Source organism: Lepisma saccharinum, chromosome 6, assembly GCF_977018435.1.
Source record: "Lepisma saccharinum chromosome 6, izLepSacc3.1, whole genome shotgun sequence".
Lineage (NCBI taxonomy): Eukaryota > Metazoa > Arthropoda > Insecta > Zygentoma > Lepismatidae > Lepisma > Lepisma saccharinum.
The window spans coordinates 40101952-40174040 of record NC_139234.1 but is presented as its reverse complement, the minus strand read 5'-3'; the positions used below and the strand labels follow the sequence as shown (position 1 = coordinate 40174040).

General features: G+C 38.2%; 2 protein-coding genes across 4 annotated transcripts; both read left to right on the top strand.

Moving 5' to 3' along the window:
- The first annotated feature begins 29030 nt into the window (after window positions 1–29030).
- LOC145988707 (uncharacterized) lies at window positions 29031–47517 on the top strand. Of its 3 annotated transcripts, none has more exons than XM_083123806.1 (5): window positions 29031–29081; window positions 38243–38278; window positions 43029–43057; window positions 44321–44708; window positions 44760–47517. In XM_083123806.1, exons 2-5 carry the CDS (start codon window positions 38254–38256, stop codon window positions 46991–46993), a joined length of 2676 nt encoding a protein of 891 aa, XP_082979932.1. In that variant the 5' UTR covers window positions 29031–29081; window positions 38243–38253; the 3' UTR covers window positions 46994–47517. The 3 variants fall into 3 exon arrangements, with proteins under 3 accessions (XP_082979932.1, XP_082979931.1, XP_082979930.1); XM_083123805.1 differs by having other exon boundaries at window positions 44321–45188; window positions 45231–47517; XM_083123804.1 differs by having other exon boundaries at window positions 44321–47517.
- Window positions 47518–55689: 8172 nt separating this feature from the next.
- LOC145989336 (protein Star-like) lies at window positions 55690–65241 on the top strand. Its single transcript, XM_083124670.1, has 6 exons — window positions 55690–55886; window positions 58469–58662; window positions 59739–59930; window positions 61104–61319; window positions 63713–63866; window positions 64726–65241. The coding sequence occupies exons 1-6, from the start codon at window positions 55736–55738 to the stop codon at window positions 64842–64844; spliced, it is 1026 nt and encodes a 341-aa protein (XP_082980796.1). The 5' UTR covers window positions 55690–55735; the 3' UTR covers window positions 64845–65241.
- Window positions 65242–72089: the final 6848 nt, after the last annotated feature.

Sequence of the window (72089 nt, the reverse complement as noted above, 5' to 3'; positions counted from 1 at the left end):
ATCGGGGAAACCAGGTTATTACCATTCCGTCACCCGAGAGTAGCAATACTGTTCGCCTCGCTTTCTCCCGGGTCTTTAGGATCCATTCAGATGTAAATCGACTTCCGTCATAAACACGCAAGTCGCCCTTAGTACACCAACAATGGAATTGCGTAATAATAAACCAGTGATTTTCAAAATGCTCATCGCCTGCCATCTTTTACAAAAGCTTTTCAGGAGTTTTCAATAAGGAAATCATTTCACGAGTTTCAATAAGCTATGTGCTATTCCAGTGCGAGTCTTCGTAAGAAGTAAACGTTACAAATCATCCACCGCCTTAATATCAAGCACACCCATCCCATATGCATACACTATATATATTTTGTAATGGACTTATCTAGCTATATCTATTTCGTACGAACCAATGTAGATTAAGCATGGCAACGAAAATTGTAGATGGACGATCTCGAGGTATGCCGAACAATAGTGTGTATGCTATAGGATGCACAATAAGTTTATCAGGGGGTCAAGTGATGACATATTTTCAGGCGACCTTTACTTCGGTTGAAAGATTCTACATTTATATCTTTCTTCTATAGCTATCTCTCTCCTCCTCTCCTAATGGGTCGGATCTCACTTTAAGTCGGGATTAGCCTTTCTGGGCATAAATTGGACTTAAAACAAATTCATACAAAGCTTCCCCTGTCTTTTTCTACTTCTTTCTTTCTACTACTCTATCTCTGTCTCTCTCTATCTCTTTCTTATCTTGTTTCCCCATCTTTTTCTATCTTTTCTTTTTACTTTTCTCTCTCTATTTCTTTTTCCTCTGCTACCCTTTCTTTTCTCTTTCTATCTGTCTACTGCTATCACTCTTTTCTTTTACTTCTCTTTCTTTGTTTCTCTATTTCTTTTTATATCATCCTTCCTCTGTTGCCCCTATCCCTCTCTTGTCTCTATATTTATTTTTATCTACTATTACTCTCTCACGCAATCTGTCCCTCTCTATTTCTTTCTAGCTCTTTCTTCCTCTGTTTCCCTGTATCTTTCATTTCTTTTCTACATATTTCATTTTCTATATCTCTTTCTCTCTTTGTTGCACCACGGAGTTAGGTTCAGTGGCATTAAACAAACTGTGTATAGATCATTCAAGGCTAATTTTGTATTTATTTGAAATTAAACTCGAGAATTACTTTTCTACATAATCACTAAGTTTTGATATACCTTCGAAAATTGCCATCATAAGTGCGAGAAACATCTTTGCATTTCAGTAAGAAGCTCCCAATTCATCTGCGAAGTCATGCACAGTGATTCGCCTCTTTGCAAGAATGAATTTGTGATCAAGGTTGTCATTCGTAATCGAAGTTCACATTCTTACCTACTGAAAATTTTCTTCTATACTTGTGCCCCAATTCTTGCACAGGGTGCATCATTTTGCTATGGCCTGGAGCGAAATTGCAGGTTTCCAATTTGGATGCTACTTCCAATGGATATCACTAGAATTGGTCCTGCAACGTGGAAACGTTACTCCAACTGTAAAACGGAAGTATGGTCAATGTTTCCAACAAGGTTGGTCAAAATATCTTGCACCGAATAGTTTTGGGCGAGAGCAACAACATTTTTGCTCTAAGTGGTACATACAGTATGTATCATACTTGTTCGTACAGGCTGTATACAGCGTAAGTCAAACTGATGTTCCCGATTTCAGTGTCTATTTATTTCATTGTAATGACACGTAAATGACTGAGATTACACACACAGATTGAAAAACTCAAAGAGTTTTTTGGCATATTATAAATGTTCTATGTGCGATCCAGGTGTTACACGACACACATCTAGTCTATAATCAAGTTCCTACCACACTCTTCCTAGCATGTCAGGGTCCACGTCAAGACTTAATTAAATGGCCACCACGATCCCCAGATCTCACCCCATGTGATATTCTTCCTATGGGGTTTCACTAAGGATCGAGTTTTTGTGCCACCACTTGCTACAACATTGGTGGAATTGCGTGAGCGCATCACTGCAGTCATAGCCGACGTGGACCCTGAAATAAATAGACACTGAAATTGGGAACATCATTTTGACTTACGCTGTACATTGTATTAAACCCCTCTGTATGTGGTCAGTTTGCGAAATATCGTAACAATAGGTGTGCAGTATTCAGGGAGAACCTTCGAAAAGATCATTTGTACGTACAAAAGATGCGAGATACAGTAATGGTATTGGATGGAGAGTATTATAAATGGTTAGAGGTTGTTTCATGTTGTACCTTTCTTGTTCGCACGCATGAGTTATGTAGTTACCATGCCACGTCATTGTGTGCATCACACTGCGTTATTGTACGTACAGCTTCAGTTGCAGGTCTGTGTAGCCACTCTGCCATTGCTACTACTGAGCGTCCAACCACCCAGTCAGCGTGGAAAGGAGCTCAGCTCTGACCTTAAAGGTGTGATGCTGAATCTTGCTCTTAAAGAACATTCTTTGAGGGAAATAGGGTCATTAGTGAACAAATCTCATTCTGCTGTGCAGTATATAGAAAATAAATTCAAATATGAGGGTTCAACCAATAATCGGGCAAGAAGAAGCCGTCCTATTTCATAACCAATCAGAAACGACCTTTAAGTCACGAGTGCAGATGTAATGGCGGCCGCGTGAGATGTAAACAATGTATCACTTCACATGTCTAAAAGCCGATAACCATTGAACCGAGAGGAATAGGTATAAAACAATGGCGCTGCTTAAATAAACACTTTACAACGTTTATTGTACACGTATGGAAGGATATTTTGATTGTTTCAATTGTAAACACCGTGCACTCAGCATATATGATGTAACTCAACGTGCCTTACATGCTCTATATGTTATACATTTTTTGGAAGCATTTAAGTAGCATTTATGCTAGCAAAAATGTTAGAGGAAATGCTTTCGTCTGAAACCGGCCTAACTGTAATAGAGGTACGTTTCGTGGTGAGAAAAGTTAAGTCTAATCCAAAATTAAGTGTTCCTAAATTGAGGTTGCGGGTGGAAAATGCGACAGGAAAGACAGTGAGCAATTTAACAGTTCATCGTGCATTGTACTGAGAGGGATATCATGGGAGAATGCAAAAAAAACATGTATATAAAGACCAAGAGTTCTGGAACAATGTCATCTACTCCGATGAGACCACTATAAACCTTATCGGATCAGATTGCGTGCACAGGGTGTGGAGGAAGGCGAGTGAAGATAGCAATGTACCATTGTTGTGAACATCATTTGAGCAAGATTGTCTTTCCTTTTTTTGTTCTCTAGCGATGTACTTTATCATTTCACTTGCCCACCACCTCTGTACGGATAAGGCTGGTACATACTGTGTATGGTTTAAAATTACCTACAATTAATTCAGCTAATTGAAGCATTCCACCGAATAACGCTGTATGGCACATTTCAGTCATTGCGAGAACAACGGATGAAACCTGTAGTATGTTACTGTATTACAATAGAAAGAAAACATAAAACCTTATGCAAGCACAGTATCAATCTTCGAGCAAAATCCTACCTTATGACTGGCCAGCATGTAGCCCGCAGCATGATCCCACTGGTAACTCAGCACATTCCCAAAAGTGCCACAAAGCGTTATTCGGTGGAATGCTTCATTTCTCGATTTGTTTGACTTATAACATTCCTCACAGCCATATCAGAATGTTCCGCACCGAAGCAGTGTTTCTTTAATCATACCAAAACAGTGAACGCATGACCTTAATCAGTATTGAACCTAGTTCATCTTGATCAATTTCGATGAAGATATTTTTCCCTTTTTAGGACGCAAGGGTCACGTATCAATCAGTATTATTACCTTAATACTCAAGCATCAATATGGAAATAGGTACAGACATTGGAAACTCATCATAGAAGGAGGGGCACAAAAATGCATTCGAGCATCATTGGTCATGATTTCAAAGACCCAACCACCAAAGGTCACAATACACATTAACAGTTCAAGGCTGTCTAGCTGTTTTCCGCTTTATTGATGCAATCCAGGGTAGTGCTGAACCCTAAGGAAAGAGATATGTACCTTTATTACTAAATTACTCCTCGACATGGACGGGAGATGCAATGTCTTTATGCGAGAAACGTGTGAGGATGCAAGTCTCATTCCTTTCTTCCCCTTTGCACGATTTCAATTTCTACTGCTCGTTTTGCAATGGCCACTTCTTGGGGCATTCTTTCTGCATGATCGTGACTCTACAATCTACTGGCTGCTAAAGATTACAAGATACTTTCATTCCTATCAGCTGATGATAGTTCTGTGCTTCTACATTTTCAACTTTTCTCTAATTTCATAACGTTCCTCGAGATGCCCCATTAAACAATTTGTCTTGCTTGAAAGTCGAGTTCAAACTGGACAAGATGATGGGCTGAAACGGCCAAATTAATGACCGAAATTTGCGCCCCAGTACAAGAACGACAACAGGATTTTTTGGGGGCAACTCCAGTGATAAAAAAGCGTGACAGTAGCTGACATAACTGTTCGTGAGTCATCTCTCCTAGATTTACTGTGAAAATATTACGATGGGCTTCGTGAGTTTGTTCATTATACGCGCTCTATATATAACCTGTAATCAGAGGTGAACCGTAACGATCTTTAATTTGACAATTACTCATTGTTGTAATAACCTTGATACTGGGTGGCGATCGGTACTTAAACACCTTTTTAACGAAGCACCGTGGTGCATCTTTTGGTGTCAGGGACAAGACGCCAACAGGCGACTTAGACTTTCATTCAATGGCATTGGGGACTCTAGAATGAGGATTCAAGCCCATATTCCAAAGTGCGGACAAGAGAAAATGCTTTTACTTTGTGCGTACAATGGCAAAATTGGGTTCGTGTGGTGTTTTGGTAAAAGTAATGTCTAGCTCAAATTTTCCAAATTATAACATTAGAAATGGAAGCACATACTTAACAATAATGAACCAAAACCAGTGACTGAGACATAGCTGCAGTGTGAGTGTCTGGTGTGGGTTAGGTGGACCATATGTACAAATGCATTTTGATATTCCCATTGCTATTGTCTGATCCAAACAACGGTTTATTATCTATTAGCAAGAAGTGTAAATATTGGAGTAAAAACAACTTACATGGATTCAAATGATGATTTGAAAATCTTGTAAATTTAAGTTCCATTGCATTTCACAACATGATATTGTAATAATTAAAAATTGTAAACATATTAACAGTAATGTGTTCATGTGAAATACGGAGGAAAATAAATATTTCTGAAATAAAACGAAAATAAATAATTAAGCAATTATAGAATATCTACACTATTATTGACACCTGCCCACAAACCAGTGTGAAGGAAGTAAAAAGAATGGATAGGAAAATGCTTCTGTCAAAGCTGTCAGAACATATTTTATATGCCAAACAGTAACCTATTACAAAACAAAACTCAATGATCGAGGGCTCACTAGGGCACTCTCCTAAATCGGATATCCTGGGTTCGAATCTTCTAAGATTTCCCATGATATTCATAATCATTTACAAAATTTCATTTAATTTAAATTTTGAAATTTGCATATTAGAATTTCACAGGGGTGGGTGAGCCAGATTGTTGGTGGCCCAGTACCCCTCCAGGCTAACCCCATTGGCGCCGCCGTTGCATAGCAGGGGGAACATGACAAACATTATCCGCTATAACTGAAAGTAAATATGCGGTGATGTGCACGATTATATAATAAATAAACAATATGTAAATCTTTGTCTTTCAAGTCACATGACACTTTTGAAAATTTTGGAAACAAAACTCGTGAAGTCTTAAGTATCCTTATTCTCAGGCATTACAAATAATTACTTCAAAATTCGTGACAATGCATATTTAATCAATTATCAACATAAGGTAACTTTGTGTGGTATCTTGTTTCACGAAAGCTAACTGAAGAGTTTGTCTTCGTTCAAGGAATTCCTCAATGCGAAGTCGAGTTTAAAGCGACAATAAATTGACAGTAATGTGGCTCTTTGGCATTTGAAACGAAGATTTTTTGGATAGAACAGTATCACAGTAAGTGAAGCTACAAATTTACAACTTGACAAGACGTGACTTTCTGCTCTGACGTAATGGAGGTGGCATAATAAACAGCCAGTTGGCAACACGAACACAAACAAGAAGCCTCGTTGCAATAAAGAATTATTGTTTGATGTTCTTCCATTCTAATTTTTATTTGGTTCCCTCTTCCTGGTTTATTTTTTTCTTTTCTTGCATCTTCTTTCTACATTTTGGTATTCCTTTCTCACTTTGAAAAATATTTATTCTATTTCTTACTTTCTCTTGTTCGTTTCTCCTTTGCCACTGTTTCTTAACTACTTTTTTACTTTTCTCCTTTTACACACACTCTCTCTCTCTCTCTCTCTCTCTCTCCTCTATTTCTCCCTCTCTGCTGTCAGTATCTTACTTTTGTCTCCCCTCCTCTTTCACATTTTTAGGACATATATCCCCTGTCTCTATCTTTCTTAAAATATCACTAACTCGTGATTACCCGTAAACATATTCACCCCTTTTCTACCTCTTGGATTGATCGCGACGTCAGGATAAATAACGTACTGATTGGATAAATGGTAGGAAAACAGCAACGCATTTATGCTTTTCTAATGATTCGAACCTTAAATTTGTAGAAGGTTACGCTAAGCACAAGTAGAGGATGCATTAGGCAGTTTTCCGCTTGTTCTCGTAGCCAACGAACTGTCAGTGTTGCCACAATATAAGGGCACAATTTCCCTTTTCAAGGGGCAAAATTTCCCTTTTTGGATCAATTTTTCCCTTCACCTAGGCAAATCATACAACGATAATAATACGTATTAGTAGTGATAGTAGCAGGATCTGTAATTATTATTATTACGTATTAGTGGTGGTGGTGGTGGTGGTGGAAGCAGTAGTAGTAGTATTTTCGTTGGTTCATGTCCGTGTGATTAAAAAAATGTTACATTTTTGACATACATGTCACTTCCATCGTTTCCTGACCAGATGTCCCAGGTTTGGATCGGAATGCATTTAACCGTTAATCCTCATCGTTAATATTATCCGAAGGTGCAGAAAACCGATGTACTTAACAGAAATATAAATAGATACAGGCTATATTCAAGGGAGCAGAAAAAAGAACAGAAAAAATGAAAATGTGAATATGAAACTAGAACGTTACATTTACTGATTAATGTAGTCAGAATATCTTTATATTCCCTGAAATTGTGGTATTTTTAATCGAAATTACCTTTTCCCTTCTGGCTAAAATTTCGGTCTGAATTTCCCTCCAAAAGGGAAATTTTCCTTCATGTGGCAACACTGCGAACTGTGAGTTCAAGCTATTTCATTTTTCTATCCGATTGCTCAGGCATGTTCTGTTAGTCGATCACACAATGTTTGAGGCACAGGGAAATGTTTAGAAAATTCTTGTCGGCTTCAGTGGCTTTTGTGTGATAGGCTTTATTTGGTCCAGTCGATGGTACGCGCCGTCCTCCCTGGTGGAGTGGTTAGCATAGCGTGCTACGACGACATGGGTCCCAAGTTCGAATCCCAGCCTATGTGTGTGCGTTTTTTGTGACTGTAATTTCATCAATTTCATCAGTCATTCCACACCCAAATCTAAACCCTCACCCCACAACTCTATCATCTTAACCACTCAAACCAACTGTTCTGGATTTCAGAATAGTTGTCATACCTATATATAACATACCCAAAATAACAACAGTTATATAATTAAAACTAACCACATACTAACATAAAAATAAGCCAATTTTAAACTACATTACTAATACCTAATACATTACAAATTACCAAACATACTAAAATCCTTAAATAATAATAAAATAACATACTTTGCTAAAGACCTGTTCCGGTTACAACAATGGGACAATACAATAATATAAATTTGAAGATACTATTGTATGTATAGAATACTATACTTTCTCTTACATTTATTTTCTTATGTTTTGTATTTGTGTGTTAAATTGAAAATAAATATGTAAATAAGGAGAGAAAAAAAGGCGGGGGAACCGTTAAATTCAGGAAACTGACGTCCTGGTTTATTTAAAGGTACCAGGACATTAAGCTTATACCCTCGAAAGTATGCGGGTGGAGGCGGGCTTACTTCGTGGTTCTCCCCCTTTAGGGTGTATCAAAAAGGATTATTTTATATTATGTTCTGTACTACTGTATTTCTCATGTTCTAATTAAGTATTGTATTATGATTCATTCCATGAACTAGTGTATTGTACATCAAATACATTCATAGGGAAAAGTTTCTAATAAAATGTAGTGAAAATGTGATCCTATGAAATGTATGATAAAGTTATGAATGTATACATTCTAAAGGTCAATAAATAAAATAATGTCATTCTCATTCTCACCTTCGAGATTAGACAAAAGCTGCGGAAGAGCGAAGTATAATAAAGCAATTTAATGAATGATTAAATGTGCAGCCAAAGCTACCTCAGTCATCAATTACGAAAAGGTAACTTAACTTGTGAACCAATCCTATGATCTGGTCGTGCGGCCATTCTAACGCCTGTGTGTGTGTGTGTATGTGTGAGAGAGGGGATGTGAGTGCATAGAGCAGAAAACAAGGCTGCAGTTACCAGCAATTTGCAGCAGAGCGCACTGGTTTCCTCCGCCCATTCGGTTTATCCCCTTCTCTGCCGTTATGCGCCGCATTGCTACACAGATTCACGAGACAGTGTAAACTCAAATATACTCTCTCTCGGTTATCTCTGGAGCAAGGCCACAGATAGCGGCAGATAAGGGGGAGAGGAGGAAATCGAGTGGGCAGAGCGAAGCTAAGAAGGCTGATAACCGCAGTCGCTTTCCCCCTCCACGCAATCCCGTTCCCTTTCAGGTGTTCATTGGTGGAGCTGTCTCGCGTTACTACATGCGCAGAGACTTCTTTTCGTTCGCTTCCTCCAGAGATACACGGATAGCTCCAGAGTGTACGACAGAAACACTGACGCCCCTCCTCCCTGAAGAGGAAAGTGGGTAAGAACCAACAGAAGAATCCCGTATGTGAAATTTTATTACTTCTAGGCGCCAATTCGCCTTCAGAGACTGAAGAAAATCTTATTGGAAAACGTGAAGAAGAATTTATGTCAGCAATTTGTATGCATGTCTTCTTCCCCGCCTTCAGACACAAATTCCAGAAATTAAAAACAATGATACCTATACATCCAGTGAGAAGTTCTCAGGTCGTAGGTTGTGTAAAACTGTGAATTCCACGCGGTTGAAATGTAAGAATTTCAGGTTAGTCATGAAGCGTAATTTAGTTTAAACCAAGATTCTGTTACTTGCGAATACAGCCACTAAACGAACTCTGAACTGACTCGCGTGACACCCTTTAATTAGTTCCATAGAAATCGTTACACAGATTTATTTTTTATGGTTCTATTTCGAATGCTATTTCGTATTCTCATAACATTCTTTCTGATGATTAGAATCTCATCTTCTCATGTATGTAACTATATATTACCAAATAATATGGTTTCGATAACCAACTATGTAACTAAAAATAATAGTCCATGTATACTTGACTAGAATCCCTGGGCCTCACAGATGGCGTGTGGTAACCGTCGCCTTGTAAATAAGGCACTCGGGATACGATCTTCGCACAGACAAAAGAATTCATTTGGAATAACCAAAACAATACACTCTCTTAAATATTTTTTGAAATGCGCGTTTATCAAAAGTAAGTTTTTACTAATAGTACACATTTGCTCTGAGTTACCAAATAATTTAGTCAAAATTTAGAAATTTAGTAAGCAATAAAAACCTATTTTGTTACCAGACTCGCAGGCTTCATCACAGTGTTTCAAGATTCCACCTTAGATGACGGCACGACTGGACTTTCTGTGATGAACAGGATGTATTGCAACAAACTCTTACCTGCGTTGAAATGAACCTCCCTTCTCCCCACAACTTTTACGTGAGCAGGAAAACACACAGCAGTTAGCCATAATGAAGTGGTAACAAAAATTAACTCATACTATACTCCTACCCCGCTGATTTGAAGTGCTAATCACCTTACGAAGGCTACAAATTGATACGAAACTATGTAAAAAGAGTTACCATGGAATAACACGCTATGAGCGCCACAGCGGCCAATAAGTGTACCACTTCGCGAGGATACACGGATAGCTGCACAAGTGGGGAGGTGTCTCGTATAGCAGAAGGCGATGATACGCAACAATCACTGAATGCAAATTCTATTTTGCGTAAATGGTGGTGTTGGTGTCAATTTCCATTATTAGTGCCTACTATAGGTCTTTTCAGTGCTTATGGCGGGCGCTGTATAAGCTGGCAAGGGAAGTGGGGAGCGGGGAAGCGACCAATCCAGCGCGATAAGAAACGCAGCAGCCTGTAGAACGAGGTTCACGTAGTACTTATTTCCGCCACGTCGTATCTCTCGGCGCCACCGCTGTTGTGTGGTTGGTCTGCGGCGAATTCTCTGCTCCCCACTTCCCTTGCCAGCTTCTAGAGCGCCCGCCGTAAGAACTGAAAAGACCTACAGAGTACTGCATAGGACCTCTTTCGCAATCGCAGACACATCACATAAAATATCCGTCCTGGCAGTTTCAGACCACAGTCATCTGTTTCATTTTCATACATTACAGTAATATTAAAATAGACTAAACTACATTTTAACATAGAGATAATAACTATGTTTACTTAAGTTCCAATTTCACGATCCATATTTGAGGGCCAACTACCACAGACAAATTACGGTTATATGTGCACTACCGGACTTTGAGCGTTTACCGCTCGTTTTGACTGTTCGAACGTTATTCGCTCGAGAGAAGAAGCTTTCAATTCCATGCGCTATCTAGCGTTGTTCGTGTGAACTATTGTGTCTGTACCGTGAGATCGAATCCGAGACCCCTTAATTACAAGGCGACGGCGTTACATCTTAGCTATCAGGGAGATTCTACTGTGACTCAAACAACGTTTGTCGATCTATGAATCCACCCCTCCTTCCCTTCTCAAAAGCAATAAGAAGTTGATATTACTGCTGTCCTTTACTTCCCGGATAGTCGACACGCATAATTACACCCAGTTCATTACCATACGGAAAGAATAATAATAATAAAAATCCTTCAAAGTGCATCATTCGGTTGTTACCGTTTCTTCAGGATTCGGGTAAGGTCAAACGTGCAGCAAGGAACATATCACAGCTTCCCTATAAGGAACACAAGGAGGTTAAAAAAAGGGGGGCGGTGAGAAAATGCATTCCGCGAACTGGATTACCATCCTTTCTCTTTCCATCAGCCATTTGCATGCACCAGGAAAGAACATTCCCCGAACAATGATAACCTTGCGACACATCTTGGAAGGCTCGTTGCCATGATGAATTGTATCCGCGAAAAGAGATGGAGCTGCAGCCTTCCGGTATAAGAAAATTGTGATCGTGACCGCTGGAGTCTATATCGTTATCAGATGGATCGTGAGGATATGGATGAAGCAAGGTAACGTATAAGTTAAAACTGCCAGGGAAGATACATCAAATACATCACTCCCTAACACTTCAGGGCTTACCAAAGATTAAAGCAATAATTATAATGATATTGAAAATAAGGTTCGGAAAATAATAACCTCAAAAATTGGCTCATAAAATGTCCCAATTGGTTAAAAAAAAACCTGGCCTGTCAACTTACTTGACATACTAAAATATGAGGTTGACTGTTTATGAATGGTAAAAAGATTCGTGTACAGTCACCGGCAATAGAAATGGGACATCTAGATCCTCAAATAGTCGCTTCCCTGCAAGCGTTATGTGGGTTGCCTAAATCTAAGGTGGTGGTAGACGTTACCATTGCAAATTTGCTATTAAAATCCACGTTTCACCTTAGAGTTAGGCAACACGTATAACGACTTGCACGAATCGCCATTATTATTGCTGGTGACCGTACTTGTAATGTGCGACAGAAGCCAAGAGGTCTGCGTTCATTCTCTCCAGGTTTCCATATGTTCCATGGGGGTATCCATCGGGGTGCAAGACGAGTGACTTGCCCCCACTCCTTGGAAATGACTTCTGAAAATGTTCATTTTTTTTCCCGCTTTCTCGTTGAGAAATAAAATAAATGTTATTTCCTTTTCAAATAATTTAAAATAAAGCAATGCCACAATTTCGAAGTGTATACTCCCTGCCCTAACTCGAAAATTGTACGCCAATGCTCTTTTCCCCGGACATGTCTTCTTATTAAGTAATTTTAATTTCACAGTAAAATTGTTCGCATTTTCTAAAACTCCTTAACAAGAAAATTATAAAGATTAAAATAAGCATAGAAAGTCACAACATGCTAGATGTCACAGGTGCGACTTCGAGTATTGCTAAAATCGAAACTCTATATGTCATAGCAATATCATCTTCAAGTTCTTGAAACCACCTAGCATCCTGGGTGCAGGTAAAATCCTTTCTGTCTATATGTCTTAGTCGCGACCATCGACGCAAGTGCGCATGCGCCGACTGGACGAGTCCATTGGCAAATTAGGGGTGAAACGGATAAGGGGAACAGGTTTTGTGAAAATCGTCTCATGCTGAAATAACATTGAAGTTTCACACAGAGTAACGTCGCTTGCAAAATACTTTAAGAGGGGAGTTTAGAGTTGTAAATGGTATCATAAACACAACAAACCAAGCGATAAATAAAACAACCGAACGCATATACTGAAACCTACAGCGTTGCTACGTGCATATTTCTACCTACCTTCCCTTTCGGAAGTAGAATCGTCGTTTTCTGCTAGTCTCGTCTTCAGTGGTCGGACAGTACATGTTCTATTCTTTCAAAACGGTCTGTCAAGAGGCAAACGTGATAGAGAACTGTGTCGTGAAAAGAATAGGAAGACGACCATTACAGCATCTTCTGCTTTGCATCTGTTACGCAGTTTTTCCTTCATTGTTTCCCAATACAACTACTACAGGAGAACAAAATCACCGTGAAAAGGTGTCTTCACACTTTAATTCATAATCCGTCTCCCAGTCATGTAACGTCAAGTGTAACAAATGAGGTACGAGTGACGAGAGAATGAAAGGCCTCAAGATTTTAAATATTCGTAAAACTTTTCATTTCCTGATGAAGAAGACCTCAACAAAACGCAGTTCAACGATTTCCGTGTATAAACTAGTCGAGGATGCCAGCAGAGAGAGCGCGAAAGGTTTAAGTGCGAAATAAAATAAGCGCGAAATGGATTAACAGTGTAAATTTCACTTTGCGCTTAACCCCTTTCGCGTTTGTTCTGGGGACCCTTCAACAAGGCTTGCTAATTAGATATTTGTTTGAGGAAGTATACTGCTTGGTGGGAACGATATGATTTGTGTATTATATCATATGAGTGCCAAAACAGTAAGATAAATTTCCTTAAAGATGCGTCTTATATCAGGCTGGGCACTTGTGGAGGACAGCGAACGCCCCATGCGTTGCGAGCTTCACGTCAACAGGTCGAGCGTTCTTCCACAAATACGCGGCTTGACAGAGCATATCTTACAACGCATTGTAGGGAATATTCTGTTTATAAACTTCCTTCTGAACATAAACATTAGCCTTGTCACTGTGAAGGACTTTTAATTCAATGGAAGCCTCACACTGGTAATTGTTCGCGACAACCATTCATAATGAGCAGCTCTTCATGGACGTATCCGATTAAAATAATGTGCAATGGCATGCGAACGTCTCTCCCTAGACGTCACTTTGATCTCGATGCATTACCGATGCGCTAAACAAATTTTAAGGCATTTTTCTAACACCTCGAAAAGGAGCAAATTGGTACAAGAATTCAGTCATAACTTTTTACTGGTTAAAGATACGTCGAAAAAACCTTAACCATTGCATTTCTCGTGAAATTCTAGCCCATTTTGATATGTCATACGACCCCCTTCCCATTTAAAATTCTGAAGTTGAATTCAAGATGGCGAACATCAAGATGGCCGCCGACCGTGTGGGTGGCGTCAATTTGGTTCCCCCTTGGCCAGGCAATGATTGGTCATCGCCAATTTCAAATTCCATGCCGCAGTGGCCTTGTACTGAGGGTGTTAAGTGACTTATTGAGCCACCCTGTACATACAGGTAATAGTGATTAAGCCCATTAATGCTTTGTGAGTATGTACTAAATATTCTATTAAGTAATGAATGTTGTGATTAAATTAATTTTACGAAGGTAATTAGGGTTTGACGCAAACGACTGTTCTTACTTCACTATTAAAGAAAAGACAAACGATGTATGTACAAATAGAAGCAGCTTAAATTCTAGAAGTAATAGCTTCCAGAAACTGTTACCGAAATGAAGAGCCGTTTCCTTTCTTCTATCGCTCTGCTGTAGGGTCGTGTTGAATCCGTGTAAACAACCTTGGGGAATGACGTGGATATACTGGTCACGAGATATTCGACCCAGTCCGTTAGAGCGTCAAAAACGAGAAACACGATCAGATGTCTGATGTCACGTATTTACCTTCGTCATTCGCATAGCGTGCCTTCATAAATAAACAGAAACAAATTTATCTTATTTTCTCCTTATCTCTTATTTAGAGTTTGTATTGCCAAGTAATCGAAATGTAATTTGTAAATGTTAATTGAAATACATACCTTTTTAGAAACATGGTTGAGCATTTACAACAGTGCCAAATCTCACATTTCGATTTTTAATAAGAAACAGGATAAATCTAAATAATATATATTGTATTGTCTTTCTCTGTAACAGTAAAGTCAGAAGCGAACTTGAATATGCATCGATTCTATGGTAGGCCATCTAGAAGTTTCTTTAAAATCAAAGAAATAAGAAGATTTATGAGGTACAGAAAACGTCACATCCTTGCATTCTGGCAAAATCTCATGCAGAAATCTACTGAATGAATTTGCTTTCATGTGCCTATCCAATAGAAGATAAACGGTACAGCAATAACCCGAACGTTGGATAATAAAACATTTGTTTACCAAATTCACTTCATTGCTGGGATTTCATTGATTGATTGATTGATTGATTAGGTTTATTTTACTTCGCTTTCTGAAACTTTTGGTTAATCGCGATGACAAGCATGAGTGATGATATGATGAAATTGATGAAGAGAGACTTACAAAAAACATCCATGCCTGGGTCGGGATTCGAACCCGCGACCCCTTGCGTCGCAGCAAGGCTCCAAAAACAGAAAAATACAAGCAGCCGCGTTTATAGAGATGGTTAGTGTGTAGCAAAAAAACGAAAAAACAATGTAAACTTTCTAATTCTTGAAGCTTTACTGGCGGCGCATAATAAAGAGCGAGAAAACCTATTTAATATAGACTTTCATCGTCCTTTAACCAAATGCAATTCAATCAGGGTTCCCAAATGTCAACCTCTCTTCCGCGTAATACATCCTGGACGGCATTTTGCAAACTAACAAGGCTCTCTCTGGCGTCTGGACTCCGAGCTAATATAATATTCTGTTGCATTTCTGTACAGCCCATGTGTGGCTCCTTTCGTCAATTTCATCTTATCACCTATCATCCTCACATTCACGATTACCCAAAAGTGGCAGAAAAGAGTAGAATAAAGCAAATCAACCAACCAATCTATCAAAACACTTCGATAGGTAATATGAACACAAATGTTCCTTTTACCAGGAATATGCTTCGAAGATTTTAACATTAAACTATATATCCCTAACAATTACTTTAATTCGTATACTTTGGAACATGAACTTTCTTCTTTGTGAACTTACGAGGATCATACTGAAAGTAATAAGCAACAATTTGTCATGAACTGAGTTTTGGTTTTATTAAAGAGAAACATGCTACATCATAATCTACATAATTTTCTTTACTTTTCAACAAAGTCTCAATTTTTTTGCACGCATTTTCCCTACCTTTCTGGAAGCTTGAAAATACCCTTACGGTAGAACTCCGTTCCAGCTGGTCCCAGACACTGACCCACTGATTTCTGTATGTCCTCCGTCGTCTGGTAGCGTTGGCCTCGTAACTGTTCCTTTACTAAACCGAACAGATGATAGTCGGAAGGTGCAATGTCAAGACTGTAGGGAGGATGAGGCAGAAGTTCCAACCCCATTTTCCAAATTTCCTCTCTGGTGAACTGAGCAGAGTGCGGGCGTGCATTATCTTGTTGATTTTCTTTCCAGGACGTTTATCCAGCAATGTACGACGGAGCTTGTTAAGTGTTTGGATATAATGGTGAGCATTTATGGTCACCCCAGGTTCAAGAAATTCAACCAGAATGCACCCCTCTCCTTTCCATGTTGCATTCCGTGGAGTCAGTTCGTGGGTGACTACTCTTAGGCTGATCTTTGAAGCTCGTGTTTCCTTCTTTAAAATGTTTTACCCATTTTCTAACACTGCTAGCACCCATGAATACATCTCTCTACGCACGCTGAAGTCAATTCTGAATTTCAGCAGTACGAATTCTCTCTTAAACAAGGAATTCAATCACAGCACGTTGTCGAAACGACTAAACGACTGACTGAGCTCACGTGATCAAAGCTAATGACGTCACACTACCTAGACGCGTTCAGTAAAGTCTATATTTTGCGATGATTTACTTTGTTTGCGTGTATTGATGGATTCTGATTATTAAAAAATTGCTGCTCATTACTTTCAGTATGACCCTTGTATATTCATATTACTTATGCTTGCATATATATTATTTGCTTGACTTTGTCTTTAAGTTAACTTTACGCACAGAAAATATTTTTGGAACCGGACTTGAAGTTTAGTGTCATCAGAACCACTGTGTGCCTCAACAGGATATAGAACTCGGGACCCCTTGTTTACAAGGTGACGTTGCCACTACGTCATCGGGAGGTTTCGTTTTTATATTGCCTATATATATATATATATATATATATATAGAGAGAGAGAGAGAGAGAGAGAGAGAGAGAGAGAGAGAAAGGGGGACAAATATGGAATACCATTTTGTTTTTGACCATTCAGTGGCACATTTTTTGAAGAATATATGTGAGAAACTACCCTCTTCTTCCTTAATTAGTTCTTTAATAGAATATAAGGTTTAGACTACGTAATATTATAGTAAGTATTTTCAAATAACATTTTCCTAAAAGTTGACATGATTGCTCCAAAAGAAAATGGGGTACAAATATGGAATACTGGCAACATTGTGTAAAAAATAAACATATAAACACAATAAACACAATTGTAGTGAAAACATGAAATAAATGAACACTGTAAAGTCACAAATATGAGAAAGTTTCTGAACTGTACATGTCTGTATTACTATGATTATGAGGGCACTATTTACCTACTTACAAAAAATGCAAATGTAAAGTCCATTATCATATCCTGCACATTCAGTATGAGCCCACATATCACACATTTCGCACTTAACCCATTCTTCTTCACGCTTATCATCAGAAAATTGTACAGAAAAGAAGAGACATTCAGCATCATCACTACTTGGTGTTCTGGCATCTGACATACTGAGATCAGAAGAGTCATCTCGCACGCTGAATATGCCGTCGCTGTCCGAGTCTGATGATTCGCAGTCTTTTGGTAATGGCGATTTCCCTTCTTTCCAATTGTTTTTAACAGGCTGTTTCTTAACAGCAGTGGACATTTCAATGGAAGTCTTATATGGTGATGAAGTCAGGATATGAGAGGTCCCTGCTTTCCTTGCCTCTTCTTAATTACAGAAACAGGTGAGGTGGCCACTTCACTTCTAGCAGAAGGTCCTGCTCCATCTTCGGGTTTGGATCCAGATGCAAGTCCACGTTAATAATTTTTTTACATAAATGGAGGTATAAATATGGAATACTACTATTCCATACTTGAGCCACTGTTACCTTCGAGTATCGAGGGCCAAAAGTGTATTCAAACTCACCTCAACAATATACGCAAAATACCAGAATAAAGCCTGATTGATATGCTACAAAACTGTATACTATGTATTTTCATTCTGTGTACTAATAAGAAGCACAAGGCAAAAAGGTACTTACCTCCAAACTTTTCACTTTGGGCGGGAACCGCAACAATCGTTCTAACGCGCCCTGTTCAACCTCAAGACGCAAACTAACTGCTTCCTGTGGTGGTGAGGGACACTGCCCAGCTTTTCACGTAGTTCTTGCTAGAGTGCAGCACTTACCAGGCGAGATATAATGCTATTCCATATTTGTACCCCTATTTCATATTTGTCCCTCTTCCCCTACATATATATATACAGTATATATACACACACACGCACGCATATGTGTGTGTTTGTAGGAGGGTGATATCTGAGCTCATATAAGTGTGAATGTGAATATGTTTGTGTGTGAGCCTCACCGATGGCGTAGTGGTAACATCCCCTTGGATCAACGGATCCCAGTTCGATACATGGTGGAGGCAAATTGCACAATGATTCTAATCTCACTTGAAACTGTAGGTCCAATCCCGATTAACTTATTTGTTCGTACAGTTGAATTGAAACAAAAGTCTCTATTATTATGTACACAGACAGGGTGGCGAAGAAGCACCAAGAAAAACGAAGATAGAAAGAAATAGAAATTCAAAGGCAGAATGGGAGAGAGAGAGAGAGAGAGAGAGGAGATTCTTAGCAGCTATAGCCACCAAAGCAAAGATCACACAAACATATTTTGACTCCCCGAACAAAATTGTATTTTCATGCCACTGTCAGTGTGTTCATGATTACAATTTAAAACAATTTCTTCACACTTCCCAACCGCCAGAACAGATGGTTGTAGATAAATGTGATAAACCAACAGAGTTGCTAATGGAAGTCCGATAACCTACTTAGAGCAGTACAAGCAAAATGACATGAACATCCAATCCATGAGAACATTTCCACGTGCTACCAAGAGCATTCTGAATCGTGTAGCGTGGTTCAATTAGATTGCTCTTGAAGCATTCCAATTTGTGCATTAGTAATTCCGCTCAGATTCTGTGCAATTCTTGTTTCTAGGTCCCCTTCACTTAAGCAGACTATTTTGAAACGAAGTGGGTTGTTCGAGATCTTGAAGAATGCAATATGGATATGCAGGTCTCTTACATGCTGCGTCCACGGACGTTGATTGACTGTTAATGAAGGGCCGTCATAAGGTTGCACTCAAGTGCACTGAGACTTCAACATTTTAACGTACCACCCAGAAAGAAACAATCTCCTTTCAGTTTGGTAAGCCTGTTGACACACCAGAGAGAGAGAGAGAGAGAAAGAGGGGGAGGGGTAGGGTGGGGATAAGAGAGAAATAGTTAGACAGAGAAAGGGAGAGAGACACAGAAAGGTACACACATGTACAGAGAGAAGGATGCATATATAGCGACAAAGGTTCACACGCAGAGAGAGAGAAAGGAACAAGATAGATAGAAGGAGATAGAGAGAGAGACAGAGAGAGAGAGAGAGAGAGAGAGAGAGAGAGATAGAGATAGAGTAAAGTATACTCACAGACAGAGATAATGGTACACACACAGGGAGAAAGGTACATAGAGAGAGAAAAAAGAGGGAGGAATGAGGCCCACAGAGAAGGAAGAGAGAATGGTACACAGAACTGAGGAAAGAGAGGGTATATATATATATATATATATATATATATATATATTATACACAGAGAGGGAGAGAGAAAAGAAGAGGCAGAATGCAAGAGAGATAAAGAGTGGATAAGGAGAGTAGAAGACAGAAAGAAGTGATTGAATATAACAATATAAAATGTACAGAAAAATAAACTTACAGAAAAAAGAAGAAAATAGAGTTAAAAAGAGGGAAATAACATAGGCACAATTAGAGAGAGAGAGAGAGAGAATTACATAGTATAAAACAAGTACACAGTGTGTCGGTGCATAAAGTTTCACAACGTATGAAGGTAATAAAGGAAAACAACTTTTCTCAATGAAAAATATCTGTTTGGTGACACGTTCTGAAGCTACGAACCTTCAAAAAACGATATTTCATGTTGAATACATGTGTATTCGTATACAACCAGGCTGTACGGTGTGACGCTTGCCACCTAAGTCTCGAATCGGACCAAGAGTATCGAACACTGAATCTCTTCCTCGTTTCGATAAATCTCGAAGGGTCAGGTCTCGCTTCCGACACCATCTCTAAAGGTGTTCAACTTGACTTCAAGCTTTCGTCAACCTAAGTCTGACCATGTGGGGGGCGCTTCTAATCGTGCTGGACAATTAATGTTGGATATTTTCCGGATTGACAAACAGTTTAACGTTATTTACAATAAAATATGTACATATTATTTGTATTTTTGTTATTTACGTCGCTTTTCTAGCACTTTTGATTAATCGCGACGATGAGGATGAGTTATGATTAGATGCAATTGATGAACAAAGTGCAGGCATGCCATGGCCGGGACTCGAACCAGGGAACTTCGGTTGCAAGATCGAAAGTCGACAACTTAATGAGCTCCGCCTCTAAGCCAGCTCCTATATAAAAAATACAGGGCTTACAGGAATCGCCATGGCGCATGAAAATTTACTCCAGGCGCCTGAATTTTCAAATTCAGTGCCAAACAAATATACATATGTTTCTAATATTTCGAGTTCGCTTAAGGAAATTTCCATTACATTTCTTTAAAATAACGAGTACAGTTTGTGTATTTTCTGCGGCGATATTATATGTAGTCGGCCATATAATGTATTACATAGTTATTAATGCTGTTACCAGTTGAGGCTTCTTTAGGTCACTCTGGCGCAAGAATTAATTACTTTTAATCTTGTATTAATTTTTTTTAAATCATAATTTAAAATGGCTTGATCTTAGTTGGATTCCTAGATTTCCTAGATCATATTTGCTCCCCCCAAAAGGAGTTGGCTCCTGAATTACATTTGTTTTTCTAACTCTGTATATATATATATATATATATATATATATATATATATATATACACACACACACAGTCGAAACCGTTTTTCGGAGAAATGTATCGGCTATAACGTCCAATGTTGATTTTTTTTACGTTTTGGGGGATTGCCGACAACAATGTAACGCCTATTTTCAAACTCTTGTGTCAGTAGATTGTAGATTTCAAATCAGTATGTCTGTTAAATAGTCAAGGCAAGCATGGCTGTCAAGATGTCGCCAAAGAAAAGGATAGTGTTTAATATTGAAGAAAAAAGTCACACGTAATATGGCGATTAAAAAATGGAGAAACAAACGTCAGCATCGCGAAGGAATTGTGTGTATCACACTCAACGATTTCTGCAATTTGGAAGGACAGAGAGAAAATACAGACTCTTTTCGAACAAAATTATCTAACAATCAAGTGGGCAAAATCATCTGAGCACAAACGCATTGAAGAAGCTTTACTTAGATGGTTAAAGCAGCAAAGGACAAGTAATGTGCCCATCAATGGACCTATTCTGCAAGTGAAAGCCAATGAATTTGCGCGTCGGTTGGGCAATCCGAACTTCAATTGTTCTTCCTTTGGATACAACGTTTCCGAGATCGCCATGATATTGTCGCCGGGAAAATTTGTGGCGAAGCTGCCGGTGTACCTGATGGCGTAACAGACGAGTGGCTTCACTGCTTTGTGTGAAGGTTACAAGCCAGATGATATATTCAATGCAGATGAAACTGGCTAGTTTTACAATATGACCCTAGATAAAACACTCAAATTTAAAGGTGAACAGTGTTCGGGTGGGAAAATGTCTAAGACAAGAATCACAGTTATGGTTGCTGCAAATATGACAGGATCATGTAAACAAACACTTTTGGTGATTGGGAAATCGAGAAAACCAAGATGTTTTAAAAACATTCATTCCCTACCTGTAGTTTATGAAAACAATGCAAAGTCTTGGATGACATCGGAATTTTTTCAAAAGTGGTTGCGTAACTGGGACTCTCAGCTGAAATCAAAGAAACGAAAAATTCTTCTCCTGGTTGATAACTGCCCTGCTCACCCAGTAGTCGACAATCTGCAGTGCATAACGCTTGTGTTTTTACCTCCAAACGTCACTTCAGTTTTACAACCTATGGACCAGGGAGTTATGAAATGCAGTACAGGAAACTTCAAGTGATGAACATGTTACAGAGAATCCAAGATGGTAAAGAAACAGTTTTCAACGTTCTGGATGAAATTTTAATGATATCAGAAGCGTGGGAAAATGTCACTCAAAGGACCATTGCCAATTGTTTTAAACATGCAGGTTTCAGAGATCTTTCTTCATCATCCCACAATGAGGGCGACACGTTTTCAACAACTGATGGTGCTGATGATGAAGATGAGGAGGATGGCATTCCTCTGGCGCGATTAGTGCAAGAACTTGGTCCATCTTTGTCAAATTGTGAAGTAGAGAACTTTGCCGAGGTAGACAACAACCTATCCGTGTGCACCTCAGCGAGTGAAGAAGAAATTGTAGCTGACATCCAAAGCCAACACATGATTGACGAAGATGAAAACGAACAAGAACAGTTTGTTGTGCCATCAGTTAACGAAGCTCTCGGTCGAGTGACAACTTTACAAAAATTTCTTATTTTCAAAGAAGAGTTTAATACAAATGACAATAATGAGGCGTTGACACGAATGCATCGTCAAATGCAAATTGGGTACGCACATCTTAAGTGCAAAGAGCAAACAAAGATAACTGATTACATGAAATAGACAGTATACTGTAGTAGTATGTGTTACTGTATTGGATTTTAAAGTGAAAGCAACTGGTTAAAAATAAATAAACAACATTTTCTTAGCTGTTATTGTAGAAAACCAGAAAATTAAATTCCGATAATATGTCCCTTTTTTCTAAACTACAGGAGTGGAAAAATAGTATATTGGTTATTGATGTTTTGTGGTTATGTAATGTGTGTTGGATTTTTCTAATGTGTAAGGTATAGTACATCACATTTGTACAACATTGTAAAAAGAGAAACAGGAGAAAGTGTATGCCTTCGTAATTTACAGTATTGCATTTATTGTAGGAGAGTACATACAATAATTTATGTATAGAGTACTGTACTGTATTTTCATTTTTGTACTGTAATATTTTTTTGTAATACAGTAACTGGAACGAGGATGTTTCATTCAAGACTATTATAGCACATACAGCAAGTTTGAAACATAAAACTTACGGATTTGAAATGTTTAGGGGGTGGGGAAACGGTTTGTGCGACTATCGGCTATAACGACCGTAAATTCGCGGTTCCTTCGGTGTCGTTATAACCGGTTTCGACTGTATATGTATGTATGTGTGTGTGTGTGGGGGGGGGGGTTCTTCCTCCTTTTGATGTTTAGCATTGCATTACTGTTTGCCGAAATTACCCAGGAGGCAGTGCCGGATCTACAAATCTTGGGCCCCCCCGCAAAATATTACTAAAGGCCCCCCTCTACCTACCTACCTACCTACCTCTACACACACACACACCACGCGCGCGCATAATGTATGTGTATGGGTGTGTAATTATTGACCTCATGTTGACAAAGTCACATATAAGAGGGTGCTTCAAAAGTCCCTTAACACCCCCTAAAAAAGTAAAGGAGTTAGGCTGGGTACAATTGGTCATGATAGAAGCAGGTTAGGCTTAGGGGGAACCACATTGGTGTGTTCCAATTGGACGTCTGCCATATTGGTGGCCGCCATAATGAATTCAACTCATTTTTTTAAAAAATAAAATGTATGATGTGATGTATATATGACACTGTTTTCTCACACCTGGAAAATGATACATTTGTTACAATCATGCAGACTTTTTCCTGCATTTCTCGTAAAATTCTAGCCTGACTTGATTCTAGTCTGACTGCTTCGCGGGAAATCCGGGCTGGGTGATCAATGGTCGGAGTTTTTCCGGTTTTTCCTCGCATAAAGCGGCTATAGGGCCCACCCAACCTCAAATCAAATGATATCCGGAGGTGGGATAAAGAAGGCCGCAGCGTGGTGCCGATCACATCACCTACAAGATGGTCGACATAGAAAATATGTGGGACTCTACCCTAAATGTGTCTCCATGGCAAGGTGCAATGCACAGGATACTTGAACTTTACCTTTACCTGTATATATTGTATTCGTTTCTGTACCCACGAGTAACACTACGTTTATATTTTACATACGCATATACGAACCCTCTGCTATGTTAATGGCTGAGGCCCCCCTAAAGGCTTACATGTCTCCCCCCCCCCCACCCACGCACTGCGGGGTTTTGCGGCTTGTAGATCCGGGACAGCACTGAGTAATAGAGTTCTCACGCAACGTACCTTATCGCTAAAATCATAGACTAACAAAGAAAACGAGATTTTCTTCCCTTTCTTGAGCATTCCGCTGTCTACATGCGGTTCCACCATTCCACAACAGAAGGACGGAAACTGAGCGAATTCAATTGTTCCATGCGAACTGCAGGAACCACAAGGAACACTTAACGAGTTAAGAACAATTAGACCAACACAGTTTCTCGTAAGCAAATTATAACAGTGAACAAAGGCATATTATATAATGCATTCTTGGGTAACAACAATCCTCGCCTTCCGTTTCACATCTCCAGTTAAGTGAAAGTAACTGAATTTTCGCAGGTTAGTTAGATTCATGGATATCTCAAAAATGCATTACACAGGCCCGTAGCTAGAATTTTATTTTGGGGGTGGGGGCTCATAACTTATCAACAGCCGCCATATAAAGACGAAAAAGTGGGGGGGGTTGAAGCGTTGAAGATGAATTTCTCAGTATATTACAAGTTGTTACACAAGATGTTGCATCCTGCTAAGGAAATAGAATGAATTGCCACTATACACTATTTCCAATTAAACATTTCTGGGATTTGGGGGGGGGCTTCAGCTCCAAAGCTCACCGCCTGGATGAACACACAGAAAAGTAGAAAAAAGGGGTATAAAAGCTGCAGCCAGAAGCAAACGTCTAAATGTATCAGATATTGAATATGCCATGCTTTTTTTATGAAACTGCATAAAGTACTTCATAGACGGTCTTGCAGACAATATTATTTTGAATTATTATAATAAAATTAGTCCACCCTCATAAGGCAGAAAGCAATGTTATATAGTGCATAGTGTATTAAGTATTACTCCATTTTAACTCTCTGTGGGAGAGAACTTTTTCAGATCTTTAGGAGAAAAATTAAAAAGAATGATAGATCAAAAATGCATGGATTTGTCGTCTCGTTATATCAATTAATGATGGAATGAAACACATATATACAAGAAAATACATTAAAGGTTCCTTGAAGTACAAAAAAGCACACATCTTAACCCGCCGTTTCTAGGTGATGGATTAAAAATGCATCGCACTGTACCAGAAGATTCCATCAACGACGAACCGAAAAACACACCCAGTTATATCAATTGGTGCATTTGAAGTGCATACATTAAATGTCATGTACCTTCTCTCTGTGTGTCCCTACTGTCCGATCGAGGAGGAAAGAGGCTCTGTACCCATGGCCAGTATGATCGATCCTCTCTTGGACTTCTGTTGTGTTCTGTCCATATGTGTTTGTGATCGTCCCTTCATCTATTTAATCTTATCATCATTCATCCTCATGTTTGCAATTAGCCAAACATGGAAGAAACGCTAAGTAAAATATCACATCGTCATTCACAGTGGCGTCACGTGCGGTTCGCATGCGAGTGTTCACAATAATGTTTTTGTACTGAATGCAGATTTACTCCTATCCCTTGTAACTTCATCTTCAATTGAAAAAGTGAGAGTAACAGTTCAATTTATATTTTCAACAATTTCCCCCAAAAATCAAGCTATATTTGAAGTAATACAAGAAGGACGTTGGGGGAACTTGTCTCTCTCCCCATTAAAATCCGCCAGGTTTAGCGAATTGTCGCTAAAGTTTGCAACTATGTAGCACAGAATTATTCTAATCCCCCTAGACATACCTAGCATATGCTGCCGAATGTAAGAAGTATTGTCGCTTGCATCAGTGTTCGCACAGCGAAGTGAACATCTTCGGGGCATAGTGTCCAACAGCCCCTTAGCTGTCAGCTCTGTGCAACACGCACAGCAATTGTGTTCAACGCCCTCCGTGGAACACCGTAGGAGTCAGTATTACCAACTATCTAAAAAAGTTATCAGACGTGAAAGAAGTCGTGTCAGAGTAAATTGTGTGTATATACTCGTACATCAAACATAGTATTTTTTCGAATAAATATACGTATGTGTGTGTGTGCATTTAATATGTACGTAATTTAAGACATATACATGGGTGTTCACGTGCTCATGCGAACATTATCAGGAGACGCGCCTGGTCATTCATTCATTCATTCATTCACAAAGAGGTGGGGAATAAAGGGAATTTTGCCACTATGTGGCCTTGTACCCTTCGCATCAGGCCAGGATAACACCCTCGGTATCTCTTTATTCTGAGAGAAAGCGACGATGAAGTTACCTGCAAAAACAAATATCCCGAGACAGGATTCTATTGCGAAACCCTTGTTTTCGCAGCACGCAGAATTATCTGGTAAAAATGCGTGTGGTGAGCTTCTTTAATTCTTCAGCTGTCGGTATGGTTTGCCTGTTTCCTCATTCGGTTACCTTATAAATACACCATTGCATATTTGAACTTTCGAATAACCGCGAATTATAATGTTAAAATTGCAATAAGGAGGAAGACAATGGCTCAGATTAGAAACCAGGAACTTTGCTTTGATAGTCTGGTCCTCGATGTGTGACGACACAAACCCGAAACGAAAACCTGACCTATGTAGCCTACTCACGTAAGCAAATTATTACATTTGTTTGCAAACTGGTAATAATATTAAATAAACAGGGCGTTAATACTTCAGGAGGGAGCCCGCGACGTTTACCCTTTTCCCAATTTTGAACTTTTTTCTCGTTCGGCGAGAGGGCGACCACCCCCTTGTCCCTCCAACAGTAATGGCTCTGATTATGTTCACCTGCAGGATGATTCTGGATTCACGCCCGGGGCAATAAGGTGCTGTAGATGGGCCTTCCCGATGGCGTAGTGGTAACGTTGTCGCCTTGTATCAAAGGGTCCCGGGTTCGTTACCCGGTGCAGGGACATAGTGGTTCGGATCCCACTTTGAACTGTAGGCCCAGTACTGATTAGGCTAATTGTTCTTATAATGATTGAATTACAACATGATCCTTCTCTTATTAATTATTTCTTTATGGTTAATTTTATTATGGTTTAATGCCAGCATAATTCTTTATTGAATGGAGTTATCAGTTCTTGCTTGCTAGATTAATTGATTTGGTCTATTTTACTTCGCTTTTTGCCAATTTTTGTTAATTTGCAAAGATGAGGATGAGTGATGATGTGATGAATTTGATGAATGGACACTCATAATAAACGCTCCCAACCACTGACGGTACACTTCAATGCAGTGGACTCTTCCAACCATAGCAAAGTCGAAAATCTAGGTAAACTAATGCTCATTTAGCACAATTGTGCATTTTTGTGTTTTTAAAGGTATGTTCAATGTGACCGCTCCTCCCAGAAAAATTTCCCGGCCCCGCTGCATCCCTACTCTCTTTTATTTTTCTGGTGCCGTCGGTGCTTTAGTGATTCGGATCCAACAATATCCTGCTGTGATGCAGTGGTTCAGAATGTGCTCCGTATTCAGGGGCCCTGGGTTCGTATACTGGAAAATATATGAATGTGTTACGTTACGTCCGTTCATTATTCATCCACATTATCGCGAATAACCTAAATGGAAATAGTAAACTGTAGTGAAAATCCCGATTAGTTTAGGAGGGAATATTTCTTCTTGGACATTTATTTAAGAAGTTGGTTATTTACAGTAGGCAAATTTCCCCGTGCCCATTGCAACGTGTTATGAAGGCAGATATGATGATGTTGAGGTTGAACTCTAAAGACTCTTCTCGGCAATTTTTTGGAGGTGATGTGATCAGCACCACGCTCCGACCTCTTTAGCCCCAAGATTACCCGCAGGTACAAAGTAGAAGATCGGGAAAATCTCGACCTCATCCACTGCGGAAATCGAAACCGGATCTTCTGCGTGGCAGTCAGACGCCTTACCGAAATCGGCTTTAGCTTACTTTAGGGTCTCCCGATGGCGTAGTGGTAACGTCCTAGTCTTGTAATCAGTAGGTTCCGGTTTGTTTGAAGTCCACTTTATGCACAGATAGGCTAATTGTGACTTGACCTACAATTTAAGATTGGATCCGAATCTCTGTGTGCCTCCACCGGGTATCGAACCATGGAACCCAAGATTACAAGGCGACGACGTTCAGGGTTCGATAACCAGTGGAGGCACATAAAGGTTCAGATCGCACTAAACTGTAGGCCCAGTCCCGATTAGCCTATCTGTACACGAAAGCGGATTTAAAACAAAACTGAATAACTCGAAACTATTGCTTACTTAGGAATGATCAATATAATAATCACACACACACACACACACACACACACACACACACACACACACACACGGTGTTGAGTCACAGGTATCACGTTGCAAAGTACGAGAGGTTCAAGGCAAAATGTCGATCCGTTTTTGGCTAAATGGTTACGACAAGGAATGTCCACAGAAGTGGTCTCAGGTTCGTTTCCAAGTGAGGACTTTTTCACGACCAACGAAGAGGGAAGCAGCAAGCTTCAGTTCCGTTTGATGTATCTCGAAGCGACTGTCCTCTGCCCTCCGCCAGTTCTTTGCACCGTGCTGTAACTGTATTCAGCATGCTACCGAAGGCCGCGTGGAAGCTGGACCCGTTCATTGATGTTTCCGCAACGTACGCGCAAAACAAAGTGATGCTCCACGGAAAACACGCCGCCCGTCGTGTCGCACTGGTACCCTACTTCTCCCCCCTTCAGTGAAAGTCTTTCAACTCCTCCCGTCAGACGAAATATCCTTCGTCCACAAAAGGTTGCCAACTTTCCAATCATAAAACGGACCATCCCTCAAAAAATACTCATCTTCTGGGCAAAAACTGGCAAAATTCATCCAATCAGACCGTGTGCGATGACCTTGGAAACAAGCGAAGGAACAAATTAGCATCGATCATCGCGGGAAAATGACGAATCTAAAGTTGGCAACACTGTCGAGAGGATGCTCCCGAATCGGTACATCGCACCTCCCACCCTCGCAGCCGATATTTGGCGAAAAAATGTTGATTGATCTTGCGTGGGGAGAGTGTTGTTTTTTACGTATAAATAGAACTGTTGGGAACTTGGTTTTTCAGTCTTGTGGTGACTGTCGTTTGTTTCAGAGCTCGCCACACAGCGAGGTAAGAGTGTGGGAAACGTTGAGATATTGTCTTGTGCTTCCTGTGCTGTGAAACATGTGCTTCGGTTTAATCTAACACCGGTGCAACCACAGTGAAACCAAGTGCTTCGCAAACAAGGAGTCTGCTTCTCTTGTGGGTGCTGATATTAATTGTTGCTGGTGAACATAAGATTGTTAAGTGCATGGTCTAATATTTGCTTTGTTCCTATTAACCAATTGGAACGCAGCAAGTATACTTATCCGCTTTTATATGTTGTGGCTTGTTAGGATGTTCAGGCGTCCTTTGTGGTGCATGGAAACTTTGGGTGAAGCTTTTTTTTTAAGGTCCGTTGTATGAACGTAAGGTATTATGCAAACCATCAACGGTGATCGAACCAAGAATACTTTTGGGTGCATGAAGCAAACTAACTTTTAAGTTCCACGTCAATTAGTTAGTTTCAGTTACTATCCTAATAGGACTTTTCATTATCTTTTACATTAAATGCACACGAGAGGTATACGGAGACTGGTCATAAAGTCTAATGTTAGAATCAAATTACTAACATCTGACATATATCCACACAGGGTTCGAACCCGAGGCCTAAGGACGAATATAAGTTTTCTTGATTTACTTGATTATTCAGAAGACCTTTCTGTGCGCTGTTACAACTTACCGTAAATTTACCATATTCTACCGTTAACATTTAACAGTCCTCCTGCTAATGTATAAAAAACGGTACACTACTGTTTTATATTTAAATTTTAATATTTCATTATGCATAAATATAGATAAATATTATAAATAGCAGCTGAGTGGCCCATATATGTATTTTGATGAACTGAGCCATTAAATTGCATTAACTCTGTAATAGCCATTAATACTTTAAAAACGGTCAGTCATTTTTTACACTACTTGGACTCAGACCGTCATTTCCCCTGCCATTCTCACATAATAATAAGGTGAAGGATCGTAATGACTTCTCTTCTATTGTTACTAACTTTTTGCAACAATTCCTTACATACATATATTTCGCTCTTTTAACCCACTGGATGCTGCTAACTCTTTAAGAACAAAAAATAACAATTTATTATACTAGTGTTACTAATAATGAGATTAAAAGATGCATGGAAAATACATTAAGAATACTAATTTTTAAATTATTTTTAAGATTTGTTAATGTTCAGATGGTATCATAGTTGACGTGGTGTTCAGAGATAGCGAATAAGAGATAGAAATAAGCCAACAGTTAAAACTAAACATAAGCTGTTAGTTTTTGAACGTCCCCCCAATAACTGTATTGAAATAAATGACATTCATTAATATTGTAAATATTACTACTAGAAGGTGAGGAAATTTATCATTCTTGCATATCTGATTTAGCATGCAACCTAACACGCTTTACAACAGGGGCGTTGATTTGTTTCATTAATACGATTGTGTGGAGAAAGTCATAGATTTCTGCTCTTATATTTATATTTAGCTCCCCCCTCCTCCCTGCTGGAAAAAAAAATAAGTTCTAGAACAACATGAACTGGATGTTAAGGGAAAAGCATGGCATTTTAATAATACTGTTTACCGAATTTAAATTTAGTATAGTCCACCTGCCTTAGTTTCAACCATCGATATAAGTGCGCATGCGCTAACTTGGACGAGTCTATTGACAAAATAGGGGTGGAACGGATAAGGGAAAGAGGTTCCGTGAAAATCGTCTGTTGTTGAAACAACATTGAAGTTTTCTCACGTCGAAAGCAAAATATGTTCAGAGGGGAGTTAATGAGTTGTAACAGTCATCACAAACACAACAAAGTTAGGGGTTATAAACAAAACATGTTTCTACCCACTTCCACTTTTCGAGCTATATGTTTCTGAAATGCACCCGTTTTTAAATGGTTTACAGGAACTTGTTATGTACAATTCAGAAATACATAACCTCTTAAGCTTCATAACATCGTTTTGCGCTCTTTAAATAGGCATAGTTTTTACATCCCTACAAAGTTTTTCGAGAGCACACATCAACTTAGGTATGTAGTACCCCAATGCAGTAAAATAGGTTCACGGAGGGTTTCATTCTTGTGGATATGGACATAATGTATACTCTGTCCCAGGAAACTCTGGAGCAAGCGAGCGAAAACAAGTTTCTGCGCAAGTAGTGACTCGAGAGGGCTTGACGAATGAACACGTGTTGCTCGAAGAGGGAAATGCTCCTGCAGCGCTTACTGCTTCGCACCGCCCACTCCTTTTCTCCCCTCTTCTACCGTTATGGTCGCCTTGCTCCAGAGATTCCCAGAACAGAGTATAGACTTTTTTTGATTAGCTTCCAGAAACGAGATTCTTTGAAGAGCAGTTCCTGCGTCTGTCTAACTGTATGAGGGGTGGAAAGGGGTTTAAGTCGGATCGAAGAATTTACAGGGATGTAAAATTCTGGGGGGGGATAGAATGTGCCCTCTACCCCCATTTTTCGTTGTCCCGGAAGAAAGGCTGGTTTTCACAAATCTACTTGTATTGGTATATTGGTACCTCCTTAGATTAATCAAGATGATGAAGGTGAATAGTGAACGGGTGGAGATGCCTTATCCGGTATCCGAACTCATACCCTTCGCTTCCTAGCACAATAACCACTTCGCCACATAGTGGTTGCAGAGCGTCAGAAATGTTGTATTTTGGTTTCTTAGTTTTCTGCCTCATTTTAGCTAATCACAAAGATGAGGTTTAGTGATGATTTGTTGAAACTGGTGAAAGGAGACTCACGTGGAAAAGAATTCTGAAATAGCTAATCAGGAAGGTTAAAAATTAAGGTATGATGATTGAATTGTTGTTTTAAGTCCACTTTATGAACAGAAAGGCTAATCGGGACTGGACCTACAGTTTAAAGTGGGATCCGAACCACTGTGCCATGTGCCTCCACCTGGTATCGAACAAGGGACCCCTTAATTACAAGGCGACGACGCTACCACTGCGCCATCGGGGAGGCCCTAAGGTATGATGATTGTCGAAATGTTTACCGTCCCAGAAACTCTGACATGTTCTTGATAGAATACCACGTCTCGAACTTATCAAAATTGCTATTGAAATAGTCGCGGTGCCCTGAGAACTAAACACCGATTTGCACTGGATTAGTCAGGCACTTTTCTACACCTGTAGGTTAATAATTACAATGAAGGTGAATGGTGGAAATAGGTGAAAGATGAAATACTGTGAAACGCCCATGCTTTGACCTACGATACAAACCTATGTCCATTGGCTTCATAGCGATTCACCACACAGTTCGGCAGTCTCATTAAAAATTAATAATAATAAATGTCTCAAAATTTGTTACAATTATTTACATGTTTCTATAGGAGAAGAGTAAAAAGCAGCCTTCTTTATGTAGCGATTGTCAGAAGGATATAGAGAACAAATAGAGCATTCCCTGACATTCGCTACAAAACTCGGCGGCAAGCGGCCCGGCGTCAGGGCTTTTCTTTCCCGGTGAACGGGGTCCGCGACAGTCGCTAGAGACGGCTATTAAAATTACAGTTTTCATATTGTGTACTAACCTTGACTACAGAAGGTGTTGAAAATGATGTCTCTCTGCTGCAACACATTCCTGGCATCTCCGAACTTACACGTGCAAGTTCGTCTACTGTAATTCTCCCGATTTCTCGCACAATACTCTCTTTTAACTCACGGATGGTGTGCGGATTGTCTTTGTATACTTTATTTTTTAGATTTCCCCACTTTTCTTTCCACTTTTATTCAGAACTGACCTTGTTACTCTAAACTTTTTTACGAGGTTTAATATAGTTGTCCTATGTGTAACGGGAACACCAGGAAATTTTGTTGCAAAACGTCTTCGCACTTCTCCACAATTCCTCTTACCGAAGTAACACTTCACAAGATAAATCCTTTGTTGTAATGTAAACTTTTGTGGTGCCATATTAAGCCACAATCTTCAACACACGGACACGACACAACACAACTTCCGAGGGAGGATTATACTGGCGTCAGTCTGCAACCCCAACAGGAAGGGAAATAGAGCGAAGGCTGGGAGAGCGAAAAAAACAGATTGCAGGGTACGACTGTCGCGGACCCCGTTCACCGAGAAATACAAGCTCTGACGCTGGGCCGCTTGCCGCCGAGTCTCGTAGCGAATGACAGGGAATGCTCTGTAGATTGAGAAACAAATTAAGAAAGACAGAGCTTTGTTTTGAGGCAAAATAAGAAAAAGATATGGGGAAATGAAAGAGAGTGACACAAAAGAAAGAAAACATTCTTAGAACCAAAATAGAGCTACAGAGGCCTGGGAAACAAGAGAGAAGAAAATATACTGTAAAAGAAAGAGAGAAGGAGAGAAAGAAAGAAAGACAGACATTTGATAACAAAGGAAGAAATAAAGAGAGAAAGAGATTTAGAAAGGGAGGAAGGAACAGAGGGAAGCAAAGAAAGAGATTGATTGAGTTGGTGTTCTAAGTCCACTTTATGCACAGTAACGCTAATCGTGACTCTTGGTTACAAGGCGACGACGCTACCACTGCGTCATGGGGGGATAGAGAAAGACAAAATGGAGACAGAGCGACAGGAACAAGAGAAGAGAAAGACGTATGGAAACAAGAGAAGAAAAAAAAAACATGTAAAGAGAGGAAGATCGAAAGGGAGGAAGGAACAGAAGGGAAAGACAGAAAAAGAGAGAACGGAGACAGATACAGAAAAAAGAAGAAGAGAGAGAAAAAGACAGACACATAGAAACAAAAGAAATAGTGAAGAGAAAAAGACAAAGATAGAGTTTTCGCCATTCAGTACCAAAAACAAAAAGGTTATGATAATTGTGATACTTGTACATTGTACAGGGGTTCGGATCCCACTTTAAACTGTAGGTCCAGTCCCGATTAGCCTATATGTGCATAAAGTGGACTTAAAACATCAACTCAAATTGTGATGCTTGTGTGCCAAAAATTCTCAACTTTTTCTAATGAAGTAATTTCACGAAATACATTATAAATTGCATCAGATGAAGTTAACTCACATTCATTAACAAGCTTAAGTCATCTGTTAAGCTTATATTTAATTCTTGTTTGGATGTACATTGTATAGACTGTATTCAGTGTAACCCACATATATTGGACAAATGTAACTGAATTCTCTTCAAACTATAATATATATAATGTTGTGATGGATACAGTTTAAAGAAATATAATCATACTGAATGGAGAAACTGTCTTTATAACTGAAAAAACGTACACATCTTTGGTGTATCATGTTTTCAAGACTAACCATTAGTTCCATAACAAAATTTAACTTCGTAATGTTCGTACATAAAGTTGTGGCTTATTTCAAGACTGTGGCTATACATCAGTAGCTTTCATTTCGTTGACCATAACACGTTGTCGAAAAGTAAAATCCTAATTGTACACGTTACTCAATATCATTTTGTTATCTCTGACTTAATCTTCCGTCTGAAGTTGCAAAACTACAATTATTATTGTCAATATATCTGATTTTTTATAACTGTCAAAAGCAATTGTTTGCATATGAACTAAATAGCAATTTTACAATGTTTCGAATGTTTATTAATTTAGGTTGACCATGCCAAAGCAAGATGAGAGGAAAAATATGTACAAAATGAAATTGTTTTTAGCAAAGTTTGTCGTAAGTAAACTTTACAAAACGGATAGCCCAATTGAGAAGAAATTTGCTAATCGTGAGAAGTATGTTCTGCTAACACATTAAATTTGTCACGAGCGACAAGAAAATTTAAATCCGTGAGAAAAAAAATCGTGTTTCAATGCATTGCGTTTTTATTCCATCAACATTATTATTCAATAATTGAGATGACGCTTACATCATTCCATCCGAGCTATTCTGTGTGTTTACAAACACATCTGGAGTATGATTACATAAGCGAAGACTTTTGCACGCACTCAAGATTATTACATACTTTCACCTTCATTGGTGTATCTTGAGCGGCGAATAAAATAATTTGCCGCGAACCGGCAAACACTTTTCTCCATCTTTATTATTTTCGTTCTGAGGTGACGTGTCTCGGAACGTACGTGTCGTCACGTTTTCTTGATATTTTGATATCCTTTTGCACATTTCCATTGGAAGACTGCAGCAAGCTCTTGCACGCTTGTATTGAATGCAATAACAGAAAATAACAGCGTTCCAATGCTAGCGATACTGTACCACTTACCTCATTATTAACTAATTGCAAGTAAGACAAAGTGCATTTTGATGTTTTCCTACGAAATAAGATTCGTACACGTTTAAGTTTAGAAGTCGTAGATGTGAGAAATGTTTGGAAATAAATTAAACACTAATGACTTGATCACAACTCAAATAGGTTTAATGCATGTTACCATAGCAAGTTATAATTTCAAATCTTGAAAACGTTTGCACAAATAGTGAACCGCTTCCTAATTGTTATTCAAATTTCGATATTTAATTAGTAATTTAAATATGATCATGTACATTTTCTTGGGATTAACAATATTTATATCTACTGATAAATTCGATTTAATCTTAGGTTCCTTAACGTCAGTCTTCTACCACTTAAAGATAAGACGTACATTGTTACAATTTTCACTAAAATTTACAATACAGTTGAAATTTAACAGTCTGGCTGTTATTACAAAAACGGGAACCAAGTTTTTCTTTTTTTTTTAATTTCCTCAATTTGACAGTTTGTAGTCTGTATAAACTCAATTTATGCACAGATAGGCTAATTGGGACTGGACCTACATTTTAAAGTGGGATCCGAACCACTATGTGCTTCCTTCTCCGGGGATCGAACCCGGTACTACTTGATCACAAGACGACAGCGTTAACGATACGCCATTGCGGTCTACTTAAATTCATCAGGCATAAATAGGTAATGGTTACAGATTGCTGTTGCGTACGTCCTAACTATGTTATGAAAAACTCGACCTTTAAAATTATATTACCTCGGGTAACCATTTACTGGCCTCGGCACTTTCACACCGGTCATGGATATATTTTTTTGTAAGGCAGTTGAATGACAACGGAAATTAAAAGTTTTTGGTCACTAAGAATAAAATATAGTCTAGATCTACATTTGACTTCCGTCACTTACAACGATTGATAGCTACGTAACATCGAATTACCATGGCCAAACCTCTCATGTGTAAGTCAATGGATTCTCAAAAACCCGAAACCTTCAATCAGTTGTTCGATTCTCAAGACATCATTCCTTTCTAGTCCAGTGTCCACCTGAAGGCTTCCGTGGAGGAGTGGTTAGTGTATTGTGTTACAAAGTCAAGGGGTCTTAGGATCGCATCTTGGACAAGATATTGACATTTCATTGTCTTTGTTCCTTCATTTATTTCACGAATTCGCCTGTTATCTTCATCATCATCCTGATTAACATATAGAAAAGTGACGTAATTATAAGCAAAAATATGAAAATAAAGGTAGTTATCGAATTACCTTGCTCTTTCTTGCACATTATTCATAACTTTCTTCTCAAGGCGGTGCTCATGAATGATCTATCCACCCTTTTGCGACACATTCGAAATGTTCTGCAACTCTTACTTCAAAATTTTTCACAAATGCCAAATTTGCAATAATTATGGAGCGAATATGCCCTTGGATCTCCTAAAAATATTCTTCCAAATACCCAGACTGACAAGTTAAGTAAACATTTAAATTATGGACAAGGTTTTCTTCGGATTAATGAATTTTATGAATGCCATGCCACTTTGTTTATTATCACATTAACATGTGATGGGCTTGTTTTACAGGTGCAGAATTTCTAGCAACAATATTTCTTAATTAATGAAATATCTGACATTGTTGTATGACCTTTCGTCATCCAAATACTAATTCGTGTCATTTCTCAGGGACTGCTTTTTTCACTAACAACGTGTGAAACAAACTTCAGAAGCCTTTCACATCCTATTAATTTTCCTTGTACGTTAGTGAAAGTGCATTATATGGTGCAAAGTGCATTTTAATAGCCCGAATGTGATTACAATCGTCGTAACGACTTTAAATAAAAAAGCATCTCTTGGTCGTAGGTCAGTGGCAATGTGCATTCATTGATAACACAATCTCGCTTGTGCATCTTTCTGTCTGGGAACTTCCTTCGCTGCTTTTAATTGTTGCATAATGTTACATAATAGTGCACCTTCTTCTTGTCTTCATTGTTACAGCTTTTACTTGCGCAATGTTCAACCAAAGCAACCGCTCGAACTGAGAGGGAGAGGCACTCTTAGAGATATTCTGGAGAGAGAAAGTTATTTACCTCCCTCCAGAGTCGGTATCTAGGCGTAGAAAATGAGCATACGTCTATTTGCACATTAAGCCAGCAAAATCTAGAAAGAGTACACAATTAAATCACTCTATAACGCCCCAAAGTACAGTAAACGGCAAAAAAATTGCTTTCCCGCAAGGGGTTAAGTGTGTTGCCTAACTACGGCGATAAGTGGATCTTAATAGGAACCTATCAATGGCAACTTCTACCACCGCCGTAGAGTTAGGCAACACGCATAACGCCTGACAGGGAAGCGAGTATTTCAGGATCTAGGAGTTCCATTTTTATTGCCTGTGACTGTACATACTAATCACCATGAAGTATTTTGTAAAATTTCCAGGACCCCTCAATAGTATTTACCGACTCCCCATGCCTCGTGCAAATAAACACATAGAATTGTTTGAAAGTTTAGTATACAGATTTGATTACACTTTATGTGAAAGTAGCTTCATGATTTGGCCATTGAGGACAGTTTATACATAGCCTACATATACAGAGCATATCGATTTTGAACCAAGAGTTAAAGGTTTCAACTCCCAGTTCGTGTGTATTTTAGTATTTCAACTTGAAGTTCTGTGAAATGCATCAAATGACCTTATGCTTTGTTTACAAAAAATGTATTTTAGTCATTTCTTTGTATTTCCATCACTTAAGCTTAATCACGACTGATGATAAAGCAAGCAAACAAACATATACCATTTAAGGTAACGAAAGTAGAGGAAATGTACAGCACACGACAAAAATATAGGATTTGGTGTATTTGTATATTGTTTATACGTAACATGTTACATAGGTTTGTATAGAATTTCATATAACTTATACTAACATATACTATTTTACTTTTCTCCTTTATCATTAATGTAATGCATAATAAACTATTAAAAGTAACATTATATTTTTAAATTTTAAAATTATTTGTTATTGTGCTTTCCAGGCCCTCCAAAGATGAAGCTTCTCCATCTATTAACGGGTAAGTCAACCTTACAAATGCCCTTCAGATAGAATTCTGAATTGCTGCGATATTTAAAACTTCAAACTGAAATTCTAAGTATAATGAAGTTTTAAGAACGATCAGAACAAATGCATGATGGGATAATAGTAGTAGTTTTGACTCTCCTTTTCTAGACTCATAGATAAATACTTTCAGGTATTATTTATTGAGTGAGTAAGTAAATTTGATGTCATCCTTACTGTTAATAATAATAAGAAGAATAAACTAGTTATAACACTAACGTTAACATTATTTACATAATTTGACGTGTTACTTAATGAATTCATATTAACTGACCTAAATGTGCTGCTTGGTTCCGAAAAGGATCCACATAGGGATATCCATAGTTATTGTTTCTTATCAACCCAGGTAGTTCTTCATTTATAAAATTTGCCGATTGAAGTATGATCTAACATTCAAGTGCTAAATGTTATGATACAAGTAAATATAAATCTCCAATCTTCACAAAGGCAACGATAGGTATAATATGCCCATTTTATTCTAATGTTTCACATAGTGATTTTCTTAGGTAACCTGATGGTAGGAATCTGTACGCAAGCCAAGAAGAACAGTGTCCGAGATTAACCTGGGTAATTTTAAGTTGCTGGATTAATCGTGCCGGTGAGGATGAATGGTGAATTGAAAAAAAAAAAAAAGATGAAATCCCCTAAACTAACTAGTTAGTCATTGAATTTGACGAGTAAAGACTTAGGTACAGACAAAAGACTAGTGTCTCTTCAGCAACAAGCCTTCGTGAATTGACTGATTTGGCTGATTTTACGTCGCTTTTCTGCCACTTCTGGCTAATCGCGAAGATGAGCATGAGTAATGATATGATGAAATTGCAAACACCCTATGCCCAGGCCAGGATTCGAACCCGGGACCCTAGGCGGCAACAAGCATTTCAGTTTAGCGGTTGCGAAAAGAGTTTGTTGTTTATCACTCATTTGAACTTTACAAATTTTTGAATAATACAGAACAGCATAGATTAACAGTGATAGAGTGCAATGTGCAATATGGGATAACATACTGTTTTATGTCGCAACGGGGCCTCCTCCATGGCGCAGTGGTAGCGTCATTGCCTTGTAATCAAGGGGTCCCGGGTTCGATACCCGGTGGAGGCACAAGTGGTTCGGATCCCACTTTAAACTGTAGGTCCAGTCCCGATTAGCCTTACTGTGCACAAAGTGGACTTAAAACAGCAACTCAATCAATAAACAATTATGTCGCAACGAATTTTTTTTATATAATCTTTATTTTATGTCGTTCTTATGTTATTTTCGACTGTGATAAACTCACGAAATACATTAGCAAAGTTCATTTTTGCCACTGTTCAGCACAGAAGGATGATTGTGACTGGAGCTACTGTTCAAGGTAGACTCGAAACCACTCAAAAATACAGGTTAATGTACCATTTTTGCCATACTTGGAACCCTTGCTCAGACACAGAACTGACCTCCGTGGAGTAGTAGTTAGCACGCTACGATGCAGTGGTCCCGGGTTCGAATTCCGGCCTGGGCATGAATGTTCTTTGTGAGTATCAGTTCATCAATTTCGTATCATCACTTTTCCACATCTTCGCGATTAGCCGAAAGTTGCAGAAAAGTGAAGTAAAATAAATCAAATCAGTCAGTTTACTGACACAGGACTGATCTAATGCCAATTACAAAATGACACTTTTGTTCAGATTTAGTTAGATTGTTTGAATTTTTTATCTTTTTTATGCGTTTAAGTCAGAAGGACGATAATCGCTGTTTTGATTTTTTGAAAAATCGGGACTGGACACAGCTTAAGATGGGATCCGAACCACTGTGTAATGTGCAGACAGGATAAACAGATGAAAGAACAGATGCAACGGAACGGTCACGGTGACTCGAACCCGGAACCTTTGGCCACGATACCGAGAGTTACTCAACTGCTCTGAGATTTGCTAATTACTACATCGATTACAAATACATAAGAATGGAATGTCAATAACATGCACATAATGCACCACAAACACTTATTAGAAACATCTGTTCGGAGAAAAGATGCACCCTTAGGATGTTAAATTATGTCTATGAAGAGATGACCTCCGGGTATTGAACCTTATACGGTCACGATATGCATTCCGTTATGCAACTCTTAACGACTTTCCTTGCCTTGATTGCATTCTTCCCGTATTCTGAATACGCCCAGATCTTCCTTGCCCTAGTCAAATGACCACCTAGATCGACGCCGTGATCTTTTCTACCAGTTATTTCCCAGAGCATTCAAAGCAAAGGTTTATCTTATCGTTTAAGATCTTTCTTATGTACCGTGGCTGTGCATGCACTTTCCTTCTGAACTTATACAACTGTGGCAATCTCTTGAGCTCTTTCCCGCTCTTAATGATGTTCACTTATCTGGTGTACTTTTTCAGTTTCTGAAGCATGCTTTTTTAATCTTACTTATCGGTTGCAACAATGCTTCCTTACTGACTCGTGATTCATACACTAGAAGTCTTTCCTCAACTATTGGTCATCCTGAGAACTCACCAATTCTTCTAGTCCTTTTCTTATGTCTGTACCAGAAGATGGACTATTTTCGTTATATCTACTTGTGTGTTTAACCTAAGTAATTTATTCTTGTACAATTTCAATCTTGTCTAAGAAAAATTATAGCTATGGATGCACAAGGGCAGAACAAGATCTCAATATCTAGTATGTCATGATTTTGAAATAATTCATGGTGAAATTGTAATACCATTTGAATATCAGAAAGGTTGAAGTAATGGAACATCAAACCAACCTGAAATTAATCTAGCGCAAAAATATTCATACAAGTTAGGGGATTCTACAATAATAAACGAACTTGGTGTTAATATGTGCCCAGATTTTGAATTTACATAAAGTGCAAGCATTAAAGTACCTCACATTACATAGCATTATGATGACAATTCTGGAGCTACTTGAAATCAATGGTAGCGGACGCCAGTCTAAAAGCCGGAAAAAAGCAGCGGCGATGGGACTCGATGGGCTAACCACGCGCAAGTCAACGCAAATCTGCTTCAAAGACCTTGGCCCTCACAGAGTTGATGCAAAACAAAATTTTAAGCTATGTATTTGCCACGTTGAACTATATTAGTAAATTTTGTTTAGCTTCGCATATTCCATAATCTACAACAGTTGCTATCAACAGAGAATAAAACAAAACTTTTTTTTCTTCTCATGATAAGAATGGGGCTTATCTTCGTGAGACAGTCAACAATAACAATACAGGCCATTTTTGTAATAAGCAGGAAGAAATTATTCGCGTATTCAGAAAATCCTCGGACAAAGAGTCCCCAGTGGCCTACGTTCGTCCCATTTCTCACTGCAAGCCAACAATGGACCAGTTAGGTAACCATTGTAGTGGCATGGGTAAGTGGACGTTGAGAAACCTGAAGTCCGAAAGATCGAGCCAAGAGAACCTTGTCGTATGGCCGTGAGAGAAACGGTTAAATATGAATTTCCTGAATGAAACTCTCCAAGTAGCCCAAGGTAATTTCCTGTGTATAAAAGATTCTTTCCTTTACTATGTTGCCGGTTTCTGGTTGAGGAAAGTGATGGCATATGTGGGCTGTGCTATTTCCTGTCTTCGATGGTCCGGAAAAGTCTTCAGAGTGATTTGAGTGAGATGGAAATTATCTTAGCAAACTGTGGGAAACGTTTTCCTTGAAGACACAACCTTCGTAGACAAATTATGTAATTCAAGATGCCTGGCCTTACCCAACTTCCATATATGTGGAAAGTGATTGGTATCTTCGATCTAAAAGCTAGAATAACTTTAACACCGTTACTCTTCGAGGATTGCAGTGGAACTTTCAGGGTGGTTAGACACCATCAGGTTATCCTCATCAGGGTGCTGGTGGGTCACCAAGTGAGGACGATCCAGAGGATCTTCCAGTTCCACTTGGGCCTTGTGGGTATCCACCTGTTCCGGAAGGCCTTCCGCCAGTTCCCATTGATGCGTACATGCAGATACACCAATGTATTGGACAGAAGCAAATGATAGGAAGTAATTCAGATTGTGAAGAATTTTCGGGTCACAACACATTCAAAGTGGCTCGAAATTGATAGGAAAAAAGCTCACGTGCCCTGCGTGTCTTCATGATATGTTGACATGCGCAGGGGATAACTTTACTTCTTTTTCTTCAATGTATATTAACTTCCATTCTCAAAGCGGTTACTTGTATTCTTCTAATTCAAATGTACATTTATTAGACATAATTGTACAGTAATAGTGGAACTTCATTTGACATAGAGATGGCAAAATCAAACAGGAAAAAACATACCATTGAAGGGATAATACCTTAAAGGACTAGAAGTACGAACAAATTGTGCACGATGACTTTAAAACACGAACAAATTGTACACAGTACTTCAATTCTGACACTTTGATGTAATGTTATAAATTCTTTAAGTGTCCTTCAGTATTTGGGTCAATACTAATCAAATATTAGAAACTTAACATGGAATCATAAACATCCTAACAACAAGGTCACCAATTATGTTGAAATATAAATTTATTCTTCAATCAATAAGGTCCAAAAAGATATTGGTATATTATAAGGAAATAATAATAGTTATAATGAGGAAATGTTCAATTTATATGGTCTCTAATGCATATCTTTTCACTATTGTGTATATTTATAAAACGAAAGTTCACAATTTTTCGTTTATTGTCACATAATATTCTAAATTAATGTACACTTTTAATCTTTTTTCAGCACTGCTTGCCATATTCCACACGTCAGTGGTAAGTATATTGCAGCAATCAGAAAGAAATTAAATTTCTATGAATGGTGTGTCATCTTGTTAAAAATACAAATAATCCTGAAAAAAATTATAGTTCATTCCATAATGAAGGAATTACTACAACAATTCTTCTCTCTTTCAACTTCATTATCGAAAGTGTATTTTTGTTCTTTGAACATAAACCAAAATGATTTCGATGTGAAAATGAATAACTTACATCAAGAATTTTATGCACATATTTCCTTCATCAGCAAAGAGTGATTGTAACTTTCATGCTTCATGATACGAATGTTCTGCTCGATAATGTATGAACATTCTGAATGAAGTGGTTATTCTTTAGGCTCCAATTACGTGCGTGCGTTTAGATCTTCAGAATAAGAGTACTCTTTGCTAGAAATATGCATGTAGTTTATTTTAAATGAAGAAATTGTCGTGGTCATGTCAAATTGATATAATACAACTTTTCTAAAAATTGTATTTCTTGAAACAGTAATATTCTGATCCAAAGTGGCCTAATTAATTTATAGTTACATACAGAGTTTATGTATTGTAAATGATTACTGTTTCACAACAACGAGGCTAAATTTTAAAATTTGTTTTCTTAACTTTTGTATTTGATGGAGAAGCTTCACCTTGGAAATAAGCTCTTTAATCGTGGAATTGTGTTTCTATGTTGATTGTTGTAAGGTGGTTTTCTACTTTTTAAGGCTAATAGCGAAGATGGTAATGAAATAGATGATAGGAAAACACATATCCACGATGTTATCGGCATTCTCATCCACTTCCAAGGGCCACGTAACGTTCTATGCTAACAATTTCGTCACAGACATTGGCTATTTGCTTTTTGTTTAATATAAACCAATACTTCATGGGTATATAATTTAATGATTAATTTCATTTAACTAACCGTCACAGAGGTCAATTATATGAAAGTATGATTAACCTAAGCTAGTACAATTCATAGATGTATAATTTAATGATCAATTAATTCAACTTAATATGATGAAATAAGAAATTAAATAGAAATTGCATAAGCATAAACAAGCACTAAGAGATAGTAATATTTTAAAAATTTCTGAAACAAAATTCTGTTCCTTAGAATTCAACATGTTCCTAACATATTATGTTACCAAAATAGTTTGATGCTGATATCGATTAGAATTTCCAATAAATAAAATGGTAATATATTTACATTGGCTGTTAGCTGAATGCGTGTCATGAAACACGGACACATATTCATGAAGCTTGTAACTCTTTTAACCAGGGACAGGAAGGATACTCCTATGATAGACCAGCAAACCCTCTAATTCCTGGAGGACCGAGTACGGCTAGACCAACATCAGGTGGATATCCTTCACAGTCGACTCAAGGTGGGTTCACACCATCCCCAGGAGGAGGATATCAGGGATCAACTGGAGGATATCCTAGCGGTTCTCCAGATTCCAGTGGCTACCCTCAAGGACCTTCAGGAGGTGGGGGCTTCCAGGGTGGTTCGACACCATCAGGCTATCCTCAGCAGGGTGCTGGTGGGAGACCAAGTGGTTCTGGTGGTTACCCACAGAGTTCTGGTTCAGGTGGATATCCACAGGGACCAACGGGATCTGGTGGAAGACCTACTGGTGCAGGCGGTTACCCTCAAGGCCCAACGGGAGCTGGTGGAGCAGGCGGTTACCCTCAAGGTCAATCTGGAGCTGGTGGAAGACCTGGTGGAGCAGGCGGTTACCCTCAAAGTCAATCTGGAGCTGGTGGAGCAGGCGGTTACCCTCAAGGTCAATCTGGGGTTGGTGGAAGACCTAGTGGAGCAGGCGGTTACCCTCAAGGTCAGTCTGGAGCTGGTGGAAGACCTGGTGGAGCAGGCGGTTACCCTCAAGGTCAATCTGGAGCTGGTGGAGCAGGTGGTTACCCTCAAGGTCAATCTGGATCAGGTGGATACCCACAAGGCCCAAGTGGAACTGGAGGATTCTCTGGCTCGTCCCCTTCGGCTTCAGGTGGTGGTTATCCACAGGGACCATCAGGAGCTGGTGGAAGACCTCAAGGTGCTGGTGGATCGCAGGGATACCCACAAGGCGGACAATCTGGAGGACAAGGTTATCCTCAGCAGGGACCATCAGGAGCTGGTGGAAGACCTCAAGGTGCTGGTGGAAGACCTCAAGGTGCTGGTGGAAGACCTCAAGGTGCTGGTGGATCGCAGGGATACCCACAAGGCGGACAATCTGGAGGACAAGGTTATCCTCAGCAAGGAGCATCTGGAGGCTCAGGTGCAGCTGGACGTCCACAAGGAGGATACCCAGGTTCAGGACCCGCTGCATCCGGAAGACCACAGGGTGGATACGACGGACCAACTGGAGCAGGAGGTAGACCACAAGGTTCATTTGGACAAGGTCCAACAGGTGATGCTTCCGGTGGATTTCCACAAGGCACGCAAGGAGGTGGCGGTTTCCCAGGATCTTCGGGTGGAAGACCACAAGGAGGATTTTCACAGGGACCAGGGGCTGGTAGGCCACAGGGTGGATTCACGCAAGGCCCTGGCGCTGGTCGTCCACAGAACGGATTTCCCCAGGGCGGTTCTACAGGCTTTCCAGGCAGTGGAGCTCCAGGTGGTGGTTTTACCCCTTCAGGTCCTCAGGGTGGTTTCGGACCAGGAGGTGCTGGGGGTTCAGAAGATGAGGACTATGACGAGGGTGACTACTCTGCTATTCCTGGAGAGCCTGGTCGCGACTATCCTATTTACTCTGAAGTGCCACCAACGTCGTTCAGATGCGACCAGCAACAGTTCCCAGGGTACTATGCTGATGTTGAAACACAGTGTCAAGTGTTCCATATTTGCTCCAATAATATCACTTATGATTTCCTCTGTCCCAATGGCACTATTTTCAATCAGCAGTATTTTGTCTGCGTCTGGTGGAATGAGTTTGACTGCAACAGCGCCCCCAGCCTGTACGGTCTGAATGAACATATTTACGATTACTCCATTACTGGAAGCTCTGGAGGTACTGCTGCCCCTGGTGGCGGACATCCTGGATTCGGTGGTGCTACTGGTGCCTTCCCAGGAGCCGGAGGTCCCACAGGTGCACCCGGAAGTTTCTCTCAAGGTGGCGGACCAGGAGGTAGACCCGGAGCAGGTTCATTTGGCGGTCAAGGAGGTCCACAAGGTCAATACGGCGGAACTGGCTCAACTCCAGGATCATTCGGCGGTCCAAGTAGGCCCGGTGCTGGTCAATTTGGCAGTACTGGAGCTCCTCAGGGACAGTACGGCGGTGCTGGATCGACTCCGGGATCATTTGGTGGACCAAGCAGGCCTGGTGCTGGATCGACTCCGGGATCATTTGGTGGACCAAGCAGGCCTGGTTCTGGGCAATACGGTGGTTCCGGTGGTCCTCAGGGTCAGTATGGTGGTGGTTCAACTCCAGGACCGTTCGGTGGTGCAGGAGGACCTGGTGCTGGTCAGTATGGTGGTTCCGGTCCATCTGGATCCCCTCAGGGACAATTCGGTGGTTCTGGCGGTCCTCAGGGACAATACGGTGGGTCTGGTTCTACCTCGAGGCCGTTCGGGGGTGCTGGAACAGGTTCTGGACAATATGGCGGTCCTGGATCTACGCCAGGAGGAGGCGCATCGCGCCCAGGGCAATATGGAGGACCCGGATCAACGCCTGCGCCTTTCGGGGGTGCTGGAACAACACCTGGCCAGTACGGCAGCTCTGGTTTCCCTAGTCAAAGACCAGGCGGCGCATCTTCTCCCTCTGGACCTCAAGGTGGCAGACCCGGATTTGGATCAGGATCACAAGGATCTTCCAGACCTGGAGTGTCATTTCCATCAGGAGGTCCTGGAGCAGGACAGGGGCCTACTGGTGGTGGATTTTCCAGTCCAGGAGGCCAAAGTCCCTCTCAGCCCGACAGAAGCTATCTCCCACCTCCTAGCGGCGGTTATAGCGGTTAAAATTCAACAACTCAGCAACGAAAAGGCTAATGGTGATGGACAATTTTAGTTGTGTACAAACAAACGGAATGCCAAGCATAAGAGCTTTACGTATAACTGTATACAGGGTGTTTTTTCACGAACTGCATTTTTTTGTATAAAATATTTATAAGCTGCATTGAAAGTGAACTTTACCTTGAAAACCAAGCCGGTGTGGAAGTGGCCAGTATTGCCAATGTTCGAAGACTGTTGGCAGAGTGAATCATTTAAATTGCCAATTTTTACATATCAAGTTTTGAACCGGAATGCAATGATAATTTATTTTGCAGCCAGTTATCTCTCTTCGAAACATATTCAGTTGTGCAGTGAAATCAGTTGGTTATTCTAAACACGTAATGGTGTTGAATGTGCTTGCTTAGCAATTACATCTACAGAGAATGTTTCAGAAATGCTATTTATGTTCGTCTCGATAAAGGGAAATTATTTCCAAGCTTTATGCAAATATTGTTTGCCATGCATTGTAAAAAATATAATAAATAAGTACTTTTTGCAAATAAATTAATTGTAGTTATTACTTTATCATTAAAAGAAGTGTGTATGGTACATCGCTACTTTTTCACCACATATCTGTGCACTAGAAATACATGCTTTCAAACTATTTGGCGCCACTATTCCCAGGACACATCTAGTTTGAGATGCATAAGTATTACCACGCAAAATATCCATCACTATATTATTTCTATTTGTTTTAGGCAATGAGAGCAAGAATTGAAACAAAACGCAAACCAAGCTGCTGATAACCTCACCATCAGCACACGTAAAAATACATTCCTTAAAAACACGTAGGATGAAAGGGAAAAATTAATGAAAATAGTCATGGACAATTTGCGATACAATACTTGCACATTCCACAGTACAAATACACCCTATAAAACAAGTTAGAATTATATCACATTACTATTTATCAACTTAAGATTAAATAACTATTCTCCTTTTAATAATAATAATAATAATACGTATAATAACAATAATAGAAACAGATATCACTGGGTGTCAAAGTAATGCATGTACATAAAACGTGCACCTTTTTTGAGCCAGAAATACTTGTAATCAGATTTTGCACAATGACATTCGAAGGCGTTCCCAATAAAGAACACAGCATTTTACAAAATTTACTACCCCACATTTACTTAACATAACAAAGGTTTAATAACTGATTATTATAGAGTTCGTCCTTATTTATGTAGGATTACTTAAAGCTATAGAAAATGAATCAAACGAGCATTTAAAACATAATTTAAATACGGTGCCTGCCACCTATACACATTTAGGAAGTGATAACTTATACTGATGGTTTGGATGAAACTATACCTGTTTATTTCGTCATATTTTGGACAAAATATGAACGAAGTTAATAACTATAAACTTAATCCTTTGAGACTTGTACCTCAAGAATCCATGTACTTTTTCTGAAATTTTCCCACTTTTTCTCTCTCTCCAAGAAAATCCGCGTTCTGAAAAAAGGTTAACGTTGTTGATTATATTTATCAGTTTAGTTCTTTGGCAATATTGCTTGTGCAGTCAACTAAGACACTTGATTTTTTAAAAACCTTTCTTAATCTTTTAGAATAAAATTAAAAAATAAAATCATTGAGATGAACCTTTTTTGTTTAGAGTAACGTTTTATTGAGAACAAACATCAAAACATGCTCAGTTAAGAGTTATTAGAAATTTTATAATTGCGGGGAATGGGGCATTTTGGTGAATGACGTGCCGAAAGTTCAAACCTCCTCGAAATATCTTCGTAATAGTAGTACAACAAATTATGCATTACAAATTGGTTTCATTGTTCACTTCTTTTATGCAACAGTATTCAAATCGCAACTTCGTACTTCCGGATTGAGCAGAGTTGTTTGTAGAAATATTTCAGTACACTGTGTTGGAATGAAAAGTTTCTTACTAAATGTAATAAAGCTCAAATAAAGTCCACCAGCTACCATGGAAATAAGTTAAACTAATTTGATTTTACCCTTCAAATTGTGGGAAAAGTATAAGGGGCATTCCAGCGTTACGTGTGTGACATTTCGCACTCAAAATGTAAAGTTCTAGACATGAAATTGGATTAAAATATTCATAACGAACTTACACTTGTATTTCATAGAATTATGAAGTATTTTGGGCGTCTACTAACAAATGAAAAAACAACAACTTGAGAACTATGACACAGCCTGATGCTTGAAAAGCATTAATGAAAATGTGTACCTTGTGTGATGCTTCAAAAATTGAGCAACATTTGACTTCATTTGTCTGATTGAGCATATAAGCTGCAGATGCTAATAATTTTATTTACTGAAATATGCAAATTATATGCATTTACAAATATTTAAACCTTAATGTAGTTATAAACATGATAATTTTCAGATTTATTCATTTTGTCATTTACATGGAGTAGGATCACTTTTCGTGGAATGCCCCATAATCATACATCTCCTGTTTTTGACAATCACCAAGGATGTGTACGGTGGTTCAGGGCGAATTAGTTTCAATTTTGGCTTTCATTGAGTGGGAAATTCTGCAGATTGGCCTTCTCGAGCAAAGAACCGACACCGTTTTTGCATATGATAATTAATCAAGGAACCTATGTTTAAATCAAATATGAACAAAACGAAGAACCGATTATTGTTTGATGACCAAAAAAGAAATAAATTCAGCTCTGGAATTATGCAATCAAGAATTTGTGAAAATATTACAGTTTCTAAGGAAGATACTGCTTGAAAGTGTCATATATCTTTCTACGATCTTCAGTGTAGAAAGGCATACGAATCTTGAAATCCGAGCCTCAAGAAAGTCGACTGCATAAACACAATTTATTGCTTCAGATTTACACGTTAATAACCGTAGTTAGTACAAGAGATTCAAGACAATATGCAACCTCTTTTGTAATGCGGGTAATGAAACTGTATTCTACAGGGTGTTTCCGTGACCATGAATCAAACTGGCAGGATGGATGGAGACTGATCCAAGTACCAATATGAGATAAAGAATCCTGCTCTGGAAATGCGTCGTTCAAAAGTTATACGCCAAAACTAGTTGGAACTACCTGTGACAATAGAATAAGAGAACTGAAATATGCGACTTGTAGATTTTAGTAGGCACGCTACGAATTTATGACTCACCCTGTAGCTATGCGCATTTTTGATTGATTGAGTGATTTGGTTCATTTTGTTTTGCTTTTCTGCCACTAATACCAAAGATAAGGATGAGTGATGATATGATGAAATTTATGAAGGGATACTCGCAAAGAACATCCATGCCTAGGCCGAGATTCGACACCAGTACTCCTAGTGTCGTTAGCACTGTGTACGCATTTTCTAGTTACAAACATTTAGGTGGTATATACGGTAGGTAAAGTCCTTGTTCATAGTGTTTTCTCATTATAGGTGGTATCCTCCAAAAGTGGAAGTTTAGACGGTCCAATTCGGGCACTGGTTTTAACTATTTTGCATGCGTACAAAGATATTTGTTTCGGGAAATTTGACCGAATGAAAGATGAGTACATAACCGCTCATCGTTGCAGAATCTGGCTTCCCTGCATAATAACAATTTCGCAGTCGGCGATGTAATACATCAATAAATAAGCTTGGTGCGAAAGTCTGATGATTTGCAAACAGAAAGTACCATTTGCGAATCAGACGTTCGCACGGACGAACAAGGTGTGAGAATTTCCCACAACGATTGGCAACGATAAAAGGGGGGGGGGGGGGGTAGAGGGAATGCACAAAGATGTTACATGCAAGCAGAGTACTTATCCAAAATCGTTCTCAATTACTCCTTTTCACCTCCACGTGACTACTATGGAAGTAGCCATTTGCTGAGGAGTGTTGCACAACAAAAATGGTCGCCCCAACGCACAATGGTGCCTCTGCAGGAAACTGCACAAAAGGACACGAGTGCTTTCTTTTGTCTGCTGGTAAAGAAGAGTTTTGCATTAATGTGAGAATTTCGATTGCAGCATGTAAATCGCACCCTTCCTTCTTCTTTTATATTTATGTAACTGCGAGTACCTGTCTATCAAAGAACCACGATTGCGGTAATAATGTCATGCTGCAAGACTTTGTTAATTGCTGCAAAAGATACTTGCGTTTAACATGTCAACCATTTCGTTTGTTTGCGAAAATGCCCGGTTATGCTGGACAATCCTGATATAATTTCACGCCTTGCAACACCTTTACACTGAAGAAATTTGTTGTGTTGTTTGGATGATCTCGACATGTATAAGTTTGTACGAGGGCAAATCGAAAAGTCTTTGCCCCTATATTTTAAGCAGAAATAATAATCATGCAGGGAAATCATAATATAGGAATTGTTCTATGTACCTTGCACTATTGTTCCACATAGACATCTCAGCGGTTCGGGCAGTTTTCCCATTGCACCATTAGTTTGGAGATGCCGCTGTTGTAGAATTCGGTCGGTTGATCGTGGAACCACCGCCGAACAGGGGTTATCGCTTCGTCGTCGCAAATGAACCTCTGTCCTGCCAGGAACTTCTTCAGTGGACCGAACACGTGGAAATTACTTGGGGTCGAAGTCTTGACTATACGGTGCATGCTCCAGAATCTCACATCCGAATGACTGAAATCTGTCGATGGTCCGGTTTGCCACATGAGGCCTAGCGTTATGGTGGAGGGTAACCACATTGTCGACATCGAGAATCCCTTGGGGTTTTTTCCTGATGGCAGCTCGCAGACGTGAGAGTTTCCACAATAGCTGTCGCCTCGTGACATGAAATCCAGTAGGAATGGTCCCTTGCTCCATAGAATGTGCTGCGAGAAAAACCTATTGCATTGAATGTATATCTCGGTTTCTCAATGATACAAATATTTCGGCTAAAAAAAAATAGTGGCAAAGACTCTTCGATTTGCCCTCGTAGTAGATGAACGTGACGCTACGTTACACAGTGTGAATCGGGTCTATTGGAATTGTACGTTCCTGTTCACATAAAGTGGCATATTCTTTAACTCTTCAACCCTATAAAGTGTGCCACTTTATGTGAACAGGAGCGTACAACATTTGATCAAATCAGTATGTTATTATCTAAACTTATGGTTTAGAGGTGGTTTATAGACATGATGGATAGTCTTATATTTTTCAAGTACAATAACGTTATTACTCGTATATTCATGATCTCAGAGTAACTGTCTCACAATATTTTATGTTAAAAATAAACTGTAAAGAAATCGTAGCCAGTTTTTTTATAAAATGCAAATTTGCAGATAATTTTATAGACAATTGAACTAATTTGAAAATAAAAATCTAAATGTACATAACGAAAAATGATATTACATTTCTTAACATAATTAATTCACTTCGATATGGGCATTGAGATATTCAAAAAGTAAAATTTTATTAATTAGAACTATTAGAACTTGTTTAAAACAATACTAATATATTAACTGGTTTCTAATTAGTGAATAACGTCCAATCAATCAAGTGCTGAAACCAAAGAAATGCATAGAAATTTTGAGTTCACAGCAGTACGAAACAAAAGCAAATCATCTCCATGGTAATGAACCTTCCTTGATTGGTTTGATTGATTAATTTGCTTTAATTTCCTTCGCATTTCTACATCTTTTGGCTAATCGCGAAGATGAGGATGAGTAACGACATGATGAAATTGATCTAGGAACAACATTCACACAAAGAATATCCATGCCCAGTCCGGGATTCGAACTCTGGACCCCTGGCGACTTAGTGATAACCACTCCGCCAGGGAGCTTGGCTTACTTGACTGGTTCAACCTCCAGCACATCCTCTTTCTACCCGTCCTCAAAATTGACAAATAGTCACTGATAGCTCGGAGAATAATATATAAGGAGGCATTTGTGACAATAAATATATAAATAAATCCATTATATATATATTGTTTTATTAATTTTTTCCTTGTATATACGCATTGCTTGCATTGTAGAATTATATATCGTGTAGTTTACGGTTGTTGCAAGCATATAAACATAATTTATTATATGTATATATATATTTTTTTTTAATTTCGGGAGAACACACGCTCCCTTCATCAGACATTTATTTTTAGTTCGATTAATGCTACACTTATAACAATGGAATAAATTTAGCAAAAACAAAAAGAAGCAGGTATACAATGAATCTTGTCAATGATGTTATATTGTTGCAACATAACAACTTAACTGTGATTATTTTTGTTTCGGGAGATGATCAGAAAACATCCAAAACTGTGGTTATATGTTTGTAACAACCTTTTACTACAAGAAAAAGAATATGTCAATATTTTACTCAAATTTGTCAAGGTAAAACATCATCCAAATTCATTCTAGTAAGTAAACTATTAAAAGAAACTTATATTCACTTAATCTATACCGGTAAATCGACCATCGAAAGAAATAAGATATTCAATCGCTGTACTTAATTGAGAATTAGTAATAAAATGGATATAATGTTCTGCAGAAGTAAACTCGCATATTCTCCACTGGAGACATAGTAAAACTCAAGACATAAGTTTCTCATGTCCAGTATGACAGGTTGCCTTCAACGATATATAATTTCGTATGATAATGCGCATGCATGCATGTCACACTGTCACGCACATGTCTTGAAGAGGATTTAAGTGTGCACAATAAATTTCACTACTGAATGAAAAAAATGATTACGAAGAATGCAGCAACGTAAGGCGTGACACACAAAGGAAGCACGTAACTTGCATGAGCTATTGATGTTACCAAGCATCATATCCTATGCGTGTGCACACTACATGTGTGGACATGCGGTTAACATGGCGTGGGTACTGGATTAGTGTCCAGGAATAAAAGATTGGCCAGAGAAAAAGATGTCAATTTTTTTTCAAGAAGGCACATTTGAAAGGGCAGGAGTTTAGACTGCTGAAAATAATACAACTCTTTTTAAAATGATTCGTAAGTAAAATCGAATGCTCAAACTCGTAATATCGCTCCTAATTTTATCCTACAATAACCATATTTTATTGTATTTTTCTTCTTTGTACTTCGCTTTTCTAGCGTGACAGCTTCGTGGGAAACAAAATAAATGGGGAACCAAAGGGGCGGGAATATTTTCCCTATGAACGTTCACAAATAATACGCCTGAATAACATATAAACCTGCATATTTCGGCTCGCACGGATTTGCTAGGGAAGACAGTACAGGATTCAAGTACATCAAATTATTTTTACAACTTCACGTGGACTGGATATTTTTGTGCTACTAAATATAGCACAAAAGGTGTGTAAACTGTATAGTATAATCTGTGGTATAGTTGTTGCATAATTGAAAATATTCGTGACCTTCAAGTCCCATTGTCGAAAGATTAGGACAAAAATTGGTTGCATAATACGTATTAATGTGGTGAACCTTTGAATGCACACATATTAATTTTTATTATTACAGGTATATCGTACGTACAAATCGTGAAAATATACAAGTATATGTAATTCCAATGACACGTTCAATACACACTGAACAATAATATTCCAGGTGTAATAACTCAATCTGTTCAAGATGTATTCAACTAACTGTTACATGAAATCTTGAAAGTTTGGAAATTTTTCATTTCGTACATGTTTGAAGATTTTCCCCTGAATGATTAAAGTAACAAAATAAATACGGTTCATAATTTTAAATTTTGATCTCAAAATGTATCATGTGTACAGATTTCAACAAATGTATTGTAAGATTCTTTACTTACGTCATCACGCCGATCTTCTATTTCCACTAGGCCTGCCGATCTTCGTATCTTCTGGCGGCAGCGACCTGGTTAATAAAAAATAATTATTAGCATAGAAAAATCACTACAGCTCCTATGCAAAAGTTTAATAAGAATTTAAATGTCTACTTCTCTATATGGAACTTGTATACGATTTATGAATTCAAATAATCTAAGTGTAGCTAGATAATTTTAACTTGATCAGTACATTTTACATTACAACAAGTTATACAAACGTTTCAAATATTAATTTGGTTATGGACATGTAGCTATATACCAGTTAAATGTTTTTTTCTTTTGATTTTTTTTACTTATTGTTAAATTTTCATATTTTAATACTAAAAATATTCTCACTTTGAATGTAGTTGTAAGTATCTAGATCTAGATAATTTTAATAGTTGGATTTTTTGATATCGTTGACAAGGCATATGTATCAAGGTTATTAAAAGTATATGTATGATGTTTCGTTTAAATATCGTAAAAGCAGCAATCAGGCATACAGAACTGCATGAAGTCGACATTCAAAGATATAATCGGATGTTTCCTCAACTGTACTACACCAAAGAGCCTATATACGCTCTTTCTACTGTACTACACTGACAGCGTTAATATTACAGTCTTCCTGATATAAGTCTGTTAGGGGCAAGGGTATAATTTAGTCGACATCTATTATGCTTAATAAAGGCACTAACTTTTATTGTCTGTGAACATTTGAATTTATGTTAAAAGATGACGGCAACCTGGAGTTCCTAGAGATGAATTCTTAGTCGCATTTTGCAATTGGTTTTCTCAGGGTGGTTCAACGTTAAGTTAACATATATATTGGAAATTGATTCTAAAAGCATTTAAAATTATAATATTATTATTCTTCATTAAAAATCTGGAGCCTCAAAGTGACGTCACGTAATAATGTTTGTGAATATCCTGAATGAACTCACCTTGATATAACGTTAATATACAAGGAGCCACAATAGTTAGGGAAAGGCAAGAGGAAATATTTGTCCAACAAAAATCATGACTTTGAAGATGATATTGAAGGCCGGAAAGGTCCCAGAAAGGAAGTATTTCTACCTTAGTTTGACACTGGGTGTGGTATTACTTCTTGTTGTTCTGCTACAAGTAATTACAAAGCTAAATGCTGTTGATGTGCGAGAATATCACCCAGGTAAGAAATATCAATTAGGGTCAATGCAATATGCTTGTAATTAGATTCGATATTCTTTCACAAAAAGTCGAAGTTTTAAGAAATCTGATTATATGTATTACAAAGCATTGTGTTTTGAGTACTTGATCAGGCATTAGAAATAGTAATGTAATTCTTTGGCTAATTAGTTTTGTTCGCACTTCAAGACTTTCTGTCACTTCAAACAAATGAAACTCGCAACTGAATAAACAGAATCTGGTTTATTTTAGTTTCGTACATCAGCATCAAGTTAAGGAAAGAATTATAGCTTAATTTATGTCAGTCATTAGTTTTAGGAAACAGTATCGAAATTAATGTTGCTCTACAGAATAAAATATGACGTAATAAACATACAACACCTTTCGAATTGCTTGTCAAGTAGGAACTTACCTACTTGTATGTTTTATGAACTCATACCTAATTTATCTTTCATTTTTTAACAAATATATATTATGCCTTACACAGTGCTAGACTTAAATGTTGGGAAAATATATTTAGATTCTAAAAATGTGATACAAATATTGTCATTTTATTCCATATTAATATCTACGATTGGCATATTCTAGTTTGTGATCTTACTTGAGAATAAATTAAATATTTTGTTAAATGAGAATTCGAAATCGATATCGATTTTTAAAATGTTGAACAATAAATGCCATGTTCGGTGTTCGGTACATTAACCGCTATAAAGGTATCGTGTTTCGTATAGCTTCTTCGGCTACAATTAACAACACTTATATAAGTATGTAATAAGAATTTTCTTTCATTGTGCTGAGGCCTAACTCAAAATATGTCCACTTCTAATTAGTTTGGTCAAAATTTAAGCACAATGTCAGCAAGTAGATCAAATATTTTGTCAGTAATGTTTATATAAGCTTCTCTCGAAAGAAAAATAATAATAATAGCCCCCAAATCACTGATCTTACTTTGTTTCGTATTTAGGATTTATTGACTGATGGATTGATTGAGGTGGTGTTTTAAGTCCACTTTATGCACATTAAGGCTAATTGGGACTGAACCTACAGTTTAAAGTGGGATCCGAACCACTATGTGCCTCCACCGGCTATCGAACTCCGGACCCCTTGATTACAAGGCTCCTATTTAGGAGAAAGCAATGTTTAGCTAACTTCTTTGCAAGAAGAAGACATGTAAAATATATAACATAAGGATAATCGACTTTTGTTTGTTCATTTAACTGAGAGTCGCTTTGCAATTTGAGCAGACTCCTTGGTGAATTTCCAATATGCCTGTCACAGTTACAATATGACGTAATTAATACTCACACTATTATTATCAAGTGGATTTACAGACACTAAAAATCTCACAAATAGGCAGGTAAATCAATGTCAAAATTATGAAAATTGGCACTTAAAGAGGTACAGTACTAAATAAAAAAAGTGCCAAAATAAGGTTATATAAATTATCCTTAGCTATGAGTTGCACTTTTGTTCATTCAGTATTTTGTAATATCCTGTGAATACATGGTATTTTGCGTCATTTTCTGCTACTTTCCGTTAATTACGATAATTGTGAATTGTTATTAGATGACAGTGATAAGAGAGGTTATCTGAGCACAAGGTGTACTTGAAAAAAAATGGCAAAACTTTTAACATACAAGAAAACGTGTTTCTTAGGAATGGTAAGTGGGAGTGTGATTGACGTGTAGACATAATCATTCTATTTGATAAAAGGTAAAGTTTCCCGTGCATATTGCAATGAAAGCATATTTAGGGGATGTGGAGGTAGGGTTCCACATATTCTCGATCTAGGCAATTTTTGAGGTGATGTGATCAGCACGATGCTCCGGTCACCTTTATCCCCAGGGTTGCCCCAGGTACCCATTTATTTGAGGCTGGGTGAACCACAGATTCACTTTATTCAAGGTCAAGGCCGGAAATGTTCCGACCTTACGTCACCCAACCCGGGAATCGAACTCTACAGACGTTTTTATTTTTTTAAAGGATGAGTGATGATTAGATTTAACTGATTGGCAATCACAAATAACACTCATGTCCAGGCGGTGAATCGAATACGAGAACTTCGGTGGCGAAGTCGACCATTTAATGCGCTTTTCTTCAATCAATCAGTAATCAATTATACATACATTATGGACACGAGTGTTTTAGTACAAACAGAAATTTAACTTTCATGAATAACATTAAGGTAAAATAATTCTTGAAGCTTTCCTATCGGCGAATCATGAATAAGTGTTCTCTGGATATCAACCAGCTGATTTCCGGATAGGCTTCCGAGTTTTCGAGAGCTAAAGTCACTGTCATCTTCAGGGATTGAAGTGAAGATGAGAGTGAAGCTAGCTCTCGAAAGCTCGGAAGCCTATCCGGAAATCACTTGGCTGATATCCTGAGCCTGAGCAAACCTTTTTAACATTAAGGTAGTTAGTAAACAAAGACATGCGCAAGTCTTGGGATAATTTGTCTCATCTTGTATTGTTCATTATGCTTGCAGACAAACCATACATAATGTTGTTTTGTTTACTTCTAAAAAATATTTTGCTGATTTTATTGTATATATCCTGCATGATTAGAAAATTGTTTCCTCGATAGATACCATGTTCCTGCTAAAAGAAATCCTTCAAGGGCCAGTTCCACAGGACGACAGGCGCATTGTAAAGTACATCAGGGAGGTTCACCTGATTGCCCCAGTGGAACTTGTACAAATAAATGATACGAAGCAAGCACCTTCCAACCGAAGTCAAGATGGTGAACAAGACAAGATTATTGATTTACTAAAGAACAAAGTAAGTACTGAATAGACCATGTAAGATACTGAGAACAACAATTAAGCATAAGAAATGTTTGGTAGTTTGTAGGAAACGGAAGAACCTGTATAAAGGACGCATGCCATTTTAGATGAGAGAATTGCCCACAGAAATTACCTGTAACTAAAACTTTTACTACATTTTAAAATTTCATTTACAAGCTGTTAGGTAAGTATATTAAAATGTATCGTGTAGCTGTTAGGCAAGTAGATTTAATTTGACAACTCGATGCTTAGCTAAACGAAGTTCACACGAACCCAAATGTTACATCTCCAATACGCTGAATTCATATACATGAACTTATTAGCGTATAATTAAGACATGAACATATATGAGAAGTTTTCACAAAACACTGTGAGGTTAGCGAAGTAAAAATATGAGCTCTTCAATCTCTTGGATCAATAGAAAATATTGCTATTTGGATACACTTTCAACCAATTTGAAGTAGAATTAAATGTGGCAACGTTAGTTCAAGTTAACTTGAATAATTAGAAATCACAATTGAGCATTGTTTTATAATGGATTGAAGTAGGCCCTTGTAAATTTTCTTATAGAGTGGGATGAATTATTGGTAATATAAATTCCAAAACAAGAAGAACAATTTATTATAGGAAAGTGATGAAAGGTAAAGCTTTTCTCCAATCCAAGGATCTCCAACTCAATAATAGTAATAAATCGTGCCTCTCCCGTAAGGGCCTTGGCCTATCTCCCAACGGTCAGTCTCCCTCCCATTATCCTAACTAGAGGTGTGGGGATCTTCAACCAGTAATGGGGTGACGTGGGGTCAGCACGTCGAACCCCAAGCCATTATAGGAGATACCAGTGACCGGGTTACGCTACTCACTCGTAGCTCCCCAATTTCCTCACTATGGTGGGTTGCCACCGATCCTATACACAGGCCGAGAACCCAGAGACTAAACCCAGGCGGACTCGAACTCATACCATCCCACAGTCGGAGTTCAAAGTACAGCGCCTTATCTCCAACCCATTATATTTCGTAATGTAAGATATGTAGTTACATCTAATTTGAACTAACTTGAAACTTGTACTTTCAGACTGAAGGATTCTTTGTCTCTTATGGCGAATCTGATGGAGCAAATCACTCAACTACGCATTATTTGGAGCAGCTAGGGTGGGAAGGCCTTCTGGTTGAACCCGATCCTAGGAAAATCAAGGTCGTTAAGAGCGGCAGCAGAAAAATCTGGATTGCAGATGTTTGCCTGTCTCGCCATCCATATCCGGAGAAGGTATGTTTGCAATATCCACTTGTAGAGCTTTTACTATAAATAATATTGAATCCTTTGGCACAGCAGTTCTATGGTAGAGATCCAATCGCTAGTGTTATTTGGTTTACTAAACTAGAATTTGATACTTCTTATTTGGTAGATTCATCAATGGACTGAGAATGAAGGATCCAAACGCCTATATTTAGAAAAGTCCGCTGAGATCAAACGTGGATCTCTTGTTGTATAAAATCGAGAATGTTACTCTTCGTAGTATAGATTAAGCAGGGAACATCCGCTTAAGATAATACTTCAATGCAACATAATGAAACATATTTTCCAATATGGAGATGAGTGACCTCACGAAAATCTACCACCACTTTAAAAACTAAGTCTTAGTGTAACTAACTACGGTTATTACAGTGAAGTGAGGAAACGTGAATGCTTCACTAATCCACCTATTAATAAAAAAGCTGAAATTTGATAGATGTGACATAAGTATGTGATACTTTTAAGAAGGATTACACATATGGACAAACTGCTCGTCTTGTAATACTTTTCAGCTAAATATTTCAGTTTTTTTGCTTGGGTACTTTAACTATTATGTTTGCAATAGTATGGTAAGTATTAACATTGAATATATAAATAAGTGAGTATCGACATCTATGAAACAATAGTTGGAAATTAATATTTTACTTATTTTTTCTCAAATGTAGTTCAGAGCTGGCAACCCCATTTCGAACATAGCACGTTCACAGAATTTACACAATCATCAACATCTTAAGAGCTGTAAAGCAATACTAGAAAAAAATCTATAACTAGCGAGATCGTTGTGAAAAATAAAGTATTAAAATGATTTATAAAAATATGATCGTTAAGTGGCAAAATTCAGTCTAAAGAAAGTCATCATAATTCATATTTTTTATCAAGAACTTTTCGAAACACCATTAAAAAAACAAGATGTTAAATCTCATAATTAATTTTTCGCAATAAGAATATATACTAGCATTTCGTGGTGGTATGTCGTCGCATTGCAGTAAAGGGGTCCTTAGTTTGATAACCTGATGGAGAGATTGTACAGTGATTCAGGTCCAAATGTAAACTGTAGATCTAGTCCTGATTACCCTATCCGTACATAATGTGGACTTAAAGCAAAACTCAACTCTCTTATACATACAGTATATCTATACTTTTCAGGAAACCATCGACAAATGGAACCTGGACGATATTATGAAGACCAAATTAAACGACACCAAGGATCATCTCCAGATAGTGCTGGAGGTGCAGTGCCTTCCCCTATTTTCCATTCTGACTGCCGTCAACCAACTGGCGGTGGATTTTCTAAGCTTGGACATGAAGGGTGCCGAGTTGAAAGTGCTCAGGACAATCCCCTTCGATAGCGTGGATATCAAGGTAGATAATTTATGTGCTGGTCGTTTGCGCCTTTAGCTTTCTTTGGTATATTTATTTGTATGTGTTTATTCGTAACTATATATTTATATATGTCCTTCTTTCTACAGCACATTTTCAATGACAAGTTCTGCCATCGCCGTAAAATTAGGCAACACATATAACGCCTACAGGGAAGCGAATATTTCAGGATCTTGGAGTCCCATTTTTATTGCAGGTGACTACAAAAAATCGACAATTTACAATTGCTTTATAGCCTTAAGTTACTGCTTCGTTCATTAAGTTTGAAATCCACCACCACTCAATTAATGTGAATGTCTCGGAAGGTTTTTAAATGATCATAAATGTGTAACTATCTTGTAATTAGCATCGTTACAGAAGGGACACTAAGAGCAGAATCATGTAGTATGTCATATGCTAGCGGGAAAGAAATAATAAGTTTTAAAACCTTGACAGCTATTAGCAGGGAAAACTAAGAATATTTTAACAGTAGGAAACGATTTTAACTAATAAGGTTTAACCAAAATTCCACATGTACCGCGCTACGAAGTCAGTGGTTCTCGGTTCGAATCCTGGGCATTGTCTCAGCATTCCACAATTCATCCTCGTCGTTGCGATTATCCTAGATGGGTAGAAAAATGACTGAAATACAAAAATAAAACTTACTTCATCTCTATTTCAATTATTTTTGTTATCGTTTCTCCATCCGATAATTTCGGCGATGAGGGTGAAATACGAGGGTGGTTCAATAATTATTGTCCCTGACATATAAGCAGTATTATTTTTCCACAAAGTCCCCTTCACAGTAATGCACTTCATCCACCTACGCTGTAATGCCACTATGCCAGCTTCAAAGAATGTCTGTGGCTGAGCCGTGAGCCATTCTTCCACAGCGTCCATAACAGCAGCATTTTGGGGAAAATGCGTCCCCTTGAGGTGCTCCTTCAACTTCGGGAACAAATGGAAGTCACTAGGGGCGAGGTCGGGTGAGTAGGGAGGGTGTTCCAACACATGGAAACCAGCAGCATGGATTGCGGCACCAGTAACATGGCTTCTCTGTGCTGGAGCATTATCGTGGTGAAACAGCACTTTTCGCCGCAACATCCCACGCCGTTTCTCCTTGATTGCTTCGCGTAACTTAGGGATTAGGGCTGCATAATAGTCCCCAGTAACAGTGTGTCCCACCAGGAAGTCAATAAGGAGCACACCCTTCGCATCCCAAAACATTGTGGCCATAACCTTGCGTGCTGATGCTTGCACCCTGAATTTGCGGGGGAAGGTGAATTGCTGTGCCGCCACTCCATACTCTGTCGTTTGGACTCTGGATCATAGTGGTGGAGCTATGTCTCATCCACTGTCACAAATCTATCACAGAACTGCTTCAGGTCTGCCCCCATCAGCTCCAAACCAGCCCTTGAACATTGAACTCTGTCTTTCTGTTGTTCACGGGATAACATTTTGGGGACCCATCGCGCTGACACCTTTCTGAATCCCAAGTGTTCATGCACAATGGTTTCCACTGAGCCTACAGAGATGTGCATGATGTCTGCTAACTGTTGCACCGTAATTCTTCTGTCAGCCATAATCATGTCATGCACAGCATCAATGTTTTCTGGGGTGGATGCTGTTGTTGGAGGACCAGCACCAGGGGCCTGTTGAGAGCTTTCCCTGCCGCAACGGAAATCGAGGCACCAGTTTTTTACCACCTGGTAGGTAGGAGCCCCATCGCCCAACATTCTGACCATGTCCTCATGAATCTCCTTTGGGCTTAGCCCCTTTTTCTGGAGGTACTTGATGACAGCTCGTTGTTCGGTTTTCTCCATTTTTCAAACTAAGAGCCACCTCTCACACCTAAAACGAGAAAAACAAATTTACTATAGCACCTACGGTTCTGAAATTTTCCATATAGGCATCTAAGACATTAGGATACAATATCCCCATCATTCATTGCAATTCATATACTTTAAGTATGCCGGGGACAATAATTATTGAATCGCCCTCGTATAGGACAGGAAAATCCAAACATCCACTTTTATATTTTCATTACAGGAAATTATCGCCTAAATTATTTATAAAGTTTCTTCCTACTATTAAACTAGATAATTTAGATATTCTACAAAATGTGGAGCCCGTGTAGAATCCGCTCATCAGTTATTACTTCTTTCACAAAACTTGTAACAGCTGGGTACCAGATCAGGAAAATAGGTTGGATGTTGGAGGCATTCCGAGAAGAAACTGACGTTTATACTTGTAGGCAGTCGCGCAGGTTTCAAGGTAAGAGAAACTTGTCACTGGTCGATACTGTTGCACATTTGTTTCGGAGAGTAATTCCTGGAACAGATTTTGCAAAACGAACTTGTTAATGTTTGATCGTATGTTTTCTTATGTTCATTTAGATGATGTCAATTAACTGTACGGATGCCAAGAAAGAGAAACTGTTACTGAAGTTCTTAGAAGACCATGGGTATGCGCTAGTTACCAAAGTGGTGCTTAAGAATGGTGGAAATAATCTGGTAGTCGTCCGAACAGGAAACATTACGTATAATAAATGTGAGTAAATATGACTAAGTGTAAATGTTTTTGTTACAGTGCTTCTAGCTTGATTAAATATTGTCTTTGAGAATGAAATTCTACATTGTAGCTGAAAGATATAATATTCAGTTGACACATCTAATCAAGTTTTTCACAAGTGCAGCGTGCTTTTGGTATTAATACTTGTTCCTACAATTTCAGTAAATTTTATAGTTGTGAAAACAAAAGCACATTTGATATAGAACTGATGATTGTATACGAATACGCAAGTTTATTGCTCCAAGAAGGCACAGCTCCCAATAAGTACTTGCTTATTAATATATAATTTATTTTTTAATACAGTGTTGCAGTTTATTGATGTGTATTGTTACCGTTATTTTATTGGAAACGAACATCCTGTACTATGACTGTATACGAAATAATAATTGTAACGTGCTTCATGTATGCACTTTACTAATATGATATAAACACGAATTGAAGACATTTGTGGTACTGTAAGCGTTGGAGAAACATGACACATCTACCGGTAACAGAGTCACTTTTACCAGATAGAGTAATCGAGACTGGGCCTACAGTTTATATTGAAATCAGAAACACTAGTAAACACTAGAAGTAGCCGTTCTACTCAAACATAACTGCTACTTCTAAAATTCCTACTTGTCACGAGTTACTTCCATAAACCATTTTATTCCTTAATTGTACAGGTTGTCCATAAAGGTTGTTCACAATATCACACTATAATAACAATAATTATAATTGTCGCGGTTTAGCGCGTTGAGTGTTCAATTTCATCTCATGATCCTCATCACCGCGATTAACCTGAAGATACAGGAAAGCCATTAAGAAAATAAATTACAAAAATATCCTCTTCTTACAGTTCGAGAGTTCTCAATGACCATCAACAACTCCGAAAGCAAAGCTGAATCTTTTGGTATAAAAGTGGAGGGAAACGCCAACGAATCGAAGAACATTACATTGACATTCGGCCTACCATGATTAAAGCATCTTTAATTTATTTATATTTCGAGCTAGGAAGACGGTTATAAATAAAGCTTCCATAATGCTTGCAGTAGTTTTTAATTATATGACATGTTTGTTTATATCGACGTGCTCAGTGATATATGCATTATTATTTAGTAATACAATTTTAAAATGGTTAAATTTTATTGAATGCACGCTTTTAATACTTAAAGTTGTAGCTTGTTGATACATGAAGCAGGTAGTCATATATGAAGATAAAGTACTTTTTAAATTGAAGTAATTTAAATCCAAATGTATTCTTTCACAAAGAGAATGTATAGAATGTGTAGATATATATATAATGTATGTACACAATATTTTATGTTGAGATTATGTATCTAATGACTTCATGGAAAAATAAAATTATGTGCACTCCTCGAAAAACGTGTACTTTTCTCCTCACATGTAAGTAAAAACATTTTAAAAGTTATTGTGCTGCAGTATGTCTTACTGTGATATTTATACAAGGTGGTTAGAATTAAAATCCCCTTGCTTAGTCATTTCGAAGTAACGGATTGTGGTGAAAACTGGTATAAACGCTATGCAGACGACAGGGAAGCGAATGAGAACGAAAAAAACTTCAAATTTTCAACAGCAGGTGAAACTGTGGCGCTGAAACAGCTGTTACATTCCCATTACGTGGCTGATTTCATTTCTGGGTCACTTTTTCTTTGAGCTTTGAGGAACTGACATCGCAAGGTCCTGTCAGTTGTCCCGTTACGAGTGCCCGTTACGCTCAACTCTCTCTGCACAGAACGTGGTTACTACCTTGCAAGAATAATAATGTCTAGGGATCCCTGTCTTAATGTAAAATGGAACATCCTCTCATGTTTGTTGACAAGAACCTGCTTCGTGCCAACTTTGAACAACATCGTGTTAACTCCAGAGGTTTTTCGTATGGCCACACCGTTCTCCGGACTTGAACCCACGTGATATCTAGCTGTGGGGATTCGTAAAAGATTGTGTTCTTCAGGAACATTCACGTACTCTTCCAGAGCCAAATCTTTCTTATGGCATTACTAATGCTGTCATATGTGCGATATAAAAATAATTCAAATATATTTAGAACGGTATGGCTTTTAATCAGTGCCGATTCTGCAACGTCCCCACCTGCAAAAGATTATTACTAAAGCCCCCTCTATTTATCTACACACACACACACACACACACACACACACACACACACACACACACACATATAATATATATATATATATATATATATATATATATGAGGGTGTGTTTGTTCGACATAAAATACACGTACTTGACAAATGAAATGTCAAAGCTTTTGCTTTTAAGTTTCTTCAGTACAAATATAAACACACAAACGCATAATGAGATGGAAGGAAAGGATACATACTTATAATACCAGTATCACATAGCATCTCAATTCGAAAATGAATATATTAAGCATTATGTTCTTTGAACAATTTTAGTTTGGATTAAACCATCTCACTTTTCTTCTTTCGTCTCCTATTAGATCATCCAAAAAAATAAAAATCCAAACTTTAAGTACAATATGTAATAAATAAAAAACTAATCAACTGGCTTGTAATATTTTTAAAATGTCTTCTTTCTTGATATCATATTAACAAAGTCACATGTAAGTTTTTTTACCCAAAGCAATAGCTTCTTCGCGATTTTTACCAATAATACCAGTCGACTCCTGTGTTAGGGAAACAAAATTTCAGTTTTAGTTAGGTTGGGTATTCGGTGGTGGATAGGTATGAAAATTAGGTTTCGTGGCCCCTGAAGTAAATAGTAATTTCGTTTCATCCACGCGTATTTCATCCCTTGCTCCGTATTTTAGGCTTCTTCACCTCTTAACTAAATTTTACGTACAACCTCAAGTAGCAGGCTCGCACCAGAACTACGAAAGAGAAACTTGTGGTTGGAAAGAAGTTAATGTTTAGTTTGTAACATTAAACCGAGGTTTTTAACTGAGAAACTACTCCATGTTAGGAACCTAAAACGAATAACAAATCCTTTCACCTTACAATATTTAGGTTGTATTTTCTTCTTCGCTCTGCTGCGCTGAACAAATTATCACGTTCATTGTTTTACATATACATATTCAAGTACGAACCCTATACTACATGCATGGCAAGGCCCCTTAAAGGTTTGCTCATCCCCCCTTCCCCACGCTGACGCTTTGCGGTTCATAGCGTTTAATCTCAAGAACGGAAACACATTTGTAGTTGATGGCAGGGCAGAAGGATAGGAAAAAATTAAGCTAATATGAATTTGTAACTAGTACAGTGGGATCCATGAGTATTTGTAACGAACCTGAGCGTTTAAGGTTTTATATTTGTTAAGATTTTTGAAAATGTTTGTTACTTCAAATCAGCCCTGGTCCAAAACCATGGTAACGGTTGAAGTTTTTGCTTACGATGACGTGTGACCGGCCAAGTGAATCCATCACTTCAATGTAAAGTCACGTGAAATGACAAAACGACAGTGTTGCAGTATGCAGATATTAAACACCAGAACAAGAACACTGTCTAGATGAGGATGTGTACTACAGGCTGTGGAAAAGGAGATGCGATAGCCACTAACGCCGTCAAACTGTTGGGCGGGAACTTTACGTCACATACCATGAAGAAGTAATAGGATCTGAGCTGATTATGTCCTTTGCGATTAGTCGCTTCATTAAATGATTTACTAAATCTCATCAATTTACATTAATATTTTGAAGGCATTTGCTCATTACATTACGTGGAATAAGAAGTCATACGTACCATATAACTAGTGAGCAAAGAAATGTAAAGCCACACAACTACAATTCACCGAGCCTCATGTGCGACCATTTGGACAGTTTTATTGTCGCCAATTATTTGAAGGAGCGCATCATAGACCTCTCCCATTTGACATCTCAACAAAGTTAAGGCATATAGTGCTGATTAAAAAATATAAAAAAGTCAAGACAGCGTTTGTAATTCTTCTCCTTCGTGACCCTCACCGCCGGGTATGTGGCAGTCTTGGTCAAGGATCTAAGGTGTAGAACACTGGGAATTGTGGAGGAGTATCATAGAATTGAATTCGTAGTAGTAGCTGTGGTCATATAGATATCGCAATACTATACTTCACTTCACTGACCTGTAACACTGATCACAAACTTGCATATACACACAAATTTTAAAATTAAATACCAATCTGGCCTGCAAAACTATATAGTATTCACATTGTACGAGGGGGTGGGGAGACGATAACAGGGAGTGTATGATACAGGAAATGGTATCTTGGCTCTGTGTAGTCTGTTAAAAAAGGGCGTGTCTGTGTTTGTTCCTTAACGTGCAATGGAAGAATAGATAATTTGGCGTTCGTTTGATTACTCTGCAATCACATGCAGGAGATTCAAAACGTGATGTTCTTTTGATTGTATGAAAAAAATACTGGTGACATTTTGAAGGATTCTATAGAGCACAAGTTTCAAATGTATTATACAAATTAGTAATAGTATTTTAAATATTTGTGGCAACGTGTTCAATTCACTGAAGTATTCTTAAAAATGTATACTACTATGTAAGACCATTACAGACACATTAACATTTATTTCATTGAACGTATAAGCGATATTAAAAAATACAATACTTCTGCAACTCAATTCTGCTTTATGGCCAAGTTACAAAGCAAAAATTAAACCATTAAGCTAAACTCCTACAGCTGATCAAAATCTAATTACGGCTTCGCAGTAACGCAACTTAGCTTTGAACAAAACTTCGTGTATATGTTGTGCTTATAAAATACCGACACGAAAGTTGTATTAATCATTTTACACATCGGTAAGAAGCCACACTTGGTTTCTACTGCAGAAATTAAAGACTACACATCGAAAGGTGGAAAAAATCTGCCCTTGCATGTTGACCTGAGACTGCAGTGGCGTTCCCAGGATTTTCGAAAGGGAGGGGTTACGTACACTATTTTTGGTAGTCATCCCTCATTTTGCCATCTTTTCCTACATTTGACGTTCTTTCTTCTTAGGAATACTGGGCCAACGGGAAGGGTTATAACAACCACCAACTTACCCTTGGGCACACCACTGCCTGTGAGAATGAAATATTACTTTATGCCAAGTTTGCGTGAAAGCAAAGTTGTACAATATTACATTTCATGTTAGGCAGACTTTGATATATTCGCGGAAACATGTTGTGCACCTAAGAGAAAAATACAAGTGCATAGCCTAGTGTAAATATAGCGTACATAAATGCTCATTTGAACTTTTCTTTTCTGGTATACACAGTACATTATGTTCAACGTACTTGGAAGATGTATCTTGTAATAAATAATAATAACAAATGGTGTGCGGTATCTAGAAAAGTCGGGACCGGGATCGGAAAGAAAAATTCTGTCCCGATCCCGACTTCAGCAAATGACTTCCCTACTTTTCTGGATCCCGAGCAGTCGGGAAATACCGAATGGTCATTTCAAAACGGTATTAATTATTTTATTTTCTACATTGCAAGTGCCTGGAACTTATCGGAAATTGTTAGTTTTCATTCCAGAAATACAAAGACAATCACTTAAGGTGAAAATGACGTGTAGAATTTGAAATTTCCAGAGCGTCGGAAAATTTCGGAAATTTCCCGACTAGTCGAGAAATTGCGAATATTTCCCGTCCCGAATGACGGGATTTTAAAAAAAAATCCCGTTCCGATCAATAATATTCTGTCCCGCATAATAATAAGTACCTATCGATATTTATTTTCAATTTGTCTAAAGCCACAAAATGTAAATGGGTGGAAATGCTCATTTGTGTACTCGATTTCGTGTGTTCAGTTTCTGGTATGGTTTTCCTATCTGCATAGTGCAACACTAGCGCATAGATTTGGAATTCATTTCATTGATAAATTCACTTCTTACCGTCGTTTCGTCATCACGAGTAAACAACGGATTGGCCCAACCTATACTTCTAATAACCTTGACTTCAAATAATGTGCAAGCTGTCACAGACAAATATAGTTAGATTGATACAGTTGTGATTGGAACTCAGGGGGTGCTCGTTGCTATGTGAAGTACGTATGCATTACGTCATCTGGGAGGATCGGGTTTGACGGTGCTCGTTGCTATGTGCAGTAAGTTTGGTGCGGGGTACATTTAGCTACTAACACGTCGCAAAAATCGGAACAAGCAGGTTGTTGATTTTGTAGCGTTCGATTTATTTTTATTGTATTTTTGTACTTGTAGACTGCAATCATGTCTAATTGTGCTGTAGCAAGCTATGAAAACTATAACCAGAAAACTAAAGGAACTGACATAAAATATCATAGATTTCCAGTCGATAATTGCGTAAGTAAACAGTGGATTCATGCTTGTAGACGAAATGTAAAATATGCAATTGTGCAGTGCCAATTATTGTGAAGAAGACTATGTGCGAGATCTAAAAGCAGAATTTCTGTATTTTCCACGAAAGAACGTGCTGAAGCCAACTGCAGTGCCATCGCTAAAATTACACCCAATTACTTTAGTACCAAATAATCGAGGAAATGGTGTATTTCTCCTAAACACTGATCTTCACAATATGATTCGCTTGTAGGACATGTTGATAAGGTTTGCAGAGATGTACGCTACGAATAATATGCAATAAGGAGACGTGCCCTAAACAAGCTAAAGACTATGCTGCCAGAAAAGAGAAAAATATATAGACGAAGGTGTATATGCACAAACTGCAAGCAATGATTCGTTGATGGAAAACATATTCGATCGTTTACAAAGGAGAAACACACGTCTGCATAATGAAGCAAATAAATTAAAGATTACAAACAACCTCTATCAACCTGCTTTAACTGAATAAAGAAGTTCAAAATTTACAACGTAACCTAACCGACAGTACCACAAGAAAAGTCATCAATATCTTGAAAATGTGTTCAACTACTGAGCCTAACTGATTTGTTATGTAGATTTTATGTAAGTCGGATTTATAATTATTAACAATTTCATTTAACACAGACCGATGTTGATTGTGATTTGTATGTTCATATTATTGTGAAAAACGTTGTCGGAAATGGGCATTTCGAAGATCGCGTACTAACTTTCACACTATTCGAAATGAAATTCACTTAGTACATCTTCAATTCGAGTTACATAGCGTTGTATGCACGATGGTAAATATTGCATGAGTGAATATTACACCCATCATTGAAATTTTTGCAACTTCGTTCAATTTTGGTATTTCACAAATATATTGTGAATAATTTTGTACCCTTGTACTCAATATAAACCAATGGATGTTACATTATTTCTTTGTAGTACATTTCTGTCAAAAAGAGTAAGATCTAAGATTAGTGTAATGCAAGTTACTTCGTCAATGTACAAATGTGTGTCGCATATTAGCCTTGGAGTATATTTTCCGGTTATACAACTCGGACACACATGGAAATGGAAATGGAAAATCTGCGGACAAAGTCCTTTAACGAATAATGATTCGTACAGTTGCACGGTCAATCATTGTGAGTTCATGTAACTTTTCTCCTTTATTGTTTAATTAAACTAAGATATTTTCATCGATATTCTCAAAGCGTTTCATTTACCGTGTGATCATAAATCTATTTCTATAGGCTGGAATTAATAGGTTAAGACATTTAAGTTTGATGTTCCTAGCACTCAAGTATTTCGAGTAGATTAACTTAGTTAAATTAGTACTCGTACATTTTGGTTCGTCTTCTGCACGCGTTTGTATGTAAAGTTCTTAATACGAAAAAATACTTTTTAGAACTTTTTAGAAGTTATGACAACGATAACTTGCAGCCAAATTTGAACCAGAGAAATTTAAAATATCTGCAAATTACAAACTAGAATTGCGTCTTCAAAGTCTGAAACTACTATCTTACAAACTATTTCATCATTCTTCCTCCACATAAAACTTTCCAAAAAATTTTTGCATGTGGAACTTTGATCCGTACGTAAATTATTGTACAGTAAATAAATATATGAAGAAGGTTGGGCATTCTTTCGAATTCAGAGTAAGTTTCAAATGCAGAGTAAAATTTTATCTAGATTGTATATTGCCTCTTTCACTTGATAATTTCAAAAATAAAGTTACATTATGGAGAATGGTAAAGATCGGATTTTAAGTATATCAGTATAATTTTAATACTTTCTGATGTTATGTAAAATTTGAAATGTTCCTGGAAATGATTGCAACGTTCTGAATGAATAAGAAGGAACTATTCAGTCAGAAAACTAAATATTAGGCTTTTGTACTGCGTTGTATTAAATGTT

Coding starts and splice junctions, on each gene's coding strand:
- LOC145988707 (XM_083123804.1), top strand. CDS start 38,254: ATGAAGCTTCTCCATCTATTAACGG. Junction 38,279..43,028: donor GCTTCTCCATCTATTAACGG/GTAAGTCAACCT, acceptor ATCTTTTTTCAG/CACTGCTTGCCATATTCCAC. Junction 43,058..44,320: donor CCATATTCCACACGTCAGTG/GTAAGTATATTG, acceptor TCTTTTAACCAG/GGACAGGAAGGATACTCCTA.
- LOC145989336 (XM_083124670.1), top strand. CDS start 55,736: ATGACTTTGAAGATGATATTGAAGGCCGGAAAGGTCCCAGAAAGGAAG. Junction 59,931..61,103: donor GCCATCCATATCCGGAGAAG/GTATGTTTGCAA, acceptor TATACTTTTCAG/GAAACCATCGACAAATGGAA. Junction 63,867..64,725: donor AAACATTACGTATAATAAAT/GTGAGTAAATAT, acceptor CTCTTCTTACAG/TTCGAGAGTTCTCAATGACC.